At 40.9% G+C, this 72,089-nt stretch overlaps 1 protein-coding gene and 1 pseudogene across 5 annotated transcripts in view; one reads left to right on the forward strand and one right to left on the reverse strand.

Moving 5' to 3' along the window:
• The first annotated feature begins 1,895 nt into the window (after positions 1-1,895).
• LOC148436190 (uncharacterized) lies at positions 1,896-43,212 on the forward strand (annotated as a pseudogene).
• A 22,046-nt stretch (positions 43,213-65,258) lies between these two features.
• Positions 65,259-72,089, reverse strand: part of LOC148436191 (uncharacterized) — a 167,877-nt gene continuing 161,046 nt past the window's right edge. For 4 of the 5 annotated variants that reach the window (XM_088465234.1, XM_088465232.1, XM_088465233.1 and 1 more), the window contains one exon: positions 65,259-66,077. In XM_088465234.1, the coding sequence (XP_088321360.1) occupies positions 65,419-66,077 (659 nt within the window). In that variant the 3' untranslated portion in view covers positions 65,259-65,418. The remainder of the gene's footprint in view (positions 66,078-72,089) is intronic. The other variant, XM_088465236.1, reaches the window with a different exon arrangement.

Here is a 72,089-nt window from a genome sequence, read left to right on the forward strand (position 1 = left end):
GGGAGGTGACAGGGTCTGGGAGTATCACAGTGATGTCACTTATATCTATAGTAATAATACAGGGACATGACTGGGGAAGTGACAGGGTCTGGGAGTATCACAGTGATGTCACTTATATATATAGTAATAATACAGGGACATGACTGGGGAGGTGAGAGGATCTGGGAGTGTCACAATGACATCACTTATATCTATAGTAATAATACAGGGACTTGACTGGGGAGGTGAGAGGGTCTGGGAGTGTCCCAGTGACATCACTTATATCTATAGTAATAATACAGGGACATGACTGGGGAGGTGACAGGGTCTGGGAGTGTCACAGTGATGTCACTTATATCTATAGTAATAATACAGGGACATGACTGGGGAGGTGAGAGGATCTGGAAGTGTCACAGTGACGTCACTTATATCCATAGTAATAATACAGGGTCATGACTGGGGAGGTAAGAGGATCTGGGAGTGTCACAGTGATGTCACTTATATCTATAGTAATAATACAGGGATATGACTGGGGAGGTGACAGGGTCTGGGAGTGTCACAGTGATATCACTTATATCTATAGTAATAATACAGGGACATGACTGGGGAGGTGAGAGGATCTGGGAGTGTCACAGTGATGTCACTTATATCCATAGTAATAATACAGGGTCATGACTGGGGAGGTGAGATGGTCTGGGAGTGTCACAGTGACATAACATATATATATATATATATATATATATAGTAATAATACAGGGACATGACTGGGGAGGTGAGAGGATCTGGGAGTGTCACAGTGACATCAGTTATATCTACAGTAATAATACAGGGACATGACTGGGGAGGTGAGGGGATCTGGGAGTGTTACAGTGACGTCACTTATATCTATAGTAATAATACAGAGACCTGACTGGGGAGATGAGGGGATCTGGGAGTGTCACAGTGACATCACATATCTATAGTAATAATATAGAGACATACATATTATCAGTGCCTCAGTCCTCACAGGAGCTGGGTATCTTGGCCCTGATTCAGAGCCGGACGCTCTGAATCAGGGCCCACCTCCATAATTATGGAGCGTCCTCCTGGACGCTCGTATAGCTGTGGGTCACCACCCACAGCCTATACGAGCGTGCAGGTTGATGGTCGCGATGGTCTTGACCATCGCCACTGCGAGCCGGAGCCTGCGGTTGAGTTTCTCAACCGCAAGGCCCGGAGTGATTTTGGCTCTATCAGAGCCAAAATCACTCCCACTGACATCATTAATTATGTCAGTGGGCCGGCTTCTGACGGTAGGTGCTCCCTTGGGAACGCCCCCGTCTGGGAGGCACGCCCCCGGCACGCCCACCAAAGGGGGCGTGCTGTCAATCAACATCGACAGCACGCCCCCTTTGATCAGACACAACGAGCGAAGGAAAGTCCTTCGCTCGTCGCGTCTCGCGCATGCGCACGACGGAGCTCCCTCCGTCGTGCGCATGCTCAGTGCACACCATCGACCCACTTGCGAGCGGACAGCCGCTCGCGAGTGGGTCTGAATCAGGCCCTTTGTTTTTGTTTCTTTTCTATCACTGAAAGGAAGATGGCAGGAGATGTGCTACATTCTGTCTACTTTCCTAAATATAGTATACAGTTACAGATAGGATAGAGGTTTTATTTGTAAGAATGACCCTTCTTGCATATTATGCACTGATGACACCTCAATAAACGGCACCATGAGTATAATTTTACCCTTTTATTGCTGTCTCACCCAATATGCAGGATTACACAGTAGTAAATAAGACATCAGGTGAGTGTGAGACACTCAGCAGCCGTCCCCGTGTGTTAGGAGGACTGAGCAGGACCCAGAGCCCCATCACGGTGCCTCCACCTCACTCACTGATACATGAGAGACAGAATGACCAGAAGATCCTGGAACTCACCAACAAGATCATTCAGCTGCTGACTGGAGAGGTGACTGCTGGGAATGGGACATTATACAGTAACACCAGGGGATGTATCTGGGTGATGGCTGGAGAGGTGACTGCTAGGAATGGGACATTATACAGTAACAACAGGGGATGTATCTGGGTGATGACTGGAGAGGTGACTGCTGGGAATGGGACATTATACAGTAACACCAGGGGATGTGTCTGGGTGTTGACTGGAGAGGTGACTTTCGGATCATAAATAGGTTCAACCCAGTCCCAAGCTTCACCTCGGAAAGATGAAATAAAAAACTACTACATTTGTAGGCTTGACTCCAAAGGATGGAGAGGATTTTATAATAGCGAGGAAATGTTTCACCAAAGCATAATACTGCAATATATTTCCATCAAAGCAAATGGGCGTAGAGACACCGGATGGATCCTGAGTGACACCTACAGTGTGGTGGTAACATCATCTAGTAATCTTCCCAACTGAAGGGGTGCAGAAACAATTGACTCGGACAAAACACTAAAAGACTCCTTCTTGAGTGAGGAACCGAAGACCCTCTCTTGGTGTATGAGATTTGAGACCTTCTGGGGTACGGAACTCGAAACCCCTTTTTGGGATGTGAGACTTGAGACTAGGAACCCCTTCCAGGGGAAGTGGACGTGATATTTTCACCTGGGGTACAGAACATGAAACTACCCCTTGAGATGTGAGACTTGAGACTCCCTCCTGGGGTGTAACACTTGAGGACCCTTGCTGGGGTACAAAACTAGAAACCCCCTCCTGGGGTGTGAGACTTGAAACCCCCTGCTGGGGCACGAGATGTGAGACCCCCTGCTGGGGTGCGGAACTTAAATACCCCCCTTGGGCCGAGAGACTAAAACCCCCATCTTGAGGTACGAGATTTGAAACCCCCTCCTGTGTCATGAGACTTGAGACCCCCTGCTGAGGTGCAGAACTTGCAGAAACTTGGGGCGAGAGACTTGAACCCCCCTCTTGGGGCAAGAGACTCAAGGCCCCCTCCTGAAGTACAGGACTTGACACTCCCTGTTGGAGTATGGGACCTAAAACCCCCTCCTGGGGAAACTGACTTGACTTTACCTCTTGGGGTATAGAACATGAAACCCCCCTCTCGGGATGCAAGATCAGAGACTCCCTCGGGTGAGTGACTCAAAACCCCCTCTTGGGGTATGAAATTTGAAAACCCCAAATGGGGTATAACACCAGAAGACCCCTCCTGGGATATAATACTCTAAAACCCCTCCTGGGGAACAAAACTTGAAACCCTCTCTTGGGGCGTGAGATTTGAAATGATGGCCCCCTGCTGGGGTGCAGGAGTTGAAACCCCCTGCTGAGGTATGGGACTAAAAAAACCCTTCCTGGGGAAGTTGACTTGTCATTTCCTCTTGGGGTATGGAACATGAACCCCTCTCTTGGGACGCAAGACCAGAGACTTCCTCCTGGGGTGAAAAACCCGAACGGCTCTCTTGGGGTACAAAACTTAAAATTCCCCTTAATGGGATGTATTACTAGAAAACCCTTCCTGGGGTACAACACCGGGAATCCCTTCCTGGGGTATGAAATCTGCAACCCCCTCTGGAGGTGTAACACTTGAATCTTCCTTCTGGGAAGCAAAACTCAAAACCCCTCCTTGTAGTATGTCGCTTGAATTCCCTTCTTTGGATGTGGACCTTGAAGCCTTGTCTCGAGACATAGGACCTAAGACCACCCCCTGGGGTGAGCCACTCATAACCCCCACCTGGGGTACAAGACTTGAAACTAAAGAGTTTAAGACTGGTTTACTAAATAACTCCTCAAGAACAACTGGCTGGAGACCTCCTATGTCACAGATAATGTCCGCATCGTGACCAATAGAATTAATATGAATTGTTTCTCTGACTTTGGGAGGATGACCTATTCCCCCTAACTTCCCTAGGGAAGAAGCATCTTGTAGCCGTGCCCCAGTTATAAGCTTCTTTTTGCTTGGAAAGTGTTCCTTTTTTGTTCGAAACTGAATTAGTAGAGATCACCAGTGGAGACTGGGTAGAACTGGAAGTGCCGTCTTCGAGGAACACACCCTTGTCCCCATCTTTTGAAGGACAAAGAGCACAGTCTCTAATGAAATGGTCATCATAACCACAATACAGGCAGATGTAGTTCCCGGCGGCACTGACGTTTGACTTCCGAAAGCTTAGGGCATAGGAAGCTACAATGTCTTACTCCAGCCTCCCTGACGATGATGTCGGAAACCTCAGGGGTAACACCAGAGGACTTAGAAATAATTTGGAGTATCTTGGGGAGGAGACTTGAGTTGTCCCAAAACTTGAGAAAAGCTTAGGAAGAGGTTATGATCACTAGAAATAGCAGATGATGTAGGAAGGAATGCTCGAAAGATAGGCTTGAAGACTGAAAACTTTCCCTGGCCGTAGGAGAGGATGAAAAACGAGACTCGGAAGAACCAGACACAGGAGGTTTTGTCGGTGGTACTTGAAAAATAGCTGGAGATGATACAGAAGGAGCAAAAAATTTTCTTTAAATATCTCCGAAAATTCTTTCAGGTGTTGCCTCACAACCCGCAGAAATGTCTCATGAGCCTCCACTCGAGAAAGCAACTCGAGAACCACTGCCTTGTCCTCCAATCTGGCGGCTTGCATCTTCTGGGCCTGAGCAAACTGTCACGACCGGCTGTATGGAATCCCCTACTGTGGGGTGCAAGCTGAGGTTCAGGACTGAAGGGGAAATCTGAAACGTGGGGCCTGTACGCAAGATCTCCTCATCCGCGAGTACCAGTTGGCGAGACCTGACCAAAGGTGCAGAGTCTAACCAGCCAGGAGGTGTTCACCAGTGACCCCTCCTAGCGGGCTATGGGTTTAGCTGCGCCCAACTGGCTGGTCGCGGTCCTTTGGTCAGGTAACTGGCACTCACGGGAATTGAGAATCTTGCTACCCTGGCCCTAAAGGATACTTCTCACAAGGATTAAGCTACACCCTAGTGTAGCTTCTAATATATACATCGGAGGACCCAGGTAGTAATAAGGCACTGAGGACTGGTGCGTGTGAGGTACAATAGCACTGAGGATTGAATGCTGTAGAGACAGCGGTATTGAGACCGGATGCTGTAGTGACAGCGGTACAGACTGAACACTGTAGTGACTGTGGTACTATGGCTGGATGCACTTTAGCACCAGGGAATGGCAATTGCTCCAAGCACAGGAGATATATTCTGAACACACTGTAGCACAATGATTAGGTAATTGCTGCAAGCACAGGAGAGATCTTCTGAATACACTGTAGCACAATGATTAGGTAATTGCTGCAAGCACAGGAGAGATATTCTGAACACACTGGAGCACAATGATTAGGTAATTGCTGCAAGCACATGAGAGATATAATGAACACACTGAGCACAATGATTAGGTAATTGCTGCAAGCACAGGAGAGATATTCTGAACACACTGGAGCACAGTGATTAGGTAATTGCTGCAAGCACAGGAGAGAGATTCTGAACACACTGGAGCACAATGATTAGGTAATTGCTGCAACACAGGAGAGAGATTCTGAACACACTGGAGCACAATGATTAGGTAATTGCTGCAAGCACAGGAGAGATATTCTGAACATACTGTTTCACAATGATTAGGTAATTGCTGCAAGCACAGGATAGAGATTCTGAACACACTGGAGCACATTGATTAGGTAATTGCTGCAACACAGGAGAGAGTTCTGAACACACTGGAGCACATTGATTAGGTTATTGCTGCAAGCACAGGAGAGAGATTCTGAACACACTGGAGCACATTGATTAGGTAATTGCTGCAACACAGGAGAGAGTTCTGAACACACTGGAGCACAATGATTAGGTAATTGCTCCAAGCACAGGAGAGAGATTCAAAACACACTGATCACAATGATTAGGTAATTGCAGCAAGCACAGGAGAGATTCTGAACACACTGAGCACAATGATTAGGTAATTGCTCCAAGCACAGGAGAGATATTCTGAACACACTGTAGCACAATTATTAGATAATTGCTGCAAGCACAGGAGAGAGATTTTGAACACACTGATCACAATGATTTGGTAATTGCTGCAAGCACAGGAGAGATATTCTGAACACACTGGAGCACAATGATTAGGTAATTGCTGCAAGCACAGGAGAGAGATTCTGAACACACTGAGCACAATGATTTGGTAATTGCTGCAAGCACAGGAGAGAGATTCTGAACACACTGGAGCACAATGATTAGGTAATTGCTGCAAGCACAGGAGAGAGATTCTGAACACACTGGAGCACAATGCTTTGGTAATTGCTGCAACACAAGAGAGCTATTCTGAACACACTGGAACACAATGATTAGGTAATTGCTGCAAGCACAGGAGAGATATTCTGAACATACTGGATCATAAGAGTCGGCACTGGTAATCACAGAAGTAACACAAGGACAGACCTGGAATGAAGTAGCATCAGCAAACACTGTAAAATGACATCATTGTTCAGGCAACTTCTTGTTGTAGGAGTTGGTCCTAAATACCCTCAGGCAGCAGCACATTGGATCACAAGATCAGCTGGGAGACTAGCAAGGCTGTCATTGGAGGAAACTGGTCAGGTGAGATGAACCAACATGGCTGTGCCCATGCCTGCAAACACAGGAGCCTGGACGCATGCATGGAGGTCCTACCGGACCCCAGGGAGAATCCTCAGCCATAACCCACCACTGCTACTGACGTCTGAACACCTCGGAGCCTAAAGACACCAGTCCAGCAGTGAGTAAAGGCCGATCCCAGGCCGGATCCTGACAACTAGTTAGTTTCCTCAGTGTGAATAAATACAATAGAATCTGCGCTCAACCTGTAGGTGTTGGATGAAAAAAATAGTAAGGTAATGAGAATTAAATAATGCTCGTGGGCAGGAGTGATGTGTAAAGGATTTATTGTGCCATAAAATGCGGGGCAGAGGGATGATTGATAAGGAAGACACAATGCTTCCTGGTGATGTGGGAAGGAAATAAGGATATGATGGGGCTGAAGCTGGTGATGAGGAAAGGAAGGGGGCAAAACAAAAAATAAAAATAGAAAATACTGAATCAAAATGTCCGCTTGTAAATGTCCTGGAGAACACTGTCGTAGTGGGTACAACACTCTGGAAGGGCAGCATCCCGAGCCCTCCGGTCCAACAACTTACCCGGTCTTCTTTGTCTTCTTTAAGGTGAAATCTGTGCGTTCCTATGTCTATTATCATCCAACACCACCTGGTTGAGCGCAGACTCTATTGTATTTATTCAGATGAGAATTAGGAGAGTGGGAATCTCTCCTTCTGTCCGCAGCTAACCATACCAATTAGGAGTTAAGCGCAGGTTCATTTATTGTAATCTAGTTTCCTCAGTGTGTCTCTAGTCCCCTCAGTGTCCCTCCAGCCCACAGTGTCCCTCCAGTCCCCAGTGTATCTCTAGTCCCCACAGTGTCCCTTCAGCCCACAGTGTATATCCAGTCCCCACAGTGTCCCTCCAGCCCCCAGTGTATCTCCAGTCCCCACAGTGTCCAGAATCCAGAAATAACTCTTTTCATACAAACTAAGAATCCTTCAGAATTAATGGAACTAGATGATCTACAGAACCTCCTACAACCTTTACTAAGAACAGCCACAATTGTCCCAGTTCCTTCAGGAAAGAAGAGCAAAGGTTTTTCCTTATAGGAGGACATCAGGATCAGACCATTTTGCATGGGAAGAGTGAATTTGATCCTCTCCGCTATTAGCTAGGAGGATTTCCTCACACCCATAGACCTGCAGAACGCTTCCTCTTATGTTGTAGTGTAGCACAGGAAGTGCTGGTGCTGGATCAGGGACGACATTACCAGATCACCGGGCTTCCTTTTGTCCTGGCAACTTCTCTATGAACCTTTACAGAAATGCTGGTGCAGAGATAAGCGATCTGGGGGCCTAGATGTGGCCACATCTATACATCATCCTGGTTGTAGGAGAATCAGAACATGTGACAGACACTAAGAAAATACAGGTGATGACCTTATTGCAGAAACATGACCGGATTGTGGTCAGGATAGAAAGACAGCTTGTTCCCTCACAGCAAATTCAGTGTCTAGGAGCACAAATACCATAGAGTACACAGTAACTCTGTCAGAGGAAAGGTGTCTCACACAACAGCACTTAGCGTATGATGTACGGATTCATCACTGGTCACCAATGAGGAGAGTGCTGCAATTATCGGGAATGTTCTCTTGTTATCGGGAATAGTCACTTGGGCTAGATGGCACCTGCACAGTCTCCAGCTGGGATTGGTTACTCCCTAGTTTCACAGACAGCCTGTCATCACCTACCAGGAGATCTCTAATCTGATGACAAGACCCTGGACTGAAGACACTGAGTATGTCACTCTCAGATCCATGGTCAACACTGATGATAGATTCCAGCTCATGTAACTAATATGGTAACACAAAAGACTTGGTCACAGAAAGGAGACTTCATGTAAATGTACTAGAAATGAGAGCTGTATGGGATGTAGTTCAGCAATTTCATCCATAGTTACTGGGAAAGTTCTCAGAAGGATTTATAGAGAAGATACCTGGGGTGTCCATCATACATCACCAAGGAGGCACCAGAAGCAAAACTGCGATGTTGGAAGTAGAAAAACTATAACCTTGGGCAGAAGAAACCCTACGATCTCTTTCAGAGTTCCATGTCTCGGGCAAGGAGGATACTGTGACAAATTGCCTGAGCCGTAGGTAAGTGGCCCCAGGAGAATGGTCCTTGCACATGCACAGATGAACTTCCATAATGCTGGAGACTAGTGTTGCCCTGGTTACACTTCCTCTCAGCCAGCAGCTTTCTCACCAGCTTCTCATAGTGCCCAATTGGTACAGTTTACACAAAGCATCGGTAACACATTCTGACATGGGAGGAGGAGCCGCATTATGGACCAAGTTCAGCACTGATCGCTAATGGAAATGTGATTCAGCTGCGAAATTATGCAAATGCGATGAGAATGACGCCGGAGCACGATATAAAGATGCCAACTTCCCTTTACTCTCATCCGTAAAGTCTGCAAAAATATCGGTAACATCTGAGTCTCCCGTACAAGGATAGACCTTACTCAGATATTGTTAAACTTCCTGTATGCAGTGAGACCTCAGGCTGCGTATGCCATCGCAACAGCTAATTTATGCACGCCCCTGTAATAGCGTTCAAACGCACTGGCTAGCATGCATTTCACCTACCACCCCCACGGTACTTTGTCAATCACTCTTCCACAGGTCTAAGAACTCGCTGCGATCACTTTCCCGATCGCAGTGAGGAGTTTGCGCATGCGCATTGTGATGCATACGCATGTGCAGAACGTGAACATCGACCGTCTGCGTGCGCTTTAGTACTTGCGATCCGTGCTGAATTAGGCCCTGAGAGAGAAGTATTTGTAATGCAAGTACAGAGATCCAGTATTTCATATTATCATTATATTACACTAATATTCTACTAGATAATCTCAATTAATGGAAAAGAATTTACTAACGTGTAATTTTATTATTTTGCGGGTTATTTGGAGTGAAAATATGAGTGATAATAAGGCAGAGGATATGGAGGGAGAAGAAGAGACGTATGTGACTGATATGAAGGCAGAGGATACAGAGGGAGAAGAAGAGATGTATGTGACTGATATGAAGGCAGAAGATATAGAGGGAGAAGAAGAGACGTATGTGACTGATATGAAGGCAGAAGATATAGAGGGAGAAGAAGAGACGTATGTGACTGATATGAAGGCAGAAGATATAGAGGGAGAAGAAGAGACTTGTGTGGCTGATATGAAGGCAGAAGATATAAAGGGAGAAGAAGAGATGTATGTGACTGATATGAAGGCAGAAGATATAGATATAGATGGAGAAGAGACGTATGTGACTGATATGAAGGCAGAAGATACAGAGAGAGAAGAAAAGACGTGACTGATATAATGGCAAAAGATACAGAGGAAATAGAAGAGATGTATACGATGGGTGATCAGCAGTGTAAGGAGGAGGAAATCCCCACAGATATCAGCACAGGTGAGTAATAAACACTTATTACAGAAGAGTGTCAAATATTTTCTCCATTTTAACCAGTGTCTTATATGTGTAGAGTTTGTATGTACTCCCATTTTTTGTATGCCTTTCCTTCCCCAGTCCAAAAATATACTTCTATGTTAATGATTCAGCCATACAATAATCTTTTTCTACACTCTCTTCAGCCCCTATTATTCTCTTGCTCTCCCCCACACATCATGTCACTGTGTGTTACCAGTCCAGAGACCTGACCAGTCTCCTTCCCACACTCTCTGGTGTATCTCATACATCAGGAGCCATCAGCCCATATTATACTCCTGCTCTCCTCCTCACATCATGTCACTGTGTGTTACCAGCCCAGAGAACTGACCAGTGTCCTCCCCACACTCTCTGGTGTATCTCATACATCAGGAGCCATCAGCCCCTATTATATTCCTGCTCTCCTCCTCACATCATGTCACTGTGTGTTACTAGCCCAGAGACCTGACCAGTCTCCTCCCCACACTCTCTGGTGTATCTCATACATCAGGAGCCATTAGCCCCTATTATACTCCTGCTCTCCCCCTCACATCATGTCACTGTGTGTTACCAGCCCAGAGATCTGTCCAGTCTCCTCCCCACACTCTCTGGTGTATCTCATACATCAGGAGCCATTAGCCCCTATTATACTCCTGCTCTCCCCCTCACATCATGTCACTGTGTGTTACCAGCCCAGAGATCTGACCAGTCTCCTCCCCACACTCTCTGATGTATCTCATACATCAGGAGCCATCAGCCCCTATTATACTCGTGTGTGTGTGTGCAGTGTGAGTGTAACACAGACAAGACTGTCTGAGATCATGCAGCCGCTGCCAGTTCCAAACTGGCTAATGCCATCTTAAGCTGTTTTGAAGAATGCTGTACACCCCAATAGTTAGAGCGTAGAAACACAGGATTATAATGATACACGTTATAGAGAAATTATAATACAGTCAATATAACAGGTGCAAAAACATGGTAATCACAATTCACAAGATCTGATTGGAAAGTTCAAATGATGCATCCGAATGCCTAGATCCTTGGTCATTGTTGGTAATAGCTGTTTGTGCTTTATTTGTATTTTACAGAGTGTCCTAGTGAGAACGTGTGTTTGTAGTTTTGGGAGAAACTCCATATAGAATACTGTGCAAAAGTTTTAGGCAGGTGTGGAAATAATGCTGCAAAGTAAGAAAGCTTTCAGAAATAGAAATGTTATTAGTTTCTTTTTATCAATTAATAAAATGTATAAAATGCAAAGTGAATGAACAGTAGCGAAATCTAAATAAAATCAATATTTAGGGGTACATTTACTAAAGTGAGAGTTTTTAGAAGTGAGTTTTAAAAGAGATGTTGCCCATAGCAACCAATCAGAAACTAGCTATTTTCTTCTAGAAGGTGCTAGTTAAATGTTAAGTAGAATCTGGTTGCTACGGGCAACATCACTTTTACAACTCACTTCTAAAAACTCTCACTTTAGTAAATTTACCCTATAGTGTGACCACCCTTTGCCTTTAAAACAGCATCAGTTCTTCTAGGTACACTTGCACAAAATCAGGGATTTTGTAGGATTATAGTCAAGTGTATGATTAACCAATCATACCAAGCAGGTGATAATGAACATCTTTTTTATATGTAGGTTGAAACAAAGTAATTAATTAACAGAAACAGTGTAGGAGGCTTAAAACTGGGTGAGGAACTGCCACACTCTGCTACAAAGGTGAGGTTGTGGAAGACTGTTTCATGTCACAGGTCATACACCATGGCAAGACTGGGCACAGCAACAAAACGCAAGGTGGGTATACTGCATCAGCATGGTCTCTCCCAGGCAGAGATTTCAAAGCAGACTGGGGTTTCAAGATGTGTTATTCAAGCTCTTTTGAAGAAGCACAAAGAAACGGGCAACGTTGACCGTAGACGCAGTGGTCTGCTGAGAAAACTTTGTGCATCAGATGAAAGACACATCATCCTTACTTCCTTTCAAAATCGGAAGATGTCCAGCAGTGCCATCAGCTCAGAACTCGCAGAAACCAGTGGTACCTAGCTACATCTATGAGTTCGGAGAAATCTGTCCAGAAGTGGTCTAAATGGAAGAATTGTGGACAAAAAGCCATACCTTCCACGTGTAAACAAGGCCAAGTGACTCGACTATGCAGGAAAACATAGGAACTGGGGTGCCGAAAATGGCAGCAGGTGCCCTGGACTGGTGAGTAAAAATTTCAAATATGTGGCTGTAACAGAAGGCAGATTGTTGCAGGGCTGGAAAGTGGTACAATAATGAGTGTCTGCAGGCAACAGTGAAGCATGGTGGGGGTTCCTTGCAAATTTGGGGCTGCATTTCAGCAAATGGAGTTGGGGTTTTGGTCAGGATTAATGGAGTCCTCAATGCCAAGAAATACAGGCAAGTACTTATCCATCATGTAATACCATCAGGGAGGCGTTTGATTGGCTCCAAATATATTCAGCAGGACAACGAGCCCAAAAATATAGCCAATGTCATTAAGAACTATCTTCAGAGTAAAGAAGAACAAGGAGTCCTGGAAGTGATGATATGGCCCCCACAGAGCCCTGATCTCACCATCATCCAGTCTGTCTGGGATTACACGAGGAGACCGAAGGATTTGAGCAAGCCTACATCCAGAAGATCTGTAGGTAGTTCTCCAAGATGTTTGTAACAACCTCCCTGCCGAGTTCCTTCAAAAACTGTGTGCAAGTGTACCTAGAAGAATTGATGCAGTTTTGAAGGCAAAGGGTGGTCACACCAAATATTCATTAGATTTAGATTTCTCTTCTGTTCATTCACTTTGCATTTTGTTAATTGATAAAACATAAACTAATAACACTTATATTTGTGAAATCATTCTTACTTTGCAGCATTTTTATCACACCTGCCTAAAACTTTAGCACAGTACTGTATATTCATCATATATCCTCCGAACTCATAGCCTCATCTCACACAGCCCCACCTTGTACTGGCCGTTGCTTGGCTACCAGGACCCTGCATGATGTCATCACATCAGCTGCCCTGCCTTCTTGTCCCAGCTATTGCCTGGCAGCTGCAGCACGTTTACACAGCTTTGGGGGCTTGTCCCAGCGGGCATGCTGATTGGGTGTCTGCTTGGGTAAGAGGCAGTGAGGACATAACTTCTTAGTTATAGTATCCTGTCTGCCCTGGGTGCTGACCTGCTCCCTGAAACCTCCTGTCTGTTACTGGAATCCTGACTCCCCTGCACCTGTTCCTGCCTTTGTGTGCCTCCTGCTTGTTCCTAAACATCCGGACCTTCCTGCACCCTGTCCCTGGCTCCTGACCTGCCTCCTGTCCTGATTTCCTGACCTTCCAGCTGAGTACGTGGTTCATTCTCTGCCTGTTTGCTGACCCTGATCTCAGCTTCTGTTTCCTGGTTTTCAGCACTGGTCACCTGGCTCTGGTTTAATTGCTCCCTGTTTTCCACTTCAGCTTACTCTCTGCTGCCACCTAGTTTCCATCATAAGGTTCTTCTATCTTAAGTATAAGACCTGAGGACATCCAAGTACCTGTGCGAATATAAATCTCTATGGGAAAGGTGGTTGCTATAGGTGAAGACCTCTCTGGCCAGACTCTAGAAGTTTGTGGATCCCTGGGTATGCCCTAACAAAAGGGACTTTCATTAGTACAAGATATTATATGTAATAAGTTATTAGCGCATTTATTTAGAGGATATAAAACCTCTACCTACAATAACACAATATAATACAACATGTTAAAATCAACATAATATTATCAATACAAATTTTCTCACTTTAACAATCACTTACATACAGTTACTGCATTAATGCAACACTAATAAAACCTGCTCCCGGCTTTACGATCCCGTGAGTCTCACCGAGAAAGAAATCTAATTCTGCTATAAATGTGCAGAGAACATGCACTAGTATACAAGCGCGGTAAGCATTTGCAGTTACAGCTCTTCTTTAATTACATCTCATGGATATTGCACATCTGGAGGCAGAATTATTTTATTCACCTTTATACATCTTAAATGTGAGGGTTTTTTTAATTAACCTTATTTTGTTAAAACCGTATATTTATTATATTCCCAACAGATGGCTGTAACAGATGGAATATATTGCAGGACCATCTAATTATATCTCCAGATTCTGAAATAAAAGATGACATCAGACAAGATTCTCCAGTTCTCCACAGTACAGATATGTCATCCCACTCTTCTGATATGTCATGTTCCCCTGATAACTCAGATATTGGTACATCTATTACAGTTCTCAGAGTAGATAATATATTTCCCAATAATATAGATGCCACATGTTCTACAAAGAGAACAAAGCTTATTGCCCATCAGCCAGCTAATATATTTGCAAAGCCACTTTCATGTCCTGAGTGTGGGAAAGGTTTTCCATATGAATCAAATTATTACACATCAGAGATGTCACACAGATGAGAAACCATTTTCATGCTCTGAGTGTGAGAAATGTTTTACACAAAAATCACATCTTGTTAGACATCTGAGTAGGCACACAGGTGAGAACCCATTTCTATGCTCTGAGTGTGGGAAATGTTTTACATATAAATCCAATCTTGTTATTCATGAGAGACATCACACAGGTGAGAGGCCATTTCCATGCTCTGAGTGTGGGAAATGTTTTACGCAGAAATCAGATCTTGTTATGCATCAGAGAAGTCACACGTGTGAGAGCCCATTTCCTTGTTCTGAGTGTGGGAAATGTTTTACACAAAAATCACATCTTGTTACGCATCAGAGAAGCCACACAGGTGAGAGCCCATTTCCATGTTCTGAGTGTGGAAACTGTTTTATACAAAAAGCAGCTCTTGTTATTCATGAGAGACATCACACAGGTGAGAGGCCATTTCCATGCCCTGAGTGTGGGAAATGTTTTATGCAGAAATCAGATCTTCTTAAACATCAGAGAATTCACACAGGTGAGAAACCATTTCCATGCTCTCAGTGTGGGAAATCTTTTAATCGGAAATCACAGCTTGTTACACATCAGAGAAGTCACACAGGTGAGAAACCATTTCCATGTTCTGAGTGTGGGAAATGTTTTACGCAGAAATCATATCTTGTTAGACATCAGAGAAGTCACACAGGTGAGAGGCCTTTTCCATGTTCTGAGTGTGGGAAATGTTTTACACAGAAATCAGATCTTGTTAGACATCAGCTGTCACACAGGAGAAAAGCATTTCTATGAGCTGATACAAAACAGGGTTGTAGTAACACTCCAGTCACACAGTATTATACCGTTTTAGGCTATCCATCTGCCGATAATTGGGATGTGTGCCATTAATATAATATTTTATTTTGAAACCTTATGGGGTAGAATTGAGCTTTTTGCTGTTTTGGAATGGTGGAATAATGAACCAAAAAACAATTTCTTGACAGTGGTTAGAAAAAATAAAATTAAAAAATTCACTTTCTTCAATAAAAACTTTTTTTTGCCTATTTTGAGGAAATTGTTTTTCTTTTTAGGAGAAATAAGGAAATTAATGGTATTTTCTTGAAAAAAATAAGGCATTTATTGTGTGAGCACTGCATAAATTATACAAAACGGAAAGACAACTATTGTCACCACCACTGCAAATGAATTATCAAGCAAAAGACACTATAATAATGTTTAAGGGGCTTATCCAAGCAGATAAATTTGAACAACGAACGATTTATCGTTCAGTCGTTAAATTTATCTACTAATGGATAGGCTCTGATCGATAAAAATGCACGCTCCCGCGGCCGACAAATTGGGTCTTTTGCCTCTCCAACATGTTGGTCAATTATCGTTTATCGCTGACAGATATTAGAAATATCTGTCGCGGTGAACGACGAACGATTTTTTTATGAAAATGAATAGAAACATAAAAAAAATCCACTCTCAGAATGATGTCATGCAATATCGTTCATCATTTGCAAAAACTGTCATGTACATGTCAGATATCTGTCACAGCAGCCCAAGGAATTTTCAATAGATAAATCTTTTGTCTTTCAGAAAGATCTGGTAATGGATAGGTCCCTTTATATTTCCATCAAAACATCTAAGCTTGTAGCCCAACGTCCAGGGTTCCTGTTTATCTGCAAGTTCTCCTAACGCTTTATACACAAACATAGCAAAAGAGAAAGAAAGCAGACTCTTGTTTGGGGGCATTACTTGTTTTGTAATTTGAAAGTAGGTAAATCTTAACATTTATTATCACTGTTTAAAATAAGTTCGGACAAACATTAAACATGTAACACATATTAGTACATAATAGGGTAAATCATGAATCAAGATCCCCTTAAATGTGATATAATACCCTGCTACGAATAATAAAGAGAATTTACATCTATATCTCTTATTTAAGGCTAATTATATGTTTACAAACTGTGCCTTTCATGTAAAGGTCCCTGATGGTACGCGACCACTTTTTATTTTATACTTGTTTTAATAAATGTTTAATGGTTTTACACTATATACTTTCCCTACTCTTGTATTTTATGGCCTTCTGATATTGAGGGGTATGGTGTAAGGACCAAGTGGAGAGACCAGGTTGTTTTAAGCTTTGAAGAGGAATCGTTATTGGAGCACAGGCCATTATTGGACTACAAAAGAGTGACTATTGAAGCATAAGATTGCTGTATCGTTATTTATTTTCATATTTATGGGACAAACTGGACATATTTGCACCCGCACCTTAACCTAAGCGCTTTTTACCACTTTTTTATTATACACATATATTTGTGATTGGTGAAGATCATACAGGTCATCAGCTGCTGGGTGTGGCGTGGATTGCAAACATTTAATACTGTTTTTTATCGAGTTTGAGAACCACCGCGCTGTATCATTAGGATCAGTGACCTTAGCTCCCCTTGAATTAAAGATCGCCCGAATCTGTTCCCTAGCCATTTTGCCTCTTAACTTCTGAGCTAGCATTCTTCCTGCTGTCTCCATGAACATAATATCTCTGTTTCAATTTAAATATAGTCCTATGAACCTCTCCCAAAGCCAACACATTCCAGTCTTCCCTAGCTTTAAGAAGTTAGCGATAGATTTTATTGTTAAGGGGGGAATTTTTATGTCTAGCATCTAGATCAGCTAGTTTTACTTCTGAGTCTGCCTGGGTTTTAATAGCTTCTTCCCTAAGTCTTGCTGCCGATTGGATTGCTGTAACTCTCACCACCGCCTTTAGTGTGCACCAATGGTTAAATAATGAGGTGTCCTCTGGTTTATTGGTGTCCAAATATGTTGTAAGAGAATTAAGAATATTTTGTCTAGCCTCTGAATTAGTCAACAAATGGTCACCTAGATGCAACGTTCTAGGGGGTGGTCTTGTGAGAATCCACATCCCAGTGTAAAACAAGAGCCGAGTGGACTGACCACGCTACAGGTAAAATGGTAGCCTTTCTAATTTCCCGTAAGGTCCATTTATCTGACAGTGCTAGGTCTATCCTCGAATAGGAGTGATGTACATGTGAGTAAAATGTATAATCCCTGGCCGTAGGATTCTTCACCCTCCAAACATCGTATTCTAATAATATTCTATTAAACGCTTTAGAATGATGCTTGACCTGTTGGGGATGTAATTTACTAGTGGGTGTAGATTTATCTAGTGTTGGGTCTAGCACCATGTTAAAGTCCCCGACCAGTATAACTGAACCCTTGCAGCATTTTTGGAGGATGGAGCAGAATGTCCTACAGAATAAAGTTTGTTTAGCATTTGGGGCATATACCGTAGCTATTGTAACCACTCGATTTTCTAATTTCCCTATTAAAATAAGGTACAGGCCATTTGGGTCTGTAATTTGTTCATCTAACGTAAATTGACAGGAGGTGATCATAGTATGGCCACTCCAGCTTTTTTTTGCGGACCATTTGACATATAAGATTGGGGGTAATAAGAATTAAAGAATTTCGGAGGGGCTGAACTAATGAAGTGGGTTTCCTGAACCGCCACTATGTGTGCCTTATGTTTGTGGAAAAAGTGAAGGGCCAGTCGCCTCTTGTTGGGAGAGTTCAGCCCTTTAACATTTAAGGACAGTAAATGAACCATTGTGTCATGTTGAAATAACGATGTAGTGACCCATAGACTACAGTAAGTTGTACTAGATCTGCATATTTTGTACCATTTAAAAAAAAAAAAAAAAAAGCAAAATAGGGAACACAGATGTATAATAATAGCAGGAGAAAAAACAGAAACATAAAAAAGAAAAAAACATATAGGGGGAAAAAACAGAATAGCACCATATAGGAGCTAGAAAGGACCACCTCCTAAGGCGGTACAAATGAGAAAGGTAGGGGGTAGCAGCCACCCCCCACCACTCCAAAGTACAACAAAGTTAAACTATATGTCAACATATAATTACCAATTATGGAATAGAATAAAGATAAAAGAGGAAATTTACAAACTGATCCGGCATTATCTTAATTTACTATATAGGTATTGGTATCAGATTAACAAGAACTGTGTTGCTTACAAGATGAGCAACAATTGAATCGTACAAATACTTTGTATAATGTCCACTTAGCTTATTATAGCAAGAGCCGGCATTATGTGCTCGGAACACGGCGTCTTTGTTTAAGACCAATCACGTTCAATCCGTGGGCTTTTGGATAATTTTGCTGAAATGTCCTCTGGAGTTTAAGAAACCAGAAGTTGGATACCATCATCTGGTGATAAAACAACTGTGGTGGAACCGTTTTGACTATCAGCAGTTTAGTAGGAAAGTCCCACCGATATTCTCCTTCTGAAGAGCCCTTGTAACAAGATAGAATGATCTGTGTTTGGCTAGTGTAGGAGCAGATAGATCTCCAAAGGGTTGAAGATTACCCAGAATAGACACGGAAGTTTCCGAGGGTCTAGCAGCTCGCAGGACATCTTAATTTATGTGAAAGTAATGCATTCGCATAAGAGTGTCTCTGGGTGAGCTTTCCGGGGCACTTCTTGGTTTAGGTATGCGGTGGATGTGGTCTATCAGAAAATCAGTAATGGACACAGTAGGAAGTAGTTTCATAAACAGATTTGTGACATATTCCTTGAGATCTGTATATGATACTGACTGGGGAATACCTCGTATTTTGAAATTGTTACGTCGGGATCTATCTTCCATATGCCCGACTTTATCTCTCAGAGTGGTGACCTCTGTTTGGCGCTGCTCATGTAACGTTATAAGATCATTGTGTGATTTACTGTAACTACTTCTAATTTATTTTCTAAATGATCTGTCCGATCTCCTAACATGTCCACTGACTGCTGACAGGACTGCAGTGCTGCTTTACATTCTGAGAAATGTCCAATTTGAAGGAAGCCAGGAGAAGCTTCATGGAGTCCACCGTTAAGGGTGCATCATCACCCAATGAATCCCCTGAATTAGAGGTTGGTGAGATAGGTTTAGGCACCACTTCAGTGGTGGAAGCATCTGCCAGAGTCCCTCTATTTGTTATTTTAGACTACCCCATTTCACTGCATAGAGGTATAGGGAGAAGTGGAGCTAATAGCCCCTCTGGTACTCACAGTGACTTGCAAGGATCCTCCGGGTTTTGGAGCAGTCACTCTGGCTGGATCTGCCCTGCTCTTGACAGCGTTACCTGGCGCGACTATGTGCCTCTCAAATTTAGTCCCTGGCTCCCTGCTGGTAGCAATCAGGCTGCAATCCGCAGGAGCAACTAAATGACCCCTGATTCCACGGTCTTCTGTAGTCACTGCCGCTGTGGGGACCTCTGGGGAAAAGGATCAGGTGTTTCACTGGTCTCCATCTGGCGTTAATAGCCAGTTATCTCCGTGGCTGCCTGGTACAAGTCCATGTTTCTTGGTTGCCGGTTGCTAGGAGATCCAGACATCAGAGGGCTTCACATGTCTCCACCTAGTGCTGCCTGATTGGCAGCTGATCCTATTTGAACTTCCTGGACTGTCGCCGCCCTGTCGGCTATAGAGTTTTCATGTGGAACTTTTGGTTATGCAACTTGCTTTCTGTGCATCCAGACTTCCAGTTATAATCAGTACATGCAGTGTGTACTCTGCTCACCGGCTTCTAAGTGACCAAAGTACCCCGAGTTCAAGCATCGCTGTCTACAGGGCCCTCCAGGCCATACAGCTTTCCTGCTTCTATACCACGTTCCAAGCATCGCTGTCTACTAGGCCCTCCAGGCCATACAGCTATCCTGCTTCTATACCACGTTCCAAGCATCGCTGTCTACTATTCCCTCCAGGCCATACAGCAATCCTGCTTCTATACCACGTTCCAAGCATCGCTGTCTACTAGGCCCTCCAGGCCATACAGCAATCCTGCTACTATACCACGTTTCAAGCATCGCTGTCTACTAGGCCCTCCAGGCCATACAGCAATCCTGCTACTATACCATGTTTCAAGCATCGCTGTCTACTAGGCCCTCCAGGCCATACAGCAATCCTGCTTCTATAGCACATTGCAAGCATCGCTTTCTACTAGGCCTCCTGGCCATACAGCAATCGTGCTTCTACACCACGTTTCAAGCATCGCTGTCTACTAGGCCCTCTAGGCCATACAGCAATCCTGCTTCAACACTACGTTTCAAGCATCGCTGTCTACTAGGCCCTCCAGCAATCCTGCTTCTATACCACGTTTCAAGCATCGCTTCCTACTAGGCCCTCCAGAAATCCTTCTTTAACACCACATCTCAAGCATCACTGTCTACTAGGCCCTCCAGCAATCTTGCTTCTATACCTCTTTTCAAGCATCGCTGTCTACTAGGCCCTCCAGGCTATACAGCAATCCTGCTTCTACACGTTTCAAGCATCGCTGTCTACTAGGCCCTCCAGCAATCCTGCTTCTATACAATGTTTCAAGTATCACTGTCAACTAGGCCTCCTGGCCATTCAACAACTTTAGTTTGGACTGTAAGTCTACAGTATATTCTATTGACTGTCCTATGGTATCAGCTCCTTACTGCACCATTGACATGTGTTTGTACTGGCCCTCCAGGTCCACCATATCATTTATAAAGTAAACTGCCATGATTTTAATATTCTGCTTGTGACTGTTCTTGGATGTGCCTCGTACCTCCAATTCCTCCATCTCGGTCCTAGCAATTGCTAGAGCATCGTAACAGTATTAGAATATCAATATTTGGCAACTGCCTTGAGAGATATATTACTGTATAATTATTATTAACAGTTTCTTATATAGCGCAACAAATTCCATCGCGCTTTACAATTTGAATTAACATTATACTGGGTTGTAAAATACATACATACATAAAAGACAGACATACATACATATATACATACATAAAAGACATATATAAGGGTAAGAGGGCCCTGCTCGCAAGCTTACAATCTATAGGGAAATAGGTGTTGATACACAAGGATAGGTGCTATATATTGCAAATTGGTCCAGTCCGATTGCAGATGTTCTTGGTGGGCTGTATGATCCAACCTCACTGGAAAGTTGGCCTAGGGTTAGGATGTCAAATTGAAGACAGAGAAGATGTGATAGGTGTTTACTATAAGAAGAGAGTTAGATAGGGAGCTATAAAAGGTTAGGGGGGCAGTATAATCTCTCTGATGGCTTAGATATTACTATCCTTACCCACTATCCCTTTAGGACCATAGACATAAATCTTTTATCCCTCTATCGAGTCACCACTTATACACGACTCACTCCGTACACTGTCTGGATTTTTCAGTATATATATTTTTTTCTCATATTAAGGGTATACACCATTCATTGTCACAACACCATAGGCATCATACTTAGGTTTTTATATATATATATATATATATATATATATAAACCTATGTATGTACTGTTATATGGATATGTACATATATATATATATATATATATATACACATTATAACATTGTTCCTACATTTTCACACATACATCGTATTTATAGATGTAATTATTGTACATAATAATGTTACACTTACACAACAACTTTATTTTGATATGAGATTTTCACACTCACTTATCCCCCTGAGGGTGTGCAGACAACACTTTCCTCCTTTTTATTTTTCACTTATGGTCCCTCTTTTCCCAGTAATGTCACCATTCATCAATGTGTCTCACCGAGTCATCAGTGTGTCTCACCATTCATCAGTGTGTCTCACCGTTCATCAGTGTGTCTCACCGTTCATCAGTGTGTCTCACCGTTCATCAGTGTGTCTCACCGTTCATCAGTGTGTGTCACCGAGTCATCAGTGTGTCTCACCATTCACCAGTGTGTCTCACCGTTCATCAGTGTGTCTCACCGTTCATCAGTGTGTCTCACCGTTCATCAATGTGTCTCACCGAGTCATCAGTGTGTCTCACCGTTCATCAGTGTGTCTAACCGTTCATCAATGTGTCTCACCGAGTCAACAGTGTGTCTCACCGTTCACCAGTGTGTCTCACCGTTCATCAGTGTGTCTCACCTTTCATCAGTGTGTCTCACCATTCATCAGTGTGTCTCACCAAGTCATCAATGTGTCTCACCGAGTCATCAATGTGTCTCACCATTCTTCAGTGTGTCTCACCATTCATCAGTGTGTCTCACCATTCATCAATGTGTCTCACCGAGTCATCAGTGTGTCTCACCATTCATCAATGTTTCTCACCATTCATCAGTGTGTCTCACCGAGTCATCAATGTGTCTCACCATTCTTCAGTGTGTCTCACCATTCATCAGTGTGTCTCACCATTCATCAATGTGTCTCACCGAGTCATCAGTGTGTCTCACCATTCATCAATGTTTCTCACCATTCATCAGTGTGTCTCACCGAGTCATCAATGTGTCTCACCATTCATCAATGTGTCTCACCATTCATCAGTGTGTCTCACCATTCATCAGTGTGTCTCACCATTCATCAGTGTGTCTCACCAGTCATCAGTGTGTCTCACCATTCATCAGTGTGTCTCACCGAGTCATCAATGTGTCTCACCGAGTCATCAATGTGTCTCACCATTCTTCAGTGTGTCTCACCATTCATCAGTGTGTCTCACCATTCATCAATGTGTCTCACCGAGTCATCAGTGTGTCTCACCATTCATCAATGTTTCTCACCATTCATCAGTGTGTCTCACCGAGTCATCAATGTGTCTCACCATTCATCAATGTGTCTCACCATTCATCAGTGTGTCTCACCATTCATCAGTGTGTCTCACCATTCATCAATGTGTCTCACCATTCATCAATGTGTCTCACCGAGTCATCAAATCATTGTTCCACCAATTATTCCTTTTTACCACTGATTTTCATGGAATATTGTGATAGAGATTTACAGATACTTGTTATGTCCTCTTGACTAGACCAATCCTCTGTATAAATGCATGTCACACAGAGAGCAGCAGCTGCCTCCATGATATGTCTGTAATTGGGGTAGCGTTATTTAAAAAAAAAAAAATGAAAACATTGTTTGGCGACACCTCTACACACTACCATATTTTTGGCTGAAGCTATTTTTCTTTATATATAGCCAATAACTATTTTTTGTATAGCGACCAACATAACTATTATCTGATATTTTGATACATTAGACCAACCTTTCTACATAGTTGTCAGTACCATCTATTGATCCGCTCCAATTTGTTCCATAAATTGTTTTTGTGGCTATAGGCTGATATTGTTTAGCAGACATACCTATTACCTGTACTACTAACCTATACCACAGTATATTCTGTGGAACCATCTATTTGCAGTGATTTATTGCCGGTATTGATGGACGGTAATACATATTGTACCATTAGTAGATGCTATCACTATATTTTGATAAACTGTATATAAATGTATATTTAGTTATATTTTGGGGGTAAGAAGTAGTGAGTGCTAAAGAGGGATTATCAACCAATAAGGTTTAGTGTAAATCTATAATACATAGTATTTATCACCTTCCCCTGTGACGCTATCCAGACCTAATATTATTTACCCATTCATGGCAATAACAGTAACTTTCTATATGTGATTACTATAGGTTACAGTGAATGGTGAACTATAACAGCTGTGTGCTGACTGCACACACCCCTCATTTACATATCCTATTAGACTCCTTTATAGATCAAGAGGTTCTCCCCCAATCAGGGCTCATGTAACATATCTTACTGATCTCCTTGGATTCCTGATTGGTCCATCCTGCAGATAAGAATGACAGTCAGGACAGACCTCCTGATACACACTGAGGAAGCGGTTCAGCGAAACGTCCGTCTGTGACTCAGTGGACACTGGCTGTGTACGAGCAGGGTGTCCCGTACCAGGCAGCAGCAATAATTTTATTTTCTCTTACCTGCTCTCCACTTCACCACCGCTGGGCTACAGACCTGTGTTCCCGGCAACCTGCTCAGGTATCGCCTTCAGGTAGGTGTTTTGCTGGCATGGGTGTGAGCTGTGACCCTGCAATGTCCTTCTCTGCCCCATTTAGCGATCCACCCGACCTATATCTTATCTCTTCTAAATGCCCCTCTCAGCGGTGTAACACTCACATTCCCGTCACTGCTTTATAGTACATAGGGGGCAGCAGCACACACCACTGCACGATTATAGTACATAGGGAGCAGCAGCACACCCCACTGCATGATTATAGTACATAGGGAGCAGCAGCACACACCACTGCACGATTATAGTACATAGGGAGCAGCAGCACACACCACTGCACGATTATAGTACATAGGGAGCAGCAGCACACACCACTGCACGATTATAGTACATAGGGAGCAGCAGCACACACCACTGCACGATTATAGTACATAGGGAGCAGCAGCACACACCACTGCACGATTATAGTACATAGGGAGCAGCAGCACACACCACTGCACGATTATAGTACATAGGGAGCAGCAGCACACACCACTGCACGATTATAGTACATAGAGAGCAGCAGCACACACCACTGCACGATTATAGTACATAGGGAGCAGCACACACCACTGCACGATTATAGTACATAGGGAGCAGCAGCACACACCACTGCACGATTATAGTACATAGGGAGCAGCAGCACACCCCACAGCACGATTATAGTACATAGGGAGCAGCAGCACACACCACTGCACGATTATAGTACATAGGGAGCAGCACACACACCACTGCACGATTATAGTACATAGGGAGCAGCACACACCACTGCACGATTATAGTACATAGGGAGCAGCAGCACACACCACTGCACGATTATAGTACATAGGGAGCAGCAGCACACACCACTGCACGATTATAGTACATAGGGAGCAGCAGCACACACCACTGCACGATTATAGTACATAGGGAGCAGCAGCACACACCACTGCACGATTATAGTACATAGGGAGCAGCAGCACACACCACTGCACGATTATAGTACATAGGGAGCAGCAGCACACACCACTGCACGATTATAGTACATAGGGGGCAGCAGCACACACCACTGCACGATTATAGTACATAGGGAGCAGCAGCACACACCACTGCACGATTATAGTACATAGGGAGCAGCACACACCACTGCACGATTATAGTACATAGGGAGCAGCAGCACACACCACTGCACGATTGTGCCATTATTTCCCTTTATTCATACTTTCATTCTCTAATCTACATTCTACACTTCCTGTTATTTCTTTGTGTACTCTCATTGGGTCGGTGATTTAGGAGATCCCTGCGCTGATTCAACAGAGTTCACCTCTATCTATTTCATAAAAGCAGATGCCCTATAAACTTATTCACACCCTAGGGCGATCAGAGGGTACGCGCACTCTCTGTCTAAATACATGTCACACCCTAGGGCGGTCAGAGGGTACGCTCACACTGTGTATAAATACATGTCACACCCTAGGACGGTCAGAGGGTACGCTCACTCTGTGTATAAATGCATGTCACACCCTAGGACGATCAGAGGGTACGCTCACTCTGTGTATAAATGCATGTCACACCCTAGGACGGTCAGAGGGTACGCGCACTCTCTGTCTAAGTACATGTCACACCCTAGGACGGTCAGAGGGAACGCTCACACTGTGTATAAATACATGTCACACCCTAGGATGGTCAGAGGGTACGCTCACTCTGTATAAATACATGTCACACCCTAGGACGATCAGAGGGTACGCTCACTCTGTGTATAAACGCATGTCACACCCTAGGACGGCCAGAGGGTACGCTCACTCTGTGTATAAATGCATGTCACACCCTAGGACGATCAGAGGGTACGCTCACTCTGTGTATAAATTAGGGATGTGCAGGCTCGGATAGGTTCGAGTTTGCACGTGGAGTTCGGATTTTTCCCTCCAAAAAAACGGAACTCAGAACGAGGCAAAACGTCATCTTACATGGACGAACATCATCATTCCTGGACAAAAGACCAGGAATGATGATGTTCGTCCATGTAAGATGACGTTTTGCCTCGTTCTGAGTTCCGTTTTTTTGGAGGGAAAAATCCGAACTCCACGTGCAAACTCGAACCTATCCGAGCCTGCACATCCCTAGTATTTATACTGTATATAAATGTATATTATGTAGTTATACTGTATATAAGTGTATATGTAGTTATACTGTATATAAGTGTATATGTAGTTATACTGTATAGAAATGTATATTATGTAGTTATACTGTATATTAATGTATATGTAGTTATACTGTATAGAAATGTATATGTAGTTATACTGTATATAAGTGTATATGTAGTTATACTTTATATAAATGTATATGTAGTTATACTGTATATAAGTGTATATGTAGTTATATTGTATATAAATGTATATTATGTAGTTATACTGTATATAAGTGTATATGTAGTTATATTGTACATAAATGTATATGTAGTTATACTGTATATAAATGTATATGAAGTTATATTGTACATAAGTGTATATGTAGTTATACTGTATATAAATGTATATTATGTAGTTATACTGTATATAAGTGTATATGTAGTTATATTGTACATAAATGTATATGTAGTTATACTGTATATAAATGTATATGAAGTTATATTGTACATAAGTGTATATGTAGTTATACTGTATATAAATGTATATTATGTAGTTATACTGTATATAAGTGTATATGTAGTTATAGTGTATATAAATGTATATTATGTAGTTATACTGTATATAAGTGTATATGTAGTTAGTGTATATAAATGTATATTATGTAGTTATACTGTATATAAGTGTATATGTAGTTATACTGTATATAAGTGTATATGTAGTTATATTGTATATAAGTGTATATGTAGTTATACTGTATAGAAATGTATATGTAGTTATACTGTATAGAAGTGTATATGTAGTTATACTGTATATAAATGTATATGTAGTTATACTGTATATAAGTGTATATGTAGATATATTGTATATAAATGTATATGTAGTTATACTGTACATAAATTTATATGTAGTTATACTGTATATAAATGTATATGTAGTTATACTGTACATAAATGTATATGTAGTTATACTGTATATAAATGTATATGTAGTTATATTGTACATAAATGTATATGTAGTTATACTGTATATAAATGTATATTATGTAGTTATACTGTATATAAGTGTATATGTAGTTATAGTGTATATAAATGTATATTATGTAGTTATACTGTATATAAGTGTATATGTAGTTAGTGTATAGAAATGTATATTATGTAGTTATACTGTATATAAGTGTATATGTAGTTATAGTGTATATAAATGTATATTATGTACTTATACTGTATATAAGTGTATATGTAGTTATAGTGTATATAAATGTATATTATGTACTTATACTGTATATAAGTGTATATGTAGTTATACTGTATATAAGTGTATATGTAGTTAGTGTATATAAATGTATATTATGTAGTTATACTGTATATAAGTGTTTATATAGTTATACTGTATATAAGTGTATATGTAGTTATACTGTATATAAATGTATATTATGTAGTTATACTGTATATAAGTGTATATGTAGTTATAGTGTATATAAATGTATATTATGTAGTTATACTGTATATAAGTGTAGATGTAGTTATAGTGTATATAAATGTTTATTATGTAGTTATACTGTATATAAGTGTATATGTAGTTATACTGTATATAAGTGTATATGTAGTTAGTGTATATAAATGTATATTATGTAGTTATACTGTATATAAGTGTATATTATGTAGTTATACTCTATATAAGTGTATATGTAGTTATACTGTATATAAGTGTATATGTAGTTATACTGTATATAAATGTATATTATGTAGTTATACTGTATACAAGTGTATATGTAGTTATACTGTATATAAATGTATATTATGTAGTTATACTGTATATAAGTGTATATGTAGTTATACTGTATATAAGTGTATATGTAGTTAGTGTATATAAATGTATATTATGTAGTTATACTGTACATAAGTGTATATTATGTAGTTATACTGTATATAAGTGTATATGTAGTTATACTGTATATAAGTGTATATGTAGTTATACTGTATATAATTGTATATGTATTTATACTGTATATAAATGTATATTATGTAGTTATACTGTATATAAGTGTATATGTAGTTATACTGTATAGAAATGTATATTATGTAGTTATACTGTATATAAGTGTATATGTAGTTATACTGTATAGAAATGTATATGTAGTTATACTGTATATAAGTGTATATGTAGTTATACTGTATATAAATGTATATGTAGTTATATTGTATATAAGTGTATATGTAGTTATACTGTATATAAATGTATATGTAGTTATACTGTATATAAATGTATATGTAGTTATACTGTATATAAGTGTATATGTAGTTATATTGTACATAAATGTATATGTAGTTATACTGTATATAAATGTATATGAAGTTATATTGTACATAAGTGTATATGTAGTTATACTGTATATAAGTGTATATGTAGTTATAGTGTATATAAATGTATATTATGTAGTTATACTGTATATAAGTGTATATGTAGTTATAGTGTATATAAATGTATATTATGTAGTTATACTGTATATAAGTGTATATGTAGTTAGTGTATATAAATGTATATTATGTAGTTATACTGTATATATGTGTATATTATGTAGTTATACTGTATATAAATGTATATGCAGTTATACTGTATATAAGTGTATATGTCGTTATACTGTATATAAATGTATATTATGTAGTTATACTGTATATAAATGTAAATGTAGTTATACTGTATATAAGTGTATATGTAGTTATACTGTATATAAATGAATATGTAGTTATACTGTATATAAGTGTATATGTAGTTATACTGTATATAAATGTATATTATGTAGTTATACTGTATATAAATGTAAATGTAGTTATACTGTATATAAGTGTATATGTAGTTATACTGTATATAAATGAATATGTAGTTATACTGTATATAAGTGTATATGTAGTTATCCTGTATATAAGTGTATATGTTTTTATACTGTATATACATGTATATGTAGTTATACTGTATATACATGTATATGTAGTTATACTGTATATAAGTGTAGATGTAGTTATACTGTATATAAGTGTAAATGGAGTTATACTGTATATAAGTGTATATGTAGTTATACTGTATATACATGTATATGTAGTTATACTGTATATACATGTATATGTAGTTATACTGTATATAAGTGTAGATGTAGTTATACTGTATATAAGTGTAAATGGAGTTATACTGTATATAAGTGTAGATGTAGTTATACTGTATATAAGTGTAAATGGAGTTATACTGTATATAAGTGTATATGGAGTTATACTGTATATACATGTATATGTAGTTATACTGTATATACATGTATATGTAGTTATACTGTATATAAGTGTAGATGTAGTTATACTGTATATAAGTGTAAATGGAGTTATACTGTATATAAGTGTATATGTAGTTATACTGTATATACATGTATATGTAGTTATACTGTATATACATGTATATGTAGTTATACTGTATATACATGTATATGTAGTTATACTGTATATAAGTGTATATGTAGTTATACTGTATATGTAGTTATACTGTATATAAATGTATATGTAGTTATACTGTATATAAGTGTATATGTAGTTATACTGTATATAAGTGTAAATGTAGTTATACTGTATATAAGTGTATATGTAGTTATACTGTACATAAGTGTATATGTAGTTATACTGTACATAAGTGTATATGTAGTTATACTGTATATAAGTGTAAATGTAGTTATACTGTATATAAGTGTATATGTAGTTATACTGTACATAAGTGTATATGTAGTTATATGTTGGAGATAAGAAGTAGCGAGTGCTAAAGACACTACATATTGCTCTATATTAGAAGACTATACCAGGTAACTCTATGTAACTGATAAGGGGTGGTTTTTTCCTTCTTTCATGTTGTGCACACAGGCCATTGCCAGCTTGTTTAATCCCAATATATCTGAAACAAATATTCTATTTTTCATATAATAACTATCAGGTTATACGCAACATAAATATATGAACTTCGCAAAGTGTTAACCAGAATTATATACCTTTTAAATCATTTGAATAATTTCCTTTCATAAAGATAACGATGCACACAATGTGTTATAAGTAAAATGTTTTATATTCTTCCAATCAATCTTCATAAAATCAATGCTTGTTAAAATACAATATAGACGATACAAAGATGAGAGAGAGAGAGAGAAATGGCTGCTGTGTGAGATTATGTGTGGTGGTTGTTGTGACCCTTTGTCCTATTGTTCAAACCGCATGGTCTCTGATCACAAACTCCATTTTGAATGTCAGAAAAACCCTCATTAAAATCTCCCATAATGCCATAGTTAATTAAATATGCAAGCTGAATATCATATGCCAACACATCAGGCAAACACTGCACTATTTAATATTCCAACATGTACAACACAAGCTGATTCCAATATACAACAATACCATCCTACAACAGACCTCATCCAGTACCCACTAGACCATGGGGAGGAGGAAGGGCCGAAGCACATGCTCTTCCTTTGTCTGCAAGCCTCATGATCCCTAGGCAAACTCCATTATGAAAACTCACATAATGTTGTAACTTCTGTAAATCATATATCCATTAATGATCATAATTATAATATCTATAACAACCTATTTGTACTATACAACACCAAAACTGGGTAGAATTATAACTATGATCACAAGACTAGTAATTCCCAACTTCCATTGAATCAAGCACATGATTCAATGGGGAAACGTGGAGCACATGGAATTTCCTTTGTTCACACCACATGGAGGTAGCCATCTTGAAATGCCCAAACTATGATAATATATAACTTCACAATACTATCACAATATGGCTAGCAATCCGCAACTCCCATGAAACCACAACCACTAGCTGAATTCAACCTGATTCCATTATATAATGTTTCACAAAGTATAAACTACTAAACAGTGTACATTACTTATAAACTTAGTACAATGTAATTGACCACTACCGAGTTACGGGTTCCTTCTTTCATCAGCTGATATCAAACAATTATATATCTACAGATTGCAATATTTTACACAATTTCCATCTTAATCTTAACTACACAATGATACAGTCAGACCACAAGAATACAACACATGGGAAGGAAGGGGGAAAGAAACTTAATATATATATATATCACAGCCAGCCATATATGTAAAACTGAACCCAAATCACTGCAAACTTTTACATATTGTCTACTACAGATTAACACAAACTAAGGCATAACCAAAGCATTACAGCTTGATAACCTGGCCATTAACAAAGATTCCACTATGAACCACAATATTCATAACTCACTACAAACTATAATAACTACTTAATACATAATCCATATCCCTAAAAACACATGATTTCTACATCTTGCCTGTAAGCCATGTGTGGTAGGAGAGACAGTATACTTAGCCTCCAGGTAGATAAACAGCCAGTTTCTCCATGTCTCCAAGAGATGGAGGTTGCATCTTTCTCATCTGGTTGCCACAGTCAGAGTGACCATGTCCTTCAGTTACTATAATTGAGGTCTAGAGTCTCTTTGTGAATCCAACTCCGCCTTGAACACACCTGATAGGTATGTTCAAAAAGGGGGTGTTTCAATCCTGTCCCAACAGTGAGTCAGCTGTGTGTTTTGATTTTCAAAGCCTCCCACCTGCAAGGTGTCGTACCCCAAACAAAGGCCTCCCAAACCTTATTGTGTTATCTAGACCCTTCAGGCAGGAAACTGTGTCTCTTAGCTAGGGAAACAAATGATAATTAGATTGTATTGTGAGCTGGTTTCTCTGTTGATATTTCTAAGCTCTGGGAAAATTATCACATCTCATTTATAAATTTTGGTTTTAGCTGTATAAGGAATTATTATTATTTATTTTAATATACACACTGTAACATTTCCCCCTTTCGTGAGTTCAATGACATCTGACAGTTGAACTGACATAAGCTTGTGTATTATAACTATTTTAATGTATGTGTTATGTGTATGTTCGTTGATCGTACAGGTGGTTAGAAGAGAGAGAATTCAGTTTGGAGAGAATCATAACAATGTAATTTTCACAGTTCAAAATAAAAGGTAATGAAAGGGCGGAGAAGTAACGGTCCTCTCCTGCTTCGCATATGTAGATGGAAAAAACCTTCTTTGAGTGTATGTAAGGATAAAAAATCTTTCATATTTGAACCAAACCCTTTCCTAATTTTTATTAACATTTGGGATCAAAAGCCTATAGTTGTCATCTTCGCCACATGGGATGAGGGCGTACTTCTGGAGTGTTGTCATCTTGGACATCTGCTTTGGATGATCCGTATCCTGGTCCTTCCGATCTGTTCCATCTGATCATCTTCCGATCTGTGTTCCGTCTGATCATCTTCCGTTCGATCATCTTAGGGTTTGTGTAGTCATCTGTCAGGAATATCGTCTGTCTGCAGCTGGGTCTTGTCAGCATCTAAATAAGAAATTGAGAGATATCAGTACTTTTGAATGTCTCCATCTTTCCTACCAAATCTGATGTCTTGTCTTCCATCCGATCTGTCTGCAGTCTTCAGATATCCTGTTGTTGACTTGACTTGCCTACATGGACGAAAAACAGATTCTCTGTGCATTAGAAGTCCCTCCCACCCACTGTGATAGTTTAGAATTTTGTCTGCTCCATATTGGAGTTTCCAAAAATCACATCATTAACATTGACGAGTGTTACAGACTCAACTTTACATAATTTTCTCCACTAGATGGCATTCAAGATCCTACAATGCCTTTGTTTTTCTCATTTTCTATGAAAATCTCCAAAAAAATATCCCTAATCTGGGAAATTCTAAATTTCCAACCTTCAAATACCCATATAACACCCTCCCTTTTCTCCTGACAATAATCTGTGTATTAATTGTTGAGGAGAATCAGGGAAGTCTTGGGCCATTTGATCTACTTTAACCTGCATTCCGATGTTCCGATAAAATAGAAAGAAATGTTAGTTTACATAATACAGACATGTCAATATGTAACTAAGGCCCTCATTCAGAGCCGTACGCTCTGAGCAGAGCGCACGGTCTGAATGAGAGCCGCCCTCCATAAAAATGGAGCGTCCTCCTGGACGCTCGTATAGCTGTGGGTCACCACCCACAGCCTATACGAGCGTGCATTTTGATGGCCACGATGGTCGTGACCATCGCGACCATCGAAACTGCGAGCCGGAGCCTGCGGTTGAGGTTTTCAACCGCAAGCTCTGGAGTGATTTTGGCTCTATCAGAGCCAAAATCACTCCCACTGACATCACTAGTGATGTCAGTGGGCCGGCTTCTGACGGGAGGCGTTCCCATGGGAACGCCCCCATCAGGGAGGCACGCCCCTGGCACGCTCACCAAAGGGGGCGTGCTGTCAATCAACATCGACAGCACACCCCCTTTGATCAGACACTACGAGCGAAGGAAAATCCTTCGCTCGTCGCATCTGGCGCATGCGCACGACGGAGCTCCCTCCGTCGTGCACATGCTCAGTGCAGAACATCGACCCACTTGCGAGCAGACAGCCGCTCGCAAGTGGGTCTGAATCAGGCCCTAAATCTTATCTATTCTAAACATACAAACTGTTAATAGATATACCCAATTCATTTAGTAAGAACAGAAAATCATCCTGCGGAACCTGTTTAAATATAAGACCATTTTAAAACAACCTTAAATGTAATTTTTTTCTATTAAAAACCCTTAGCAATTCCAGGCATTACCACCTCTGCTGGGAAATGGATGTGTATTTCCCCTTCTACTACTCCTCCTCCTAGGACCTGTGAGTGTCCCTACTGGTCGCAAGAGGTAAAACATCAAAATTACAGCAGGTGTTTTGGGGAAAAAAAAAAAAAAACTTACATTCCACTGAATTATTGTCATTGCAGCAATTTCAGGACAGTATGATCATATGCATATTTTTATGATCTATGGCAATCCCCCTGTTCTGGTGAATGAAACCTCCACCATTGGGTTATCCATAATACTTACATCACAATTTAACTAGATTTTACAGGGATTTATGAACACAACAATATCACGTTTGTGCCTGTTACTATCAATCACTTGAGATCTCTAAGAACTATTCCTTATGAACTGTTACCAATTACAACAGTTCCGATGGCATTTCACATACGTCACTTCATGAGAAATACACAATATTTTCAGCTATTAATATTTCCAAGATCCTACAAAAAAGACCTTGTCCACTCATCTTCCAATTCCTATGAATTTGGTCAGGGCTTGCAATACTTACTTATTAACACTAGGGGATTTTTGAATCCTTTACTCCGATATACATATTTTATACCATTATACTTTACCTGTATACACCTGGGATTTAAAATGAGCAGGATTTTATACCACCTGTCTGTTTTTAACCCATATTATACCATATACAGTCTTAAGAACAATTGCATATACCATAAACATTGCTATAAGCATAAAAGGTTAAATCCATTATCACATCCTAAGGACGTCTCCTTATTTTCTGCAGTAACGACAAATCTAGATTTCCTTATTTCTGCTTTTCATATGATATCCCTACTTCTAAGGAACATCCCATGTCCAACGCTCTGAGTATTACGCATATCACATTGTTCTTAATATTTATAATGTAACGTATATCGCTGTCTAAAAATCAGATTTCCTGCAGTCATATATAATTACCACATGACCTGTTTACCTAAAGGGAAACAATTATTTAGACATCCTAACATCTGTGGCATCTTAAATTATCCATTTTTACCTTTATTACAGACTTCGCCGACCTGCGATTCAGTCTTTTTCAACCATTCTGCTTACTAGTATATATAGAATGATTATTATAGGACTCATTGCAAACCTGCTATATGATCCAATTAATCATACCCTGCTTAGCAATACATCGCCAGATTCTAAGCTTCACACCGGTGTCACATATATATCTGTTGCAGAACTAAATAAATGGGTTAAACATAAATACCTCTCTTTGCGAGTTCCTTAATCTATTTACAGAAATCCATATCTATCTGAGTTATGACTAGTATACAGGGTCAGACTGGACCATAGGGGTACAGGAAGCCTCCGGTGGGCCCCACTGTTCCAGTCTGACACTGCTGGTGTATTACTTTTTCCTGTCTGTATTGGTGGAAATGAAGTCCTCAATCCTTACTAGATTGGAGAATTTATCTTACAGATCTGAGATCACCCAGCGAGAGTAGCTAATTCACGCCATTCACAGATTCTCAGTGCGCGCTTCTCTGCTCTAAATTCTTACCGCGTCGCCAAAATGCAGTACCCGCTCAGACAACTATTAAAGACATGCTTCTGTAGGAAGTAATGGTTAGAATTAAAACAACAGAATGCCATACATCATAGTAGGGATGTGCAGGCTCGGATAGGTTCGAGTTTGCACGTGGAGTTCGGATTTTTCCCTCCAAAAAAACGGAACTCAGAAAGAGGCAAAACGTCATCTTGCATGGACGAACATCATCATTCCTGGACAAACGTCATCTTGCATGGACGAACATCATCATTCCTGGACAAACGTCATCTTGCAAGGACGAACATCATCATTCCTGGACAAAAGTCCAGGAATGATGATGTTCGTCCATGCAAGATGACGTTTTGCCTCTTTCTGAGTTCCGTTTTTTTGGAGGGAAAAATCCGAACTCCACGTGCAAACTCGAACCTATCCGAGCCTGCACATCCCTACATCATAGGCAATAATTGCTTTACCGTTATTATGGGACACGTCAAAAATATCCATGACATCTCAGATATTCATCTTATATCTTTTTGAACCTTGCTAACCTTTCCATACAGTTTTCTTACGTATCCTGTCCTATGCCACTAGACCCCAGACACCGGGTCGTCATCGCTTTATGCTCTATGCATGTATAGCGACCAAAGCTTCATGTGAGCTAAACATGCAAGCTTTCACAGGGCTAATACCGCCCTTATATTCCTTGACAAAACACATCAAGTCCCTGATTATCTTAAACAATGTATTATGCATATTACGCAAACCTTCAAATCATAACTCAGTTATAACTGCAAGATTATATGTGGTTTACATGCGATCTAATACACAGATAATACAGTATAGCACACCACATGTTATAACCTACTCAAAAGTGAATTTCTTAACCTGAAATAAATCTATAAACTGTTGTATTGCAAGGATTTTTCAGAAGTACATACAAACTGCACACAGAAATCATGTGTACAGCACAAATTTCTCAAAACTTCTGTATTGCAGCCATGTGTGTGTTCAGTAATGTCATATTACACAGATCCCTGTTTTCTGAGATTGTGTATAAACCTCCCCCCCTTTTGTTCAAAATTAGACATTGAGAACAACAGAGGATAATAAATGCAAATCATAATTTACATTGGTGCTGAATTCTAACTCCTGTATAAATCATGATTATTCTACCAAACATCATAAAATTTGCCAATTGTAATGTATGTTTGTGACATTATCAGAACACACAACAGTGGAACAATCCTGCAATACATTGCAGTACAATAGGTAAAATACTTTTACCATCACTAAGATGAATTTCCAATTTACGTTCATTTGCTTCAAATATATGAAAAATTTGTGTTTTCTGTGATTAATTATGAATTCTCCAGTACTATAAAACATGCGCTGTACATGTGCCAATGTGTAATGTGTGACCTTAATGCACAAGTTTCACTGCAGATATGCTGCAGGGTGAATAAATGGAATGATATACTGTGAATGTATGTGTGAGAAGTGTGCATGCGTGTGTGTATGTATGGGGGAATATATGATATTCTGTATGTATATTTTAAGGGATATAAATGTTTTCCTGCACTTCCGGCAGATTAATAATATCTATAAATAAATTGTGGATTGCAATCTATCAGAGAAAACAATTATTTGTGTATATATTTGCATGTGTGAGTTGTGTGCTTTGTGTTGTTATGTGTGGGGGATGGTGGAGCCTCGTGGTAATGCAGCCATGATGTTGTAAAGAGATCTATTGTACAATGTTTGAGTGTGTTTATTTTTGTAGTGTGTTATTGCAGATATGATCTATGCAGCACAGAAAGGGTTAATATACAGGGTACCTTGAATATCCAGGAGTCACCATTGCTTAGGGTCTGCTGTTCAGTGTAACTTCAGGCCTTGCAATCCTGCAAAATACGCTTGTTGGAAAGAGAAACTGTTACATATATTGTGCAACCATTCAAAAATAAAACAAACATACTGTGAGAATTATAATTAAATCAGGCATCGCTGGATTGCCATTCTACAAGTGGCATCCTGTGTACAAACAAAAAATAAACAAACCTAACAAAAAAAAATGTGGGTACTCTCTGCCTTTTTTAATTGTGGGAATTAAAATTGTAAAAAGCAGCAATGATAAGTTACCACCATTATAAACAGACCTGTTCGGGGCGCTAATGATGATTTCCACAATTTTAAAAGCAGACTTGTTCGGGCGCCATTGATAAGGGGTGGTTTTTCTTTTCTTTTCTCGTTGTACACACAGGCCATTGCCAGCTTGTTTAATCCCAATATATCTGAAGCAAATTATTCTATTTTTCATATAATAACTATCAGGTTATAAGTAACATAAATATATGAACTTCGCAAAGTGTTAACCAGAATTATATACCTTTTAAATCATTTGGATAATTTCCTTTCATAAAGATAATGATGCACACAAAGTGTTATAAGTAAAATGTTTTATATTCTTCCAATCAATCTTCATAAAATCAATGCTTGTTAAAATACAATATAGACGAGAGAGAAAGATATATATATATATATATATATATATATATATATATGATTATATGATTGCCGAGTGTGTGAGTGGGGGTTGTTGGGACCCTTTGTCCTATTGTTCAAACCGCATGGTCTCTGAACACAAACTCCATTATGAGAACTCACATTGAAGACTCCCATTAGCCATAGTTAATTAAATATGCAAGCTGAATATCATATGCCAACACATCAGGCAAACACTGCACCATTTAATATTCCAACATGTACAACACAAACTGATTCCAATATACAACAATACCATCCTACAACAGACCTCATCCAGTACCCACTAGACCGTGGGGAGGGGGAAGGGCCGAAGCACATGCTCTTCCTTTGTTTGCAAGCCTCATGATCCCTAGGCAAACTCCATTATGAAAACTCACATTGAAAACTCCCATAATACACTCCATTTTGAAAGTAAGAAAACTTGTGAATGTTGTAACTTCTGTAAATCATATATCCATTGATGATCATAATTATAATATCTATAACAACCTATTTGTACTATACAACACCAAAACTGGGTAGAATTATAACTATGATCACGAGACTAGTAATTCACAACTTCCATTGAATCAAGCACATGATTCAATGGGGAAACATGGAGCACATGGAATTTCCTTTGTTCACACCACATGGGGGTAGCCATCTTTAAATGCCCAAACTATGATAATATATAACTTCACAATACTATCACAATATGGCTAGCAATCTGCAACTCCCATGGAACCACAACCACTAGCTGATATCAAACAAATATATATCTACAGATTGCAATATTTTACACAATTTCCATCTTAATCTTAACTACACAATGATACAGTCAGACCACAAGAATACAACACATGGGAAGGAAGGGGGAAAGAAGAAACTTAATATATATATATCACAGCCAGCCATATATGTAAAACTGAACCCAAATCACTGCAAACTTTTACATATTGTCTACTACAGATTAACACAAACTAAGGCATAACCAAAGCATTACAGCTTGATAACCTGGCCGCTAACAAAGATTCTACTATGAACCACAATATTAATCACTACAAACTATTTATATAAGCTATAAACAGATTAAATCAAACTAGTTACAAATACCTATATAGGCTAACCACTGTACAGTTTACTTAGCCATTTCCAGGTGTATTTAGATCCATCTTGGCAGTCTTCTGGGGAGAAGTCTGCTGTCCTTCGTATCTCTCTACAAGTGTGTGTCCTTGCAAGCATGTGTCCCAGCGTGAATGCTATCCTGTGTCTCTCTCACCTGTGAGGTGTGGTCAGAAAGGGAATATCATATTGGTCAACTGGAACTACTGTTCCTTTAAACTTGGGCTATTGTTCTAAGCTTTCCTGTGTGAGGCTTCAAGAGGAAAAAGTCTCTTGTTGGGGGTATGTTGTGGAGTTGAACACCTTAACAAATGCTAATTAGATTGTAGTATCATTTAGCCATCTCTATTGATATGCTGAAATAACCAGTTCTGTGTAAACTTGTTTGGTTCCTGACTATCTCTGGAATATGTGAATTACACATATATATATATTTGATTCTAATTGTATAAGGAATTATTATTATTGATTTTAATATACACACTAACATTGACTGTCATGTATTGTACAGGGGAGAGCGGGTATGGGGGCCCCTATGTACACATCACCTGATAATCACATATATACAATGTACTCAGTCACTGTGTGTCTCCTACAGATGGACCCAGTAACAGAAATACCCCAGAAAGATGTCCCTGTCCTCTTTATTCACAGGACTGTACAGAGGAGAATCATAGGACCCCACAGGAGCATCAGGTAGATGGGATTTAGGGTCTCTCCAAATACTAACGTGACTGTCATTACATGTTCTGTAGGGAATCTGTGTGTGTATTATACACTGATATTTTAATGTTTAGTCTCCAATGAAATTAAACTTGATTATTTTATGGGTCATTTAGAGTGAAGATCTTGCCAATATGAAGGCAGAAGATATAGAGGGAGAAGAAGAGATGTATGTGACTGATATGAAGGCAGAAGATATAGAGGGAGGAGAAGAGATGTATGTGACTGATATGAAGGCAGAAGATATAGAGGGAGAAGAAGAGATGTATGTGACTGATATGAAGGTAGAAGATATCGAGGGAGAAGAAGAGACGTATGTGAGGGGTGATCAGCAGTGTAAGGAGGAGGAAATCCCTACAGATATCAGCACAGGTGAGTAATAAACACTACAGAAAAGAGTCACATTCTCCTTGCTCAATCACTACAGGAATCTTTTTATCCTACACCCTCATCTGTCAGTACAGACTAATGAGGGCAATTTTTCTACCCAGTGGGGGAGACCGAAACCACCCGCCCCTATTATACTCCTGCTCTCCCCCTCACATCATGTTACTTTGAGTTACAGAGCAGAGATATGACCAGTCTCCTCCCCACACTCTCTATTGTATATCATATACTGAGATGAAGATACAGAAAATGTGAGGACACAGCAGGATACAGCTAGTATGACCTGTGTGTGATATAATGTATAGACCATGCCTGGACTCTGTTACACATACTGAGATGGAGATATGGAGAGTGTGAGGACACAGCAGGATACAGCTAGTATGACCTGTGTGTGATATAATGTATAGACCATGCCTGCTCTCTGTTACACATACTGAGATGAGATACGGAGAGTGTGAGGACACAGCAGGATGCAGCTAGTATGACCTGTGTGTGATATAATGTATAGACCATGCCTGCACTCTGTTACACATACTGAGATGAGATACGGAGAGTGTGAGGACACAGCATGGTACAGCTAGTATGACCTGTGTGTGATATAATGTATAGACCATGCCTGCACTCTGTTACACATACTGAGATGGAGATATGGAGAGTGTGAGGACACAGCAGGGGTGCAGCTAGTATGACCTGTGTGTGATATAATGTATAGACCATGCCTACACTCTGTTACACATACTGAGATAGAGATCAAGAGAGTGTGAGGACACAGCAGGGTGCAGCTAGTATGTCCTGTGTGTGATATAATGTATAGACCATGCCTGCACTCTGTTACACATACTGAGATGGAGATATGGAGAGTTTGAGGACACAGCAGGGTGCAGCTAGTATGACCTGTGTGTGATATAATGTATAGACCATGCCTGCACTCTGTTACACATACTGAGATGAAGATCCAGAGGTTTGGTACATCTCCCCCTTTGTATTTTTTAGTGACTACTCCCCGGCTAGTGTTACTCCTACACCCTAAACCTCATGACAAAAAACCGCAAATACATGATGAAGTAATTGGCTGCCATTCAATATAGCGCAATGTTTTTGAGGGTGCGATGAGAAATCCAACAAAAGTCCCGACCGTGTGGCTGTTTGCCAGCTTAGCACAGCACTAACAGCCTCACAGCCTGCACTTTAGCTGGAGAATGCCGGTTCTCATGACTAAACACCCAGGTTAAGTCATGAGAACCAGCATTCTCCGACTTAACACAGCACCAAATTGAATTGCTTCAGGAGCCCCCACAATCATGGCCACTGACTGTAGGGAGATGGAGTACAGCCGGGCATGTCTTATTATAGTTACACAGTATATGGTATAGCTCTGCAGTGGTGCTAATTTCCATATAATTATTCTTTTCCCACCAGATGGATAGAGCAGGAGGAGACATCTCATATTATTTCCAGATTGTGACCTAGATGGTAACTTCTCACAGGACTTTCCAGGAGAAAAAGCCATTATCCCCAGTATACATCCAGCATCTCACAGTGCAGATATATCATCTGATCCCTCTAACCATGAGGAATGCTCCCCTGATAATCCAAGTAGTGTTACACACAGCTCAGATGACACAGGTGATAAACCATTGTCATGTTCTGAATGTGGGAAAGGTTTTACCAAGCAGATCAGGCTTTCTATACATCAGAAGAGAGTTCACGCAGCTGAGAGGCCTTTTCTATGTTCTGAGTGTGGATAATTTTTTATGGTGAAAGGAGCTCTTACTAGACATACAAAGATTCACACAGGTGAGAGGCCATATTCATGTTCTGACTGTGGGAAATGTTTTATACTGAGAGGAGCTCTTACTAGACATATAAAGATTCACACAGGTGAGAGACCATATTCATGTTCTGAATGTGGGAAATGTTTTCTACAGCAGGGAACACTTGATATACACCAGAGACGTCACACAGGTGAAAAACCATTTCCATGTTCTGAGTGTGGGAAATGTTTTACACACAAATCAGTTCTTGTTACACATCAGAGACGTCACACAGGTGAGAAATCATTTCCATGTTCTGAATGTGGGAAATGCTTTAAAGAGAAATCGTATCTTGTTAGACATCAGAGAAGGCACACAGGTGAGGGGCCATTTTCATGCTCTGTGTGTGGGAAATGCTTTACACAGAAATCAGATCTTCTTACACATCAGAGAAGTCACACAGGTGAGAAACCATTTCCATGTTCTGAATGTGGGAAATGTTTTACACACAAATCAGTTCTTGTTACACATCAGAGAATTCACACAGGTGAGAAACTACTTCCATGTTCTGAGTGTGTGAAATGCTTTAAAGAGAAATCGGCTCTTGTTAGACATCAAAGATGTCACACAGGTGAGAAACCATTTTCATGCTCTGTGTGTGGGAAGTGTTTTACACAGAAATCATATCTAGTTACACATCAGAGACATCACACAGGTGAGAGGCCATTTCCATGTTCTAAGTGTGGGAAATGTTTAAAACAGAAATCAGATCTAATAACACATCAGAGACGTCACACAGGTGAGAAACCATTTCAATGTCCTGAGTGTGGTAAATGTTTTGCACAGAAATCAGAACTTGTTAAACATCAGAGACGTCACACAGGTGGGAAACCATTTTCATGTTCTGAGTGTGGGAAGTGTTTTACACAGAAATCATATCTAGTTACACATCAGAGACATCACACAGGTGAGAGGCCATTTCCATGTCTTCAGTGTTAGAAATGTTTTACACAGAAATCACATCTTGTTACACATCAGAGAAGTCATACAGGTGAGAAACCATTTCCATGTTCGGAGTGTGGGAAATGTTTTACAAAGAAATGTGCTCTTTTTAGTCATCAAAAACATCACACTGGAGAAAAATAATGTGTATGAGCATCCAGAAATATTAGGAAACTGCAGCGGTAATTGCACTACTGTAATTTTGTTGAAAATTTTCAAACAAGCATAAATACAATGTTAGCCTAGATTGCTGTCCCTGCTTGATGAAGGGTAAATGACATTGGCATTATCACACTATGGGCCTGATTCAGCAGCAGCGGCAAATGTAGCTGCAGTCTCTTACAGATCTCAGGTGCTAATATATTCTAATGCCTGCCGAGGTACAGCCACCATAACCACGCCCACTGCTGCCTTCTTATTACCGTCTAATAACACACTACTGTGTAATCATCGGTACCATGGATGCACATCAAGCACTTACATCAGGTCTGACCAGCCGCAAACACTGCAGCTCTCCTGACACGCAGAGAGGTCTCATGCTGCAGCGGCCATCACTATGGCTAATTTATACACACCCATGACATGGTGATCACACGGACAGACACGCCCATGACATGGCGATCACACGGACAGACACGCCTGCAGTTTTCTGTCCACCCCCTTTTACCTCCCCAAACGCTGTCACTCTGCCACTATGTGATGTATTCCTCTGTGCGTCCGTAATCGTAATGTGATCGCTGTGTGTGCGTAGTGTGACTTATACGCAGGTGTGATGGGAAACATTCGCTCTATCTGTGAAACTATCGTCATTGTGTCCTCTGCTGAATCAGCCCCTATATACTAATATATTACACTTTATTATATATCCACACGTCCACACGGATGTCACCAACATAGGGCTCCAACACGTTCCTCATGTAATGGCTTTCAGTTTCCTTATTCTATCAGATCAGAGGTTCCCACATTCCGCTATTACAGGCCGAGTATTAAGGAAATTATGCTTGAGCACAGGTCACTTAGTGCCTGTCAGTTTGATTTAACCATTTGGACTCAAGCATGGATATAATTAAACCCTGGCCTGTAATGGCAGAGTATGGGAGGCTCTGTATTAGATTATTGTGTTATTGGCCTATTTGTGCAATAACAAGACCACAGCATGTAATATAGGGACATAACTAATCTGTCACCATGGCCATTTACAGATTGTCCTCAGTATGTCCTGCACTGTCACCTCCCAAAGTGATAACACCACCAGTAATGTGCAGTCAGGAGATGGAGATTATTTGGTAGTGACAGAAAGGACAATACTAGCTTTGTTATAATATGAAGCAAAAAAGAGAGAGAGTATATGATATTGTGCACTATAAGGATTCTTATTCCGTTTATTCTTCTGTCAATAAGTATTAAAATATATCCATCTTTATTTATTATATCATTAAAAATGTGTTCAAGAAAAAAGGAAAGGTGAAATATTGGTTATAATTATAGATCGTGCTTGTAGTTAGAATGTGAAATAATAAGAAAGAAATAGATTAAAATTCCCTTTCACTGCTAGTCATATATAGTATAATAATCTACTGATCTTACTATCAACGTAGTTACTAAATAATATACGGTATATAGCTGTTTAATTATCTCAGTGATTAAACTTATATATGTCACTGGTAGCGTAGTGTATTAAACAGCTAATTATGTAATGTGATATTGTAGCTGGCGTATACATAAATATAATAGGTCCTTTGCAGTTTATAGTGAGAGCACGATTTAAGGTGGTTTTGGATAAAAAGATCTGTCACACTGCAGATATATTATCAGAATCTGCAACTTTGTATCTCACTGTCCCCAGTATGTAATAAGGGACAGTCTGTAATAAGGGACAGTCTGTAATAAGGGACAGTATGTAATAAGGGACAGTCTGTAATAAGGGACAGTATGTAATAAGGGACAGTCTGTTGTTTTTCTAAGTGATTTCTCACATCCAACCAATATATCTATCACGTTGCTGATTTATTTCCTGCAACTCAGTGTCGGCAGTCTCCCCAGTATCTATTAGTGGACAATAGTTACTTTCTTTAGTACTGTCCCTTACTCAGCCACAGGATCTATTTATATATCTGCGAGGTTCAGACCTCTCTTATGATCCCGGCTCAACTGCGCAAAACGTCATTATTTTCGCTCTATGCCCAATCCCATATACCATCTCTTCTAAATCAGATTATTATAACAATAGGCAAAGGTATACTGTCAAATTACAACATAGTAAATGGTGACTAATTGGGAAACGCTGACGCGCGTTTTGCCAGAAGGCTGCTTTCTCAAGGCAGTGTTTATGGTGAATTTATGTTCTTTCCACTTCTGGATTATGGCCCCAACAGTGCTCAATGGAACATTCAGAAGTTTAGAAATCCTTCTTTAACCAAATGCCATCATTATGTTTTGCAACAATAAGTTTGCAAAGGTCTTGAGAGAGTGCTTTGCGGTTACCCATAATGAGATGTATCTTGTGTGACACCTTGGTAATGAGACACCTTTTTATAGGTGGTCAGTTGGGATTGAACCAGTTTATATTCATTTGCACTGACAAGAGGCAGGATTGCTTTCTAATTACTGATAGATTTCAGCTGGTGTCTTGGCTTTCCATGCCTTTTTGCACCTCCCTTTCTTCATGTGTTCAATACTTTTTTCCCTGTCATTTCATATTATTACACATAACTTAATTTATGGACATCTATGGTTTGATTTCTTTGCATGTGTGGATTGCATGGGTTGTTGCTGACATTTGATGAAAATTTCATTACAATAGCCCCATTACAGATATATTAACTGAGAAAAATGATGATGTGTTCAATACTTATTTTCCCACTGTGTGTGTGTGTATCTATGTGTATATATGTGTGTATATATATATATATATATATATATGTATATATTATATTAAATATATATATATATATGTGTGTATATAATATATATATATATATGTGTGTGTGTGTGTATATAATATATATATATATATATGTGTGTGTGTATATATATATATATATATATAATATGAGGTTGCACCAGCTCTTCGTATTCCTAGGTTCTTGTTATGCAGTTTTTTATTGTTTGTTTTTTTAGATTTTTGTCTTAGTATCCTTTTCTCATACCCAAACAAGAAAGGTTTTGTCTTACACATGTGCCCCTCTTTCCTGTCTCCTGTCACTGTGACATCGCTCTGGTGTTGGGGATTTGCTCTCTGATGGGCACCTGCATGGATACACTGGCCTATCCTGTTATTACCTCCTATCATGGTATATATCAGCATTTTGTTAGTATATATGTATTAGATAATATGTCATCTCTATTGTATGTGTGCCATGGAGGGAATGACAGCGCTGTGTGAGTATCATATCCTGCAGCTTATACATGAGTAATACAGAAATGACACATTGTACACAAGCCATGAATAATAACAGGAATTGCTCTGTATATATAACTGGACATTACAGGACTATTATGTGCAGGATGTTACTCTCATCATTAATTTAAGGACCATATTATACCAAAGAGAGAAAGCCAGGACAGCTATTCCTCATGGATGGCTCCTAATACGTACAGACCCCACCTGATGGAAAATGCCAGGATGCTGCACATCTCTGAGCGTTGGATGTATGATCTGTTATCTATATACAGGTGCACAGCACAGCGTCACTACACCAGTATGCCGGGAGCCTCACATCATTACTCTGTTCTGTTACCTAGCTGTATCCATGTCAGTCTTGTCTGATCATAGTTGTAATGGAGTTATATGAGCTGAAATACTCGGTGCTGCTGTTACCATTCTTTTAGTTACAGATTTCCAGCTCCACCCACCTTATCTGCTGCTTGTGTGTCTGCCCCCAGGTTTGCAGGATACAGCAGCTGCTCATTTTATAATCTGCTTTTCTTGCACTATTCTATCAGCAAAACATTCACACAGTATAGTAATCTGTAGTATTAAATATTCAATAAATAACATTCCAAGTGATACTATAGAAGGAAACTATATTCTTGTAACCTTGCAATAAAATGACTCTGATGTAGAAGATTCTGCCTCACTGCTGTGTTTAGTAATAACTTGGGTATAAATGAAAGGGCGGGTGTGGGGGGAATGAGGGAGATACTTGTAACCATTATTATGTTGGGATATATTCGGCAGCTCGGCGGTAGGATACTGGTGGTGAGAATCCCAGCACTGAAATCACCGCTGACATCCTGATGGTAAGAATTAGGTTAGGTACAAGGAGGAGGCTGAGGTGAGGGGGGATTAGGGTGCAGGAGGGAAGGGTTAGGGTACTTACCTCAAGTCATCAGGATTCTGACCACCAGCATCCCGTCCCCAACCTAGTACATTACTATACATGTAGTGTATAGTATAGTAATACCAGGGTTCCCATGTAGCGTATAGTATAGTAATACTGGGGTTCCCGTGTAGCGTATAGTATAGTAATACCAGGGTTCCCGTGTAGCGTATAGTAATACCGGGGTTCCCGTGTAGCGTATAGTATAGTAATACTGGGGTTCCCGTGTAGTGTATAGTATAGTAATACCGGGGTTCTCGTGTAGCGTATAGTATAGTAATACCGGGGTTCCCGTGTAGTGTATAGTATAGTAATACCGGGGTTCCCATGTAGTGTATAGTATATGATATTGGTCAGTAATGAAGAAATGTATAACATGGGAGAATCTACCACATAACAGCCCATATGTGGGATCATGTAATAGGTACAAGGACCTATGTATGAGCCTATCTGATGGGTCACAGCATCTCCCTATGTCAGTAATGTATCTGCTCTATGTCAGTCATACAGATATAATTGGACAGTTCCCCCTTATACATGGACTAATGTACCTGCCCCTCTGCACATCCCCAGCTTTGGTCTGAGGACTGGAGGAGGAGGTTGGGAATTGTCACTGGAATCATCTCTGGTAAATCATCTCCACATTTTCTCTGATGACAACTTAGATACTATTACTGATGTCTGTATTACAGTAAGAATTGGACATGAAGAAACCATTGATAGTGCTGATGTATTTAGCTTTGGTGACAAAACATTTAGTTTTGATGTCTCTACACAGGACACTTCATGGTTATGGCAGGACTGGCTGAGCTGACCCACTGCCTCCTAATAATGGTAGGCTGGCTGTTACTGTGCTTCATGCTCAGCAGTGATCACACACTGCTCCACCGCCTTTGACAACCATGCGACTGCCCTGACGGACTGAGCTTAGCCAATCAGCAGTGCAATCCGTCATTGCCAGGCAGAGCTGCTCTGTAGTGACATACTGAGTGTTACTGTGACATCATAGACACCTGGCCGCTGCCCAGGCTGCGTGTCTGGTGGAAGAGTATCTGGAGTAAGTGGTTGGTGGTCAGGCCGCGGGAGTCAGTCACCGTGAGCCAACATCAGAACTGAATTGTAGATGGTGAGGAAACATTGGAACCTCAGCCTTGTTAGGTGAACCATCGAACATTGGAACCAAGCCATTGATGGTGTGATCTGGCCACATGTATAATGCTGACATGAGAATGATGACATTAACCATGTGGATAGTCATGTAGAGCTGTAGAAAGTCACCATATTCTCCCTGGTGGCCCAGCAGCTACTTACCTGCTCCTGATGACTGCAGTGGCTTCTGGGTCCTGCCAGTCATGTGACTTCACACCAGAGATGTTCCAGTAAGTATCCTGCTAATCCTCCATATAGTGCCAAACTCTACCCCCTCACAGCCTTACCTTATCCCACAGCATAACACTATCCCCCCCAGCTTAACCCTATCCCCCACAGCCTAAACCTACCCCCGCAGCCTAACCTTATCCCCCACACAGCCTAACACTACCACCACAGCTTAACCTTATCCCTCACAGCTAAACCCTAACCCCTCACAGATAAACCTTAACCACTCACAGCCTAACCCCACCCCCTCACAGCTAAACCCCAACCCCTCACAGCCTAATCCTAACCCCTGACAGCCAAAGCTTAATCCCTCACAGCTAAATCCTATCCCCCCAAAGCCTAACCCCACCCCCTCACAGCTAAACCCTAACCCCCAGACTTACACTTTCCCCCCACAGATTAACCCTACCGACACAGTCTAAGCCTCATGCCCACAGACTAACCCAATCCCCTCACAACTTAACCCTACCCCCCCACAGCCTAACCCCCCACGGATTTACCATAACCACCCAAAGCCTTCCACCCACAGCCAAACTATCCCCCATAGCTTAACTCTAACCCCCCCCCTCAAAGTCTAAGTCTCGCACCCACAGCCTAGCCTTAGTTATTACAGTATCCTGTATAGACTATGAAATAAATTCTAGGCATTGTCCTCAGTAGCATATGAATAACAGTAACTAATATTGCCCGATACTTTTATTCTACGCAATCCCAATACCATATTCTTACCTCAATAGTGCAAACGTTATTCATAGCTAATTTCAAAAAATATTAAAGATATTATATCTTCAATGTTTAAATATACTAATATACTGCTGTTACACTGACACATATTCATTACCCATTATCATTAAGGATAAAATTATCACAGAAAGTATGTGTAAGCATGTGTGTATGTATGTATGTGTGTGCTGTAATAGGATCGGGGTAGGAGGTCCCTCTCCTAGGGTAGATGGACACCTCCAATCACACACCAGTCCAGGGTTTTCGTGCAAGATAGCCACAGCTAGTTTTTATTGCATAGTATAAAAATGTAAAACATAAATAAATCTTAGCCCAGATAGTATACTGCTGGTATTAGCAGTCAGTGATGATGGCGTACCTCACTTTTGCATACACATCCTGGCCTGGGAGGAAGAATCTGCCTAGTAGCTCCCAAGCTCCACCTCCCCACCTCAATCACTGGGCATTCAGCTGCTAACTCACATGGTGATGTCACTGCACATGGTGATGTCACTGCACAGGAGCTCTCTGTGTGCTCAGTCACATTGTGCTGCTGGACAAGAGCGATGAGGAGGAGCCTCACAGTCACAGCAGCACCAGCAAGATGCGGAGGCTGCTGTGACTGAGTGATAGGAGACAGCTGCCTGTCCCTGATGAAGAGGAGAGGGGGTCTGTCAGCTGTAGATAAGGGTGGGGGAGGGGAGGCTGTCTGCATTGTATATAATCTGCAATAAAGTATAAATATACAGGTATCATTACTATCTAATCATACCTGTATATGAGAGGCAGAGTATGCATAGTGGTGAGTACGGTACATATGTAATTTCCATCTCCCATTTGAATAGACCCACACGTTTGGTATCACTACTGTCAGTGTAAGTGAGGTACGCCATCATCACTGACTGCTAATACCAGTAACATTACTTATACCAGCTAATGATACCTGTATATGAGAGGCAGAGTATGCATAGTGGTGAGTATGGTACACATGTGATTTCCATCTCCCATTTGCATAGACACACATACATGTTTGGTATCACTACTGTCAGTGTAAGTGAGGTACGTTATCATCACTGACTGCTAATACCAGTAACATTACTTATACCAGCTAATGATACCTGTATATGAGAGGCAGAGTATGCATAGGGTGAGTACGGTACACGTTATAATTAGCACCTTGGGGGTGATACACGTCACCTGTACAATACCCCAAATGAACAACTGAGCTTACTGTGATCAGCATAAAACACTACACATTGTTGGATCCTCTTATATATTACATGTATCTGTGACGAGCACACGCTGATCAGTATAATCCATCCATAGGATAGAAATGGGGAATAATGACCTCGGGATGAGTAATATATATAAGGAACGTACAGTTAGTCATTATCTGTAACACCATAATAAACACTCAGGTGCATAAATATTGGGACATTGACAGAAGTTTCATATTTTGGCCTCTATTCACCACCACAATGGCTTTGAAATGAAACTAACAAGATGTGCTTTAACTGCAGACTTTCAGATTTAATTTGTGGGTAATTACATCCAAATCAGGTGAACGGTGTAGGAATTACAATGGTTTCTATATGTGCCTCCCACTTTTTAAGGGGCCAAAAGTAATGGGACTATCAACTCAAAAGCTATTTCATGGACAGGTGTGGGCTATTCCCTCGTTATTTCATTATCAATTAAGCAGGTAAAAGTTCTGGAGTTGATTCTAGGTGTGACATTTGCATTTGCAATCAGTTGCTGTCGACTCTCAATATGAGATCCAAAGAGCTGTCACTATCAGTGAAACATGCCATCATTAGGCTGAAAAATCAAAACAAACCCATCAGAGAGATAGCAAAAACATTAGGTGTGGCCAAATCAACTGTTTGGAACATTCTTAAAAAGAAAGAATGCATCGGAGAGCTCAGCAACACCAAAAGACCCGGAAGACCACGGAAAACAACTGTGGTGGATGACAAAAGAATTATATCCCTGGTGAAGAAAAACTCCTTCACAACAGTTGGCCAAATCAAGAACACTCTCCAGGAGGTAGGTGTATATGTGTCAAAGTCAACAATCAAGAGAAGACTTCACAAGAGTGAATATAGAGGGTTGTTGAGCCACAAAAACAGGAAGACCAGATTAGAGTATGCCAAACAACATCAAAAAAAGCCATTACAGTTCTGGAACAACATCCTATGGACAGATGAGACAAAGATCAACTTGTACCAGAGTGATGGGAAGAGAAGAGTATGGAGAAGGAAAGGAACTGCTCATGATCCAAAACATGCCACCTCATCAGTCAAGCATGGTGGTGGTAGTGTCATGGCGTGGGCATGTATGGCTGCCAATGGAACTGGTTCCCTTGTATTTATTGATGATGAGACTGCTGACAAAAGCAGCAGAATGAATTCTGAAGTGTTTCAGGCAATATTATATGCTCATATTCAGTCAAATGCTTCAGAACTCATTGGACGGTGCTTCACAGTGCAGATGGACAATGACCCGAAGCATACTGCAAAAGCAACCAGAGTTTTTTAAGGCTAAAAAGTGGAATGTTATGCAATGGCCAAGTCAAACCCCTGATCTGAATCCAAATTGAGCATGCATTTCACTTGATGAAGACAAAACCGAAGGGAAAATGCCCCAAGAACAAGCAGGAACTGAAGACATTTGCAGTAGAGGCCTGGCAGAGCATCACCAGGGATGAAACCCAGCGTCTGGTAATGTCTATGCGTTCCAGACTTCAGGCTGTAATTGCCTGCAAAGGATTTGCAACCAAGTATTAAAAAGTGAAAGTTAGATTTAGGATTGTTTAGTTTGTCCCATTACTTATGGCCCCTTAAAAAGTGGGAGGCACATATAGAAACCGTTGTAATTCCTACACCGTTCACCTGATTTGGATGTAATTACCCTCAAATTAAATCTGAAAGTCTGCAGTTAAAGCACATCTTGTTTGCTTCATTTCAAAGCCATTGTGGTGGTGAATAGAGGCCAAAATATGAAAATTCTGTCAATGTCCCAATATTTATGCACCTGACTGTACATTACATAGTTTATGTATCCTCACCAGTGACCACCTAGGCAGCACCGCTCTTCAGCACTATACACATTATATCACATAGTCTATGAAGGTCTGCGGGATGGATCTTGTAGTGTTGTTAGGAGACAGCAGCCAGATCACTGAGGCCTTTATTCCCGGCCCTTGTAGTGTAGATTTGTGGTGCTGACAATAATTGTCTCTGCTTTGTATTATTTATGCAGAACACAGATTACCTTGTTTTATTTCAAGAAATTACCATTAGTTTCCTTATTTCTCCTAAAAAAGGCCAAAAATAATCTCCCCAAAACAGGCAAAAACATTTTTCATTGAATTCCAAGAAAGTGAAAAGAAACCTAATGTTTTTCTTATATTTTTGTTCTCACCACCACCATGAAATACTTTGTGGTTTGTGCATCACCATAGATCCACCATTCCAAAGCAGAAAACAGCTGGGTTCTACCCATAAATTTCCATAATAAAATCTGTTTTAAAAAATAATAATGTATTTTATCTTCTGTGTGTATGACTGAGATACATAAAATATATCCCCTTTATAACAACGACGTGGTCTGTTATTACTGTGGAGAGTGGTGCTGATATCTAATAGTATAATAATGTATTTTATCTTCTCTGTGTATGACTGATATACATAAAATGTATCCCCTATATAACAATGACATGGTCTGTTATTACTGCAGAGAGTGGTGCTGATATCTAATAGACTAATAATGTATTTTATTTTCTCCGTGTATGACTGATATACATAAAATGTATCCCCTATATAACAATGACGTGGTCTGTTATTACTGCAGAGTGTTACCGATATCTAATAGAATAATAATGTATGTATCTTCTCTGTGTATGACTGATATACATAAAATGTATCCCCTATATAACAATGACGTGGTCTGTTATTACTGCAGAGTGGTGCCGATATCTAATAGAATAATAATGTATTTTATCTTCTCTGTGTGTGACTGATATACATAAAATGTAGCCCCTATATAACAATGTCATGGTCTACTATTACTGCGGAGAGTGGTGCCGATATCTAATAGAATAATGTATTTTATCTTCTCCGTGTATGACTGATATACATAAAATGTATCCCCTATATAACAACGACGTGATCTGTTATTACTGCGGAGAGTGGTGCTGATATCTATTAGACTAATAATGTATTTTATCTTCTCAGTGTATGACTGATATACAGTCAGGTGCATAAATATTGGGACATTGACAGAATTTTCATATTTTGGCCTCTATTCACCACCACAATAGCTTTGAAATGAAACAAACAAGATGTGCTTTAACTGCAGACTTTCAGATTTAATTTGAGGGTAATTACATCCAAATCAGGTGAACGGTGTAGGAAATACAACGGTTTCTATATGTGCCTCCCACTTTTTAAGGGGCCAAAAGTAATGGGACAAACTAAACAATCCTAAATCTAACGTTCACTTTTTAATACTTTGTTGCAAATCCTTTGCAGGCAATTACAGCCTGAAGTCTGGAATGCATAGACATCACCAGACGCTGGGTTTCATCCCTGGTTTTGTCTTCATCAAGTGAAATGCATGTTCAATCAGATTCAGGTCAGGGGATTGACTTGGCCATTGCATAACATTCCACTTTTTAGCCTTAAAAAACTCTTTGGTTGCTTTTGCAGTATGCTTCGGGTCATTGTCCATCTGCACTGTGAAGCGCCGTCCAATGAGTTCTGAAGCATTTGACTGAGTATGAGCATATAATATTGCCTGAAACACTTCAGAATTCATTCTGCTGCTTTTGTCAGCAGTCACATCATCAATAAATACAAGGGAACCAGTTCCATTGGCAGCCATACATGCCCACGCCATGACACTACCACCACCATGGTTCACTGATGAGGTGGTATGTTTTGGATCATGAGCAGTTCCTTTCCTTCTCCATACTCTTCTCTTCCCATCACTCTGGTACAAGTTGATCTTTGTCTCATCTGTCGATAGGATGTTGTTCCAGAACTGTAATGGCTTTTTTTGATGTTGTTTGGCAAACTCTAATCTGGTCTTGTTTTTGTGGCTCACCAATGGTTTACATCTTGTGGTGAACCCTCTATATTCACTCTTGTGAAGTCTTCTCTTGATTGTTGACTTTGACACATATACACCTACCTCCTGGAGAGTGTTCTTGATTTGGCCAACTATTGTGAAGTTTTTCTTCACCAGGGAAATAATTCTTCTGTCATCCACCACAGTGGTTTTCCGTGGTCTTCCGGGTCTTTTGGTGTTGCTGAGCTGTCCGATGCATTCTTTCTTTTTAAGAATGTTCCAAACAGTTGATTTGGCCACACCTAATATTTTTGCTATCTCTCTGATGGGTTTGTTTTGATTTTTCAGCCTAATGATGGCTTGCTTCACTGATAGTGACAGCTCTTTGGATCTCATATTGAGAGTCGACAGTAACTGATTCCAAATGCAAATGTCACACCTAGAGTTAACTCCAGACCTTTTACCTGCTTAATTGATAATGAAATAATGAGGGAATAACCCACACCTGTCCATGAAATAGCTTTTGAGTTGATAGTCCCATTACTTTTGGCCCCTTAAAAAGTGGGAGGCACATATAGAAACCATTGTAATTCCTACACCGTTCACCTGATTTGGATGTAATTACCCTCAAATTAAATCTGAAAGTCTGCAGTTAAAGCACATCTTGTTTGTTTCTTTTCAAAGCCATTGTGGTGGTGAATAGAGGCCAAAATATGAAACTTCTGTCAATGTCCCAATATTTATGCACCTGACTGTACATTAAATGTATCCCCTATATAACAACGATGTGGTCTGTTATTACTGAAGAGAGTGGTGCTGATATCTAATAGAATAATAATGTATTTATCGTCTCTGTGTATGGGTGATATACATAAAATGTATCCCCTATATAACAATGACGTCGTCTGTTATTACTGCGGAGAGTGGTGCCGATATCTAATAGAATAAAGATAACACTATAAGTGTCACCCGAGTGATCTATCCCAGTCTTATATTAATGACACATGGAGGATTAGGAAAGATTAGATGATAGGTGATGTATGAGGAGTAATATATCAGCTATACACAGATGGGGGTCATCCTTCAATAAGATATAACACATTATACAAAGAGAAGGGTTGTACAGCACTAGGGAAATCTAAACAACAATAAATAATAACACGGCCTGATAAAGATGCATAAATGTACAGTATTTAATATGAAAATATCAATGATAAAATTACAGACATAACACATATACAGTGCATCCGGAAAGTATTCACATCTAGATTCTAAGTGTAATCTGCTACTACAGTTCTCGTCAGATACTGTTACCTTGATTGCTATTGCACAGCTTTAAAGATTTATTATAGGTAAATTATCACTACTGCTATATTAGGAGCAATTTCTATAGAGGAAGTTAGGATTTTTTGTGACTCTGTGATGGTCTACTCCCTTCTCACAAATTGTTTATCTTAGACTTTATTGCATCCCAATTTAGTGTGTTGGGCTCTGGGGGAGGGGTCCCAATCAGTGAGCACACAGAGACATGTTTGAAACATTAGTTATTAGTGATCAGTAAGGCTGCAAAGACGTAGGCTGCATTAGATTCAAAGTGTTAGATTAGAAGTGTAATTACAATTTAATAACTAAGAAGCAGTTACGCCGGAGTTAAGCTGGAGGAAAACTGAGGGAAAACATCCTCAAAGCCAGAACACCTTCTGACCGACATCAAGCAACATATTTATGAGAATTACCAAATTCACCATCTGCCGTTGTATGAACACCCAGGACAATCCATGCTGCACTCACTGCTCGGACATTGCAAGTACCCCCCTATCTGCTGCTGCTCCTATTGATTGATCTTTGTTGTTCATAACATTTCTGACTGGATTGGCTCTGTACATTGTCATTTTTCCCCTCATACTACAAAAAAATCCTGTTTGTACTGTATTGCCTTTTTCCTTTGTTCACCTTAATCATTCTTTTAATAACTAATTCCTGCACCCACTACTCACATACCTCTCTTTATATATCACTTTTGGAGCTGTGCTCATACATTAGCAGCACTGTTCTTGTACATGTATTTCTGAACATTTAACTCCAGTTTTCATCTCACTTATTACCTCGTCCACAGCATGAACACTCTGACTTCATACACCCTCATTCAGTGCCCACATAATCCTCTCCTTTATCCATCCCCTATCCTCCCCATCTCGTCTCCTCCACTTGCTGCCCCCCCTATTTTCTCTCATCAGTCTGCTTTCCAATCCTCTGCTTCTTTCCCCCGCCTTTCCTATTCCTCCACTCTCAGCCACCTCCCTCCCTCCATGGCCTTGTTACCCCACCACTAAGCCCTCCTGGTTCAGCCTGTCACCTCCAGGGCTGCCAAGACAAATTCTGGGCCTGGGTACAGCAACAGCCTGTGGGACCACAGCATATTGGGCATGGCTGCACCCATTTGTGGGTGGGTCTAGCATGTGAGATGCACCCACTCACAGGAGCATGGCATAGCACCCAGCAGCTGGGATTAAAGTAGTCACCACTGTATCAGGATGGCGGGACAGTCCCATAATAGCTGCATTTTTTATCTGGATGTATTTAGATGCTAAAATGTAACACACAATAATTAAAGTGCTACAACTTCATTTTATACATCTCTCATGTACATAACACATAATCAAAATCTATTTTTTGACATAGCGATATATGAATGAAGGACTTAATTTTTACATAACATCAGGTCATCTTATACACACACATTCCGCAGCACATATCCTAACCCACTGCTCCATGCTCCTTCCTCACTATCTACCCCATCTGTGTCTCCCGTCTGTCTGCCCTTCCCCTTTAGAATGTAAGCTCTCACGAGCAGGGACCTCGTCCCTCATGTGCTTCTCCTTCCCCTACTTATAGTATCATTTACTCCTAACTCCCCACAACGGCACCTAACACCTGGTTGCTCATGTCCTGCTGCTTGTGTTATGCAGCTATGTCTATAAACCATGTTCTTGTCCTGCATTGTATTGTACGGCTAATAACTGTTTTTCTTGTGTGCTCATTTATGTACTGTGTAAGGCACTGCGGAACCTTTGTGGCGCCATATAAATAAAGGATAATAATAATAATAACATTGCTTCACTTTTTCCACATTTTGTTAGGTTACAGCCTTATTCCAAAATGGCATAAATTAATTTTTGTCATCAAAATTCTACACACAATACCCCATAATACAACGTGTAAAAAGTTTTTTTTCAGATTTTTGCGAATTTTATAAAAAAAACCCACTAAGAAATCAAATGTACATAAGTATTCATGGCCTTTGCCATGAAGCTCAATTTGAGCTCAGGTGCATCCTGTTTCCACTAATCATCCTTGAGATGTTCCTACAGCTTAATATAGTCTACCTGTGATAAATTCAGTTGATTGGACATAATTATGAAAGGCATACACCTGCCTATATAAGGTCACACACTTGACAGTGCATGTCAGAGCACAAACCAAGCATGAAGTCCAAGGAATTGTCTGTAGACCTCCGACAAGATTGTCTCGAGGCACAAATCTGGGGAAGGTTACAGAAAAATATCTGCTGCTTTGAAGGTCCAAATGAGCACAGTGGCCTCCATCATCCATAAATGGAAGAAGTTCGGAACCACCAGGACTCTTCCTAGAGGGCCCTAGTCAGGGAGGTGACCAAGAACCCGATGGTCACTCTGTCAGAGCTACAGCATTCCTCTGTGGAGAGAGAACCTTCCAGAAGGACAACCATCTCTGCAGCAATCCACCAATCAGGCCTGTATGGTAGAGTGGCCAGACGGAAGCCACTTTTTAGGAAAAAGCACATGGCAGCCCACCTGGAGTTTGCCTAATTGCGCCTGAAGGACTCTGGTCTGATGAGACAAAGATTGAACTCTTTCGCATGAATGCCAGGCGTTGTTTGGAGGAAACCAGGCCAATACATCCCTACAGTGAAGCATGGTGGTGGCAGTATCATGCTGTGGGGATGTTTTTTCAGCGGCAAGAACTGGGAGACTAGTCAGAATAGAGGGAAAGATGAATGCAGCAATGTACAGAGACATCCTGGATGAAAACCTGCTCCAGAGCGCTCTTGACCTCAGACTGGGGCGACAGTTCATCTTTCAGCAGGACAACGACCCTAAGCACACAGCCAAGATATCAAAGGAGTGGCTTCAGGACAAGTCTGTGAATGTCCTCGAGTGGCTTAGCCAGAGCCCAGACTTGAATCCGATTGAACATCTCTGGAGAGATCTGAAAATGGCTGTGCACTGACGCTTCCCATCCAACCTGATGGAGCTTGAGAGGTGTTAAAAGAGGAATGGGTGAAACTGCCCAAAGATAGGTGTGCCAAGCTTGTGGCATCATATTCAAAAAGACTTGAGGCTGTAATTGCTGCCAAAGGTGCATCAACAAAGTATTGAGCAAAGGTTGTGAATACTTATGTACATGTGATTTCTTATTTTATTTTTTTTATTAAATTTGCGAAAACCTCAAAAAAACTTTTTACCCTTTGTCATTATGGGGTATTATGTGTAGAATTTTGAGGACAAAAATGAATTTACTTAAGGCTGTACCATGACAAAATGTGGAAAATAGTGAAGCGTTGTGAATACTTTCTGGATGCACTGTAAATCATATAAAACACAGGTCACTGGTATTCAGGCAAATTCTGATTACAAAAAAGTGGGCACCAATAATAGTAAATAGAGAACCAGATGTAAATGGTGACGTCACAAGCTAATAGGTAATTAAAAGAAGTTTGGTGCATCCGGGTAATTGCCAGTTGGCAGATAGTTATATTACCAGCTTGCTTTAGAAGTCCATCCAGTCTTTGGCAGGAAAGCTCGCAGTGGGTGATGGCTGGCCGGTGTAATTGCTGGATGTACCAACATTTCTGCTTTCACTACTGGTCCGGATAAGGAAGGATAAGTGGCCCAAACGTGTTTAGTGGAGAAAGTGACTAACGTGTTTCATTATGGAATTAGACTCACAACCTCTTCAGAAGCGCGTATCATACAGTATAATATGTCTGCCTTATATACCCAAGGAGCAGATCAAACAAGCATCAGGTGGGGAACCATAATTAGTCATGCCATATGTAAGAATAATAAGTACATTACATAGAAGGCAATCATTACCTAATGTATAATCAGCAAATAAGTTTTATATTGTTTTTACAAACTCAAGAATAAAAAGGTCCATTTACCAATTAATACAGCACAGTAGCTGGTCCCGAGGCCATGTCACATGATGTATACAACCGCACATGACGAGAATGGACCAATCATAGAGATCGCTGCAGAGTGCCAGAATGAACTAGACAGGGACAATAGAATAGGAAAACACCCATGCGCAAATGATGTTATAAATTGTCCTAAACAGTTATATAAGACAAAAATTGTGACCCATATATCAAAGGAAAAAATGAGACAGTTGTGAAAAAATAAGTCAAATGTTCAATCGTTCCAATTCCTTTGTAATAGGGGAGGAGAATTGAAACTGAAGAATCTTCTATGGAACTCCAAACACACTGTGAACTCAATTGGTCAACTACAAATCTTCTTCATGCAGAGTCCGCTTCCGGCCAAAGGAGCGCAGCGTGTACACGTGGGCAGCTTATAGCTGACCCGGAAGTGATTCAGTTGCGTTCCACAACCGGGGACCTCTCTCAGGGGCGGGGAAGGTATGGTCCTGCATGATGGAACGAAGGTGATGCCGGAAGTGACGCATGCGGGTCACCTCAGGACCGGAAGTACGGCTGAATGCGTTCCACAGCAAAAGTGGATTATTTTTAGGGATTAACTTTGCCATATGGTTTTTGTAAATATTTCTTATAATGCCTAGTGCTATTAGGATCACTTTTTATTGTTATGCATATTAGAATAAGTCTGTGAAATGTTTTTATGAAGATTTATAGTTGATCAATTGAGTACAGCGGGAGGGTACTTAAAGGACTTCAGAACATTAAGAAAATCACACCTTGAAAGAGACTCAATTCTTAGAGTTGAAACGCGTTGGTTATATTTCATAAGGCGGCACGAGCAGAGGGTGACTGAGGACAACTGTATGCAGATTCTGGAGGATTGCAGATTCCTGTGCCCAGGAGGTGTTTATTTCCATTACGTGCATTTAGGTGTTACGGCAGTACACCAACTCCATCCGGTACGCCTTGATTTTTATTATACATCACGGATTTTTATTGCATTAAGATTGTGAACATGTTGTTTTGAATTAAAAACTGTAATACACTATGGTGGTTTTTTTCTCTTGTCTCTTTTTATATACATGAATTTATGCCGTAAGAGACTTTGAAAATCCACCGGATCACAGTGTGTTTGGAGTTCCATAGAAGATTCTTCAGTTTCAATTCTCCTCCCCTATTACAAAAGAATTGGAACGATTGAACATTTGACTTATTTTTTCACAACTGTCTCATTTTTTCCTTTGATATATGGGTCACAATTTTTGTCTTATATAACTGTTTAGGACAATTTATAACATCATTTGCGCGTGGGTGTTTTCCTATTGTATTGTCTTATCCATTTAAGGTATTCCAGGGATTACCTTTATACACCTACAGCAGCATCTTTGTGCGGCGCAGGTTCCTATAAACCTTTTTTAATGAACTAGACAGGGAGTCTGGATAATCATGTGATGTAATTACAAAAGCACATGACTGGAATGGACCAATCATGGAGATCTCTAGAAAAAATCAGTAAGAGGATTTGTTCCACCCGGTCACATGGTAAACCGCAATCGCGTGACTGGTTAGAATAGTCGCAATGAGTAAGAGTTGTCATGGTGAAGATATAAAAACACAAGTCTCTGGGAACATAACATGAGAACAATGTCACGTGACAGAGCTGACCAATCCCAATCATTACATGTTATATATATCATACCGATTCTCCTAAGTTATAAAGTCACACAATAAGGTATAAATAACACACATGATATAGTAAGATAACGGATTAGTGATCTGTATAGGCAGCGTCACTGGGATCTAGGTCACATGTTATATATATATCATAGCGATTCTCCTAAGTTATAACACAATAAGGTATAAATAACACACATGATATAGTAAGATAACGGATTAGTGATCTGTTTAGCGGCAGCGTCACTGGGATCTAGGTCACATGTTATAAACACAATATTTTAATCCCATATTGTATAGTGATTATGTTGATATTAGTAATAATTAACGATAGTGTCCACTTAGTGAGTCACGTGAAATGATCACACCCACATGCCCACTTACACTAATAAGGACAGATGTAATATATATAGCTTAATCTAAGGGGTACAAAAATTCCATCTTTTTATTACCATCTGCATTTATTATTATCTTTTGCTCATTACCTTATTCTATTTTCCCTTCACTCTTTCACACCACTCCTGGTCCCTTCCCCCATCTTTTTTCTTATTATTATATTTCTGTTAATGTCTCTTCTCATCTCACTTTTTTCTCACATATGCGTTCACTCATTCCTCCCTCTCTTTACTTCACACCTTGTTCCTAGTCATCTATTCCCTTCTTTTTCTCTTCTTCATATCTCAATTCACTAACCTCCTCTGTATTCATTTCATCTTTCATTCCACGGACCCATTTTCATCTCCCCTTCTTTTTTACCCTTTCATTTATCCCCCCTTTCCCATCCCTTATTTATATATCTTTTCACTTTCCCCCCCTTTTCCATTCCCCGTCTTTCAGATCTTCCATGTTTAAGTAATCATCACAATTTCACCTCCATCATCCACTGATTATTTTTCACTTCATTATCCATTCTTCACTCCCCTTTTCTGTTTTCACTATCTTTCCTTCCTATTTAAGATATCATATCCCTATTTATGTAGATAATACCTCTTCATTTATCCTCTCCCACCTCATCCATTTCCTCACACTGTCCTTATCTCCTAGAGACCTAGACCTTGTTTCTTAATCACTGCTTTCCCATCCCTGCTATGTTTACATATGCCGATTTATATATTGACTGCACTCTATGACCTCCTTATACATTTATAACTCTCCCTTTTTGTTTTCACCATCTTACTATCACTTCCACTTTCGTGTATATTATACACTTCTTTCTATTCTTTCTCTCCCACCTCATTAGTCACATCATTCTCACGTTTGTTTACACTGTCATTATTTCTTAGACTTTGCTTCTCAATCACTGCCTCTCCGTCCCTGCTTTGTTTACTTATGCTAATTCATATACTCATCACACCCATAGACCTCCTTAACGATGTTGATAGGCTTAAACCTATCATACCATGATTGGCTGTAGTAACAGTCAATTTCCAACCTAGTCCGCTGATTGGGCACATGCCCTTTAACAACCAGGAACCAAGAATTCAGCCTGATGATCAGGTGACCAAGCCATTCCGGCGAAACGCGCGTACTGAACGGTGCATTAGCACATGGGCTCCCGCACACATTACATGCAGCTCTGGTCCTTTGACTCCTCTGGCAAGGTACTTTTACTATCCTTTCCTTGCACTCTCTCATTTGAGTTCCCTGCGTGTGACTCCCCCTGCAATGCCTATCAGGTAACGGGAGAGACACCGCTTCTCCTCAAACAGCAGAAGTGCTTATCTGTTGTTTCCTCTGTGTGTCATGCTGCCTCACTCTCTCATCCCCTGTCAGAAATTGACAGGGGAAAGTAGAAGTGGTTCTGCGTTTATAGTACCACAGATCTTACTTCCTTCAGCAGCTAGTTTACAGATTTGTGTTATCCTCTGATATATACCTTATATGTACAATTCTCACGTGATTTCAGACTTCCATCAATTGGTATTACCCTGAATCTGTTATATGCTGCATAAACAACAGTTTTATTGATTATGCACAACACCATTGTGAGCTTACATTTGCATCTAATTTAGTGTGATCATTGTTTCTACTACAAGCTATAAGACCAATGGCTTCACTAATGTTTGAAACCCTATGTCAATTCATTAATTGATCAAACTCTCCCTACCTAAGCACTAATTATCATATAATCAGATGTGCTTGATAGTATATACTGACCAAGTATTGAGACTTTTTATCTAATTTGATTATGTCATGATATATTGCAGGAACAAACCAGGTTCAGTGTCATGTGTACCACTAATGTGACCTCATACTTTTATCAACTTGACAGTGCTTATATATACTGTATAAACAATGGTGTTATTATTGTGTAAGATCCTATGTTGACTTATGAACAGATCATTTTTCCTTGCCCAAGTAGTAATTATTCTATCTGACCAGAATAAATCAGATGTGCCTGTATTTATTTATTAATTATTTGAATTTACTAATCTGACAATATCAGAAAATGCTGCATGAATAACAGTTTCACTGTTATATGAATAAATTAATGTTACCTCATATTTTTTCTCTGATTTGATATTGCTACAATACTAATTGTTATTTTTTGAACATTGGTCTCATTATTGTCAGGGAATTTATTCAGTGGGTAACAGAAAAAGGACCCTTTACATCTTCATATGTTCGCCTAGCTTTTCCTTTGTTAACCTTAGCAGCTATCAGTTACAAAACAAAAATTATTTTTGCTGATATCTATAATTAGGTATATTTTCAATTTATCTCCAACTTAATATAGTAAATTATATTGATGTATGCATTTAAATTTTATGTAACAAGGTAAATGAATCCTATGTGCATACTACCGTTGGTAATGCGATCCTGATTACCATTTATCTATTGTGTATATTTGTGTCACTTTATTTGTTTTACATGTTTGCCCTAAATCCCCCTCCCTTCATTTTTGTGAATTGAAGCCTATTTTAGCCAAGGTATTTAATAAAATTCTAGTTTTAATCTTACTCATGTTACTTCTACTACATCGTCTACATTTGCTTCAAGAGTGCCCCAAAAAGACTTATTTGTCTTTTCTCTAGTTTTTGCCCCATTGCAAATTCTGCCCTTTTTTTCATGTACAATAATGAGTGTCTGCAGGTAATAGTGACGCATGGTGGAGGTTCCCTGCAAGTCTGGAGCTGCATTAAAGCAAATGGAGTTGGGGATTTGGTCAAGATTAATCATATCCTCATTGCTGAGAAATACAGGCAGGTACTCATCCATCATGCAGTACCATCAGGGAGGCGTCTGATTGGCTCCAAATTTATTCTGCAATGACCCCAAACATACAACCAATGTCATTAAGAACTAACTTCAGCGTAAAGAAGAACAAGGAGTCCTGGAAGTGATTATATGGCCCTCACATAGCCCTGATCTCACCATCATCGAGTCTGTCTGGGATTACATGAAGTGAGAGAAGGATCTGAGCACGCCTACATCCACAGATCTGTGGGTTATTTCTCCAAGATGTTTTGAACAACCTCCCTGGCGAGTTCCTTAAAAAACTGTGTGCAAGTGTACCTAGAAGAATTGGTGCTGTTTTGAAGGCAAAGGGTGGTCACACCAAATACAGGGTAATAAAATCACATAAGTGAAGTCACACAGATATAATAGCAAACTCCCGGATGGTCGTAGGACCAGGTGAAGGGTTCTTGACTATCTGGTCTGAAAGACCACAGAGATATCAGGTGATAGTGATGAGTTTGATTGATTTGTTTAAACCATCTGGGTGGAGCGAATTCAGTGAGAACATCCAGATCACCTCCTGACGGCATAGACAAAATCTGTCACCACCCCTGAGAGTCTTCATATTAAATACTATACAAATCTTTATCAAGCCCTATATTATTTATTGTTAAGATTTCCATAGCGCTGTACATCCCTCCTCTTTTTATATTAATGACAAACATCCAAATTATCTGTGGATGAAAAACTTAAAATGTTAAACTACTGTGTGACTGGAGTGTTGCTACAAACCTTTGTATCAGCTCATAGAAATGCTTTTCTCCTGTGTGACATTTGATGTCTAACGAGGTTCGATTTATGTGTAAAACATTTCCCACACTCAGAACATGGAAATGGTTTCTCACCTGTGTGACTTCTCTGATGTATAACAAGTTCTGATTTCCTTGTAAAACATTTCCCACACACAGAACACGGAAATGGCCTCTCGCCTGTGTGATTTCTCTGATGCATAACAAGATCTGATTTTCGTGTAAAACATTTCCCACAATCAGGACATGGAAATGGTTTCTCACCTGTGTGACTTTTTTCATGTCTAACAAGATCTGATTTCTGTGTAAAACATTTCCCACACTCAGAACATGGAAATGGTTTCTCACCTGTGTGATATCTCTGATGTATAACAAAAGCAGAATTCTGAGTAAAAAATTTCCCACACTCAGAACAGGGAAATATTTTCTCTGGTGTATGAGCTGCACTATGTGTAACAAAACCTGAGATATCAGGAGAACATTGGTCACAATTAGAGGTATCAGATGATATAGCTGCACTGTGAGGTACTGGATGTATATTTAGTGTAACAGGATTATCTCCTGGAGATTCCTGTGTGATGTTATCTTCTAGTTTAATATCTGAAGACAAGATGAGATCTCTCTCCAAGTCATTCCTGCTTGTGCGTCCATCTGCTGGAAATACAATAACAATTATTAATCACAGCTCATAGCGCAGACACACTGAGAAGCACTTTATATAGCAGAGACACACTGAGAAGCTCTTTATATAGCACAGACATACTGAGAAGCACTTTATATAGCACAGACACACTGAGAAGCACTTTATATAGCTCAGACATACTGAGAAGCACTTTATATAGCTCAGACACACTGAGAAGCACGTTATATAGCACAGACACACTGAGAAGCACTTTATATAGCACATACACACTGAGAAGCACTTTATATAGCACATACATACTGAGAAGCACTTTATATAGCACAGACATACTGAGAAGCACGTTATATAGCACAGACATACTGAGAAGCACTTTATATAGCACAGACACACTGAGAAGCTCTTTATATAGCACAGACATACTGAGAAGCACTGTATACAGCACAGACACACTGAGAAGCACTGTACATAGCACAGACACACTGAGAAGCACTGTATACAGCACGGACACACTGAGAAGCTCTTTGTATACCACAGACACACTGAGAAGCACTTTATATAGCACAGACACACTGAGAAGCACTTTATATAGCACAGACATACTGAGCGGCACTTTATATAGCACAGACACACTGAGAAGCTCTTTATATAGCACAGACACACTGAGAAGCACGTTATATAGCACAGACATACTGAGAAGCACTTTATATAGCACAGACATACTGAGCGGCACTTTATATAGCACATACACACTGAGAAGCACTTTATATAGCACAGACACACTGAGAAGCACGTTATATAGCACAGACATACTGAGCGGCACTTTATTTATATAGCACATACACACTGAGAAGCACTTTATATAGCACAGACACACTGAGAAGCACTTTATATAGCACAGACATACTGAGCGGCACTTTATATAGCACATACACACTGAGAAGCACTTTATATAGCACAGACACACTGAGAAGCACGTTATATAGCACAGACATACTGAGCGGCACTTTATATAGCACAGACACACTGAGAAGCACTTTATATAGCACAAACATACTGAGAAGCGCTTTATATAGCACAGACATTCTGAGAAGCACGTTATATAGCACAGACATACTGAGAAGGTCTTTATATAGCACAGACATACTGAGAAGCACATTATATAGCACAGACATACTGAGAAGCACTTTATATAGCACAGAGATACTGAGAAGCACATTATATAGCACAGACATACCGAGCGCCACTTTATATAGCACAGACATACCGAGCGCCACTTTATATAGCACAGACACACCGAGAAGCACTTTATATAGCACAGACATACTGAGAAGCATATTATATAGCACAGACACACCGAGAAGCACTTTATATAGCACAGACATACTGAGAAGCACTTTATAAAGCACAGACATACTGAGAAGCACTTTATATAGCACCGACATACTGAGAAGCACTTTATATAGCACAGACACACTGAGAAGCACTTTATATAGCACAGACACACTGAGCAGAACTTTACAAAGAATATTTAGTCATTCACATCAGTCCCTGCCCCAGTGGAGCTTACAATCTATGGGGGTCATTCAGACCCACTCGCGAGCGGCAGTACGCTCGCAAGTGGGTCGATGGTTCCCACTGCGCATGCGCACCACGGAGGGAGCTCAGTCGTGCGCATGCGCGAGACCCGGTGAGCGAAGGACTTTCCATCGCTCGGGGTCTCGCACCAAAGGGGGCGTGCTGTCGATGTTGATTGACAGCACGCCCCCTTTGGTGGGCGTGCCTGCCAGACGGAGGCGTTCCCATGGGAACGCCTACCGTCTGAAGCCGGCTCCACTGACATCACTAGTGATGTCAGTAGGAGTGATTTTGGCTCTGAGCCAAAATCACTCCAGGGCTTGTGGTTGAGAAATCCAACCACAGGGTTTCACTCGCAAGTCCGATGGTCGTGATGATCAAGACCATCGCGACCATCTTGTTGGACGCTTGTATATGCTGTGGGTGGTGACCCACAGCTATACGAGCGTCCAGGAGGACGCTCCATTTTAATGGAGGAGGGCCCTGATTCAGAGCGAGCACTCTGGTCAGAGCATCCGGCTCTGAATCAGGGCCTATATCCCCTACCACATGAAAACACATATACACACACTAGGGTTCATTTGTGTCAGAAGTCAATCAACCTACCAGAATGATTTTTGGAGGGTTGGATGAAACACATACAAACTCCACACAGATGGCACCTTGGATTGGAATTAAATTCATGATTCAGTGTGTTGAGATAGCAATGCTAACCACTACACCACTGTGTTAATATTATGAATGATGATGTTTATTTGTTTACTTTGCTGGCACAAACTGAGCACATTATTACATTTTTAAATGTACAAACAAAAATTAAGACTCTAAATAAAGATAAAATATTGGCATAAAATAGCACATGCACATGATCAGCACATGTCATAGACCCAGCCACAGGGACAGGCAGATGGCACATCACCAATGTATATCTCCCCCAAATGCAGACTTTGATGGGTAACGTTCCCTAGCCATCATCACAGAGCAGGAAGCCTCATTAGCCAGTGACGTTGGTGAACCACAATACCCATCTAGATGCCCTCACACACACACATGGGAAACTTGTGGGCTAATTACCAACAACTACTACCACACTACACAATGTTCTCCAGGTGGATAGATAAGTAGCAAAAGCAGCCTCTATATGGTCCTCTGGTCATCCTCAGGGAGAGTAGCCCCACCAGAGTCATGTTACCAACAGGGTAATGAGTCACTGTATATAACCACTGAGAGGGAAGGAGAGCGATAGGACAGAGCAACATAGAATGATGGTGGCACAGAGGGAGGGGGAGGCAGCAGGACAGGGTAGGGGAATGGTGCAGGGAACAGAGCAGGACAGGCAGCAGGACAGGGCCGGGGAATGGTGCAGGGCACAGAGCGGGGGAGGCTGCAGGACAGGTGAATGGTGCAGGGCAGAGCGGGGGAGGCAGCAGGACAGGGCCGGGGAATGGTGCAGGGCACAGAGCGGGGGAGGCTGCAGGACAGGTGAATGGTGCAGGGCAGAGCGGGGGAGGCAGCAGGACAGGGTAGGGGAATGGCGCGGGGCACAGAGCGAAGGGAGGCAGAAGGACAGGGTAAAGGAATGGCACAGGGCAGAGCGGGGGAGGCAGCAGGACAGGATAGGGGAATGGTGCAGGGCACAGAGAGAGGGAGGCAGCAGGACAGGGTAGGGGAATGGTCCAGGGCACCGAGCGGAAAGGCAGCAGGACAGGGTAGGGGAATGGTGCAGGGCACAAAGCAGGGGAGGCAGCAGGACAGGGTAGGGGAATGGTGCAGGGCACAGAGTGGGGGAGGCAGCAGGACAGGGTAGGGGAATGGTGCAGGGCACAGAGCTGGGGAGGCAGCAGGACAGGGTAGGGGAATGGTGCAGGGCACAGAGCGGGGGAGGCTGCAGGACAGGTGAATGGTGCAGGGCAGAGCGGGGGAGGCAGCAGGACAGGGTAGGGGAATGGCGCGGGGCACAGAGCGAAGGGAGGCAGAAGGACAGGGTAAAGGAATGGCACAGGGCAGAGCGGGGGAGGCAGCAGGACAGGATAGGGGAATGGTGCAGGGCACAGAGAGAGGGAGGCAGCAGGACAGGGTAGGGGAATGGTGCAGGGCACAGAGAGCGGAAAGGCAGCAGGACAGGGTAGGGGAATGGTGCAGGGCACAAAGCAGGGGAGGCAGCAGGACAGGGTAGGGGAATGGTGCAGGGCACAGAGTGGGGGAGGCAGCAGGACAGGGTAGGGGAATGGTGCAGGGCACAGAGCTGGGGAGGCAGCAGGACAGGGTAGGGGAATGGTGCAGGGCACAGAGCGGGGGAGGCTGCAGGACAGGTGAATGGTGCAGGGCAGAGCGGGGGAGGCAGCAGGACAGGGTAGGGGAATGGTGCAGGGCAGAGCGGGGGAGGCAGCAGGACATGGTAGGGGAATGGCGCGGGGCACAGAGCGAAGGGAGGCAGCAGGACAGGGTAAAGGAATGGCACAGGGCAGAGCGGGGGAGGCAGCAGGACAGGGTAGGGGAATGGCGCAGGGCAGAGCGGGGGAGGCAGCAGGACAGGGTAGGGGAATGGCGCAGGGCAGAGCGGGGGAGGCAGCAGGACAGGGTAGGGGAATGGCGCAGGGCAGAGCGGGGGAGGCAGCAGGACAGGGTAGGGGAATGGTGCAGGGAAGAGCGGGGGAGGCAGCAGGACAGGGTAGGTGAATGACGCAGGGCAGAGCGGGGGAGGAAGCAGGACAGGGTAGGAGAATGGCGCAGGGCAGAGCGGGGGAGGCAGCAGGACAGGGTAGGGGAATGGTGCAGGGCAGAGCGGGGGAGGCAGCAGGACAGGGTAGGGAAATGGTGCAGGGCACAGAGCAGGGGGGCAGCATGACAGGGTAGGGGATGGCAAAGAACAAAGATGGTGTGTGGTTATAACTCTGTGTGTGAGAAGGTGGAGATCATGTGACGTGTATCATGATGTGTTGTATACAGTATATTGAAAACCTGTCAGTCATGTAATATTACTCAAGGAAGATAATGGGTATTATCACATGTGGTAGTGCCCAAAGAGAATCAGGAGTAATGTCACATAGGGTCTCATCACATTGACCAGTGATTTAATCACTATAGTGACATCTCTTGTACTGATGTATGAGATACACCAGAGAGTGTGGGGAGGAGACTGGTCAGAACTCCGGGCTGGTAACACACAGTGACATGATGTGAGGAGGAGAGCAGGAGTATAATAGGGGCTGATGGCTCCTGATGTATGAGATACACCAGAGAGTGTGGGGAGGACACTGGTCAGAACTCCGGGCTGGTAACACACAGTGACATGATGTGAGGAGGAGAGCAGGAGTATAATAGGGGCTGATGGCTCCTGATGTATGAGATACAACAGAGAGTGTGGGGAGGAGACTGGTCAGATCTCTGGGCTGGTAACACACAGTGACATGATGTGAGGGGGAGAGCAGGAGTATAATAGGGGCTGATGGGTCCTGATGTATGAGATACACCAGAGAGAGTGGGAGGAGACTGGTCAGATCTCTGGGCTGGTAACACACAGTGACATGATGTGAGGGGGAGAGCAGGAGTATAATAGGGGCTGACGGCTCCTGATGTATGAGATACACCAGAGAGTGTGGGGAGAAGACTGGTCAGATATCTGGGCTGGTAACACACAGTGACATGATGTGAGGAGGAAAGCAGAAGTATAATAGGGGTTGATGGCTCCTAATGTATGAGATACACCAGAGAGTGTGGGGAGAAGACTGGTCAGATCTCTGGGCTGGTAACACACAGTGACATGATGTGAGGGGGAGAGCAGGAGTATAATAGGGGCTGATGGCTCCTGATGTATGAGATACACCAGAGAGTGAGGGTAGGAGACTGGTCAGATCTCTGGGCTGGTAACACACAGTGACATGATGTGAGGAGGAGAGCAGGAGTATAATAGGGGCTGATGGCTCCTGATGTATGAGATACACCAGAGAGTGTGGGGAGGAGACTGGTCAGATCTCTGGGCTGGTAACACACAGTGACATGATGTGAGGGGGAGAGCAGGAGTATAATAGGAGCTGAGGAGGATGTAGAAGAAGATGATTGTAATGGCTGAATTATTATTTTTATTTATAATTAGACCATTATAGTGATGTATGCAAGATATGTAGTCATTCCCAAGTTCCATACACATAGGAGTTTACTATCTAAATACCTGAACACACAGGGTCATTGTGTCAGACCATTTATTTGTACATTGCACGATAGTGCTTATTTTAAAAACAGGAGTCACATTTCCTGCTGCAATCAGAACTCACCAGACCTGTCATTTGTTTTATGTTTCATGCCTTGATTCATCCACAATATATATAATTCACCTATTGCATATGTCTAATGTCCATGGCAGATACCATTTTTCTGCCTCACCCAGTATTTATCAACTGATTCTGTGAATTCTCATCCCTTTTGAATCTACAGCACGTCTTGACTGT

Source organism: Taudactylus pleione, unplaced genomic scaffold (assembly GCF_031769625.1).
Source record: "Taudactylus pleione unplaced genomic scaffold, aTauple2 ptg001919l, whole genome shotgun sequence".
Classification (NCBI taxonomy): domain Eukaryota; kingdom Metazoa; phylum Chordata; class Amphibia; order Anura; family Myobatrachidae; genus Taudactylus; species Taudactylus pleione.